The sequence below is a fragment of the Musca autumnalis genome, unplaced genomic scaffold (assembly GCF_047663935.1).
Source record: "Musca autumnalis isolate F117 unplaced genomic scaffold, ASM4766393v1 scaffold_2, whole genome shotgun sequence".
Taxonomy (NCBI): domain Eukaryota; kingdom Metazoa; phylum Arthropoda; class Insecta; order Diptera; family Muscidae; genus Musca; species Musca autumnalis.
Window position 1 is genome coordinate 118,209,263 of NW_027411755.1, and position 60,948 is coordinate 118,270,210.

General features: G+C 36.7%; 3 protein-coding genes across 5 annotated transcripts; all 3 read left to right on the top strand.

Moving 5' to 3' along the window:
- The first annotated feature begins 6,551 nt into the window (after positions 1 to 6,551).
- RpS11 (ribosomal protein S11) lies at positions 6,552 to 8,655 on the top strand. Of its 3 annotated transcripts, XM_073969071.1 has the most exons (5): positions 6,662 to 6,688; positions 7,109 to 7,231; positions 7,491 to 7,619; positions 7,896 to 8,101; positions 8,434 to 8,655. In XM_073969071.1, exons 1-5 carry the CDS (start codon positions 6,677 to 6,679, stop codon positions 8,555 to 8,557), a joined length of 594 nt encoding a protein of 197 aa, XP_073825172.1. In that variant the 5' UTR covers positions 6,662 to 6,676; the 3' UTR covers positions 8,558 to 8,655. The 3 variants fall into 3 exon arrangements, with proteins under 3 accessions (XP_073825170.1, XP_073825171.1, XP_073825172.1); XM_073969069.1 differs by lacking the exon at positions 7,109 to 7,231 and having other exon boundaries at positions 6,552 to 6,688; XM_073969070.1 differs by lacking the exon at positions 7,491 to 7,619 and having other exon boundaries at positions 6,621 to 6,688.
- A 21,839-nt stretch (positions 8,656 to 30,494) lies between these two features.
- On the top strand, positions 30,495 to 47,904 carry Ir25a (ionotropic receptor 25a). The gene is made up of 9 exons (XM_073969072.1): positions 30,495 to 31,132; positions 38,714 to 38,863; positions 38,936 to 39,409; positions 39,474 to 39,711; positions 39,770 to 39,884; positions 40,250 to 40,495; positions 46,168 to 46,760; positions 46,822 to 47,337; positions 47,395 to 47,904. The coding sequence occupies exons 1-9, from the start codon at positions 31,024 to 31,026 to the stop codon at positions 47,777 to 47,779; spliced, it is 2,826 nt and encodes a 941-aa protein (XP_073825173.1). The 5' UTR covers positions 30,495 to 31,023; the 3' UTR covers positions 47,780 to 47,904.
- Positions 47,905 to 51,740: 3,836 nt separating this feature from the next.
- On the top strand, positions 51,741 to 54,294 carry Fnta (farnesyl transferase alpha). Its single transcript, XM_073965996.1, has 3 exons — positions 51,741 to 52,054; positions 52,140 to 52,494; positions 53,615 to 54,294. The coding sequence occupies exons 1-3, from the start codon at positions 51,919 to 51,921 to the stop codon at positions 54,102 to 54,104; spliced, it is 981 nt and encodes a 326-aa protein (XP_073822097.1). The 5' UTR covers positions 51,741 to 51,918; the 3' UTR covers positions 54,105 to 54,294.
- Positions 54,295 to 60,948: the final 6,654 nt, after the last annotated feature.

The window sequence follows — 60,948 nt, forward strand, 5'->3', positions numbered from 1 at the left end:
AAACTTCAACTAAATGTCGCGTTTTGGAGGAAAATTTATCATTTTTGGCATATGGATTGAAGAAATGCCACACATTATTCAATCACACACATACGCAAGGGGTTCATCGGCAGCAGCGGTTTGGCAGTAAATGTATGGGCCGCATAACTCAAGAATGTGTTCACCTTTCAATCCGATAAATTTTGTTTATTTTCGAAGTATGCATTAAAAACTTTCCTATTTTATAGGGGTTCAGGAAATTAATAAAATTACTCTAGTGTGGAACTCGACCTAAGAGTGCATAATTTCATGAAATTTATATAGCCGTGTGGCAGGGTGCTAATCAAAAAGCAATTATTGAAAATAATAAATATTAGCGAAAGATGTATGGTCTTGATAATTTAACCTAAATCAACTGACAACAATTTGTCTGTTCCAGTACTGCAAGAATCTAATTTTTATACCCTCCACCATAGGATGGGGGTATATTAAGTTTGTCACTACGTTTGTAACTACTCGAAATAATCATTGTAGAACCACAAAGTATATATATTCTTGATCAGCGTGCAATTCTACATCGATATAGCCATGTCCGTCCGTCTGTCCATCTGTGGAAATCACTCTAGCGTCCGAACGGATTGACGTAGGTTGATGAAATTTTGGGAAAATATGTTATATTTACGTAGGACTTTTGGTATTGAAAGCGGGCTATGTAGGTCCACGCTTTCGTATAGCCCCCATACAAAATGACGCGTGACGCGTCGTCGTTTTAAGGAATTTTTAAGATATTTGGCCCATTTTACCACCGAATTGGTTGTAATTTGGTACTTTGTGTCTCCAGAGGCCAAAAAATATTCCTACCAAAGTTGGGTTATATAGGTCCACGTTTTGGTATAGCCCCCATATAAGGCCCCATATAAAGTACGCGTCACTTTAAAATATATTTTCAATGTATTACACCCATTTGACCACAGAATTGGTTGTAATTTGGTATTTTGTGTCTTCAGAGGCCAGAAAACATTCCTACCAAAGTTGGGTTATATAGGTCCACGTTTTGGTATAGCCCCCACATAAGGCCCCTTATAAAGTACGCGTCATTTTAATATATTTTGAATGTATTAGACCCATTTGACCAAAGAATCGGTTGTAACTTTGTATTTTGTGTTTCCAGAGGCTAAGAAACATTTCTACCATAAAATTTTTATATAGGTCCACGTGTTGATATAGCCCCCATAATACAATATCTCCCGAATTTCGATATTTTGAACGTTTTAGCCTCATTATCACACCGAGATGGCTGAAATTTGGTATTTAGTCTTCTTTAGGCGTATAAAACTTTCCACCAGAAATTTGTAGGTATAGGTCCACGCCATCATATAGCCCCCATAGAACGGTACCTTCCGAATTTCGGTATTTTGAAGGTTGTGGTCACATTAATCCACCGAAATGGCTGAAATTTGTGGTGGAGGGTATAAAAAGTTCGGCCCGACCGAACTTAACGCTTTTCTTACTTGTTTACTATTTTCTTCGATAACATAAAGGAAAAAATGTTATCGTAGTAAAAAATAGTAGCTTCTTGCAGGTTCTGGAACAGAACAGTAAATACATTAAGGGGTCAATTTTCGATAGCAATTATCGTTGAGTGGCGTTGTCAGTTGCCAAAATTACTTTATGTATGGCAACTTTCAACTGAAGTTGCGAATCTCAGTTGACAAAGTGGCTATTTTTCAGCAACCATCTATTTTCAGTTGCAGTGAACATTTTCGAAGAAAAAAGAAGTAAAATAGAAAGGAAAATAAACATTCTCTTAACAATTGTTGATTCTTTGCATCATTAATTTTGTGTATCAAAAATATGGTGAAAATAATGACAAAACAACAGTTTGAAATATTAATTGATAAATTGAGTGCAAATCCAATGTGCACATGTGTTCCATCTATACAGCCGACTACACCAGGGAATTTCGTTTTTGAATAAAAATGATTTTATTTTGTCTTTTCCTCCTCCGTCAACTTCGAAATGATTCAATTTTAGCACAATTTGTCCTCTTTCAAGTGGACAACTTCCTTCAATAACTTCGACAATGAGCATTATTTTTTATATCGTGAGTTTCAGGGCAAATTTATATAAGGTAAATGCAGGAATTACAACAACTAATGCCATGTTCATACCAGCATTTGAATAACGTCGTTCGTTCTCATAATTACGTACACGAATTAACCCGTTCATACGACATGGTACACAATTCATAGCAACATGATTCATATGCTAAGTTTACATTTACGAAATCCACTCGATTTCAACTGTCAATTCCATAGCTCAAACGTCAAATGAAATCTCATCTGGATAATTTTCAAATTTTTCTATTTTAAAAATTAACGAGAGAGAGACCTGCCAAAATAACTTTTTGGTATACAGACTTTCCGGCAGGCATTTGATTTTTGTTTCAAAATTTGTACGCGAATTTGAAACGATGGATAAGAAATGCAAGTGCAATGAAAGAGAAGACAAAATTTGGTATGATTTGAATGTATACTACTCGTTATACCGTTTACTTTTCATTCATATTTTGCAGTTTTTCTAAAAATGTTTGGGTTTTTAATAAATTTTTAAATTTTTTATTTTTCCTGTCTAATTAATTTATTTCGATAAATTCTCTCATTTGTTAGAGATGGGACTGTTTAATCGTCATTCTGAGGGTAATTTAAATTGAACAATGTACACAAATTGTTGTTCGTTCTCAAAATTTTTTTATGGGAAATGAAGTAATTACATCGTAATTTGGGATCGAACAACGAATAGAGAGCGAATTACCGTCAGTCTGAACAAGGCATAACAAATTTACAACAACAACATTGTTGTTATTGAAAATTAATTGTCAAAGAAAACATTGAATATTTGGGTCGTTCCATGGTAGAATAAGGAAGGTAGAACAGGTTCATAAAAACTATAGAAAATCAACCCTACACCTATGTCCGCTTTCTTTCAAAATTGCCAATTGTGACAAACTTCAAGTTTTGTTTATGTTTTGTTTTTTTGTTTTCAAAATTAATAAAATGTTAAAAAATAAATGGATCCTTGTGAAGAAAAACAAATATTTTTTATGTGGATCTGCTAAAAACGTTGCTGCTACAGATGTAGAAACGCAAATATGTACATAGATACCTCTGTTATCTGGTGCTGCTTCCTCTGTATTCAGACTCAAAAATTCTGCAACATGGACTGGTTACGTCCATAAAGAATCAGGAGGTAGTGGTCCCAATGCACATGCCGGGCATGTGTTGGGTGTCGTGGCATCAATTCGGGCCCAAACGAATTGAGCGGCTACATCGTCCGTAAAAACCACTCGTTTTATCTTGACAGTAGGCGTTCTACTGCTGCAATGGATGGGTGGTGGTGGTCTCCGAATACGGAATACAGACTGTACCATTGTACAGCCTGCGCAACTTCATCGGTATGAACGCTATTCAAGTCTGCCTGATAGGCTCGATAAAGAGGTCATCGTTTATACCTCTCTCCCCAAATCATGAAAATCTCTCCTGACGTACGAGGGAAGTCTGTCCACTATATCGTGGCATTGATGCTCAAGGCGATAACACCCAATCAGGTACTGCATCGACAACATATTGTTGTGGTGATGCAAGGGTAAAATCTTCGTCTTTTCACGAATATGATCCAATGGTGTCATGAGGAGACATCCTATTGCAGTTCTTAAGACGGCATTCTGGCACGTTTGAATATTCTTCTACTGCGTAGCGCTAACATTTGCATAACACGCAGGCGCCGCATAGCTTACCACAGATCGGCCTATTGCTTTGTAAGAGGTTACAAGCTTTCTTTGTTCTTCCGGCCAGAGATCTGAGGCATGCACGGACGACTTAAACATGCTATGAAAATTTAAACTCAATATCTTGGGGGAGTTAGTGGTCGGAATGGACCAATATGTTGTGGCGAGACCCATATGTGCTGAACAGAGTAGCGGTGGATTTAGTGACGGAGATTTTCAGATGAAAGTATTGCACTAGGTCATCTACATATGTAGACATTTAACCTATCACACATATCATCGACTATAGGACCCGATGCTAAGATCGTACAATCATCCGCATACATTACAGACTCAATGCCGTCTGGGGGTGTCCCAAGCGACACCTTTTCATTTTCTAATTATAACGACATTTTCAAATTTTATTTCTCTAACGATAACAATTCTGTATGTATATGTTTATAAAATTTAAATTTGTCATAATTTGAACATTAAAAACAAAACCTATCAACATGGGTTTGACACAACTCGGTCACCAACGAAAAAAAATTGTAATCAGCTGTGAGCTCTGCCATACCTTTCTTATTATACCATGGGTCGTTCCAAAAATTGCTTTAGGAAAAACATAAATAAATTTTGAAAATCCTCTAAAATATAACAAATATGAATCAAAATGTAAATATAAAGCATTCAGAACTCTCGTAAGTAATTTTTATTACACGTTTAGGATGAAACTCAGTATTTTATGGTAGCAAATTTCGAAGTTTCAAATTTCATGAGTAGACCCTATTACATTTTGAAAATAAATTTACAAAAAAAGTAAGAATACAGCTGATTGTCACTTCTACCTTCTATAAATATGACTTGGTGAGTTTATTTTATTAGACGGCCTTCGATCGGAATTTTCAGTCTTTCTTTTACTTGGCGTTTACACCAGACAGACTGTCTGCAAATACAACTCTGATTTACTAATACATACAAACATTTGGCTAGTTGCCTCGGCACTGTCTGGTAATTTTCGTAGACAGTAAACATGGACATTTTTGAATAAATGAAAACAAATCTATTTCAAATAACAAAAAAGACAACAGGACTGGGATGCAACAAAACAAAAACAAAATATGTGAACGGAAAACAAAAAGAAATCAACGATTTTCATTCATAATTTTACAACTGGTTTTGCAGTTGTCTGGACGCCTACGTCACACAGGCAAGTTTTGGGTTTTTGACAATCAATACATGTACTCAACTGTCCTGTCATGTGTAAACGCAGGGTTACACTTCCGTTACACATGCCAGTAAATTGGTGCCAATTGAGTACATGTATTATACTCGAAAATGCCGAAAAAGTGTTCGACTGGCATGCAGTTTTCTTGTGTGTTTACACATGCCAGTGCAAGTTCAATTCCAAAATTATTTTAAGCCGCATATAACACACAAAATTGCATTATATTTCAGATTTAAAACACAATTCACAACATATTTTACTATTTTTATTTTATTTCGTTTTAAAAAGATTGTTTTCAGTCATAAACATAATGAATCTGGTATTGCCGCCTTTTCAATATTGTATAATCCCAGAGGGGAAATTATTTATCAACCTATATTTGCATGAAAAACATCAAAATTATGTCTTTACTAACCACTAATATATTGCAGCTGCCAAGACGTATTATTTGTGTTTCCTAATCTTTTTGAAAATATGCATTGAATCTTTGCATTCTTAAAAGAAACAAAAATGTACATGGATTAAAAAATAGTCTCGGCAACTCTTTTTTCATTTTCGACATATCATTGGCAGCCAGCTCAAAATTTTGCTGGCATGAAAAATCTAGTGCCAGTGGAGTCGACAATTCAAAAAATGTAATTGTGGTAGTAAAATATTGTGTATGTATTGAATTTTACGAACTGTCACTGGCATGTGTAAAGGTTGGGTTATGGACAGGTGCCAATCTCGGGAACGGGAACGCAATTTTCTTTTAATTTGTAATTTTTCTCTAAGTAGCCGGCCATTAAAAACAAGGGACCTAATGAGCTTTCTAAAACTCTTTTAGTTTATGGAACCCAAAATTTCCAATGCTACCGCCCGTTATAACTTCAATACATCAGTATCCATCATTCTGATATGGACCAAATCCCTACGATCATATGTTTTTCAAGGCCCAGACTTCTGGCTTTTGCAAATAAATTATGCAATTACATTCTAAACTTGGAATTTTATTAAATTGACAACGTAAATTTGGAGAAATTTCCATTAGTTTTGAAAATTTTGACCATTGGACCCATATCCATGCTTCTCGCGTACGTCCCGCCACTCCCCCGAAGAAGTACGTATGACGGATATCAGATTCAAAATTTTATTCACTTTTAATCTTCCCAAAACAAATACAAATGATTTGAATCATACAAAAAAAAATTATATTTTACAAAATATTGAAGATTTTTGCATCGGATTTAGTTCATCTTTGACCATTAAATTTTAAGGCGTGTTATGTATTTTCATATTTTTTCAATTTTTTTGTTGTATAACGTGTCAAAACTTTTTATATTCTTATATTTGAGACAATGAACTATAAATAATTGCAAAAAAAAAATACTTAATTTTACTTTCAAAAAAATATTTTAAATAACAATTCCTATAACGTGAAATTTTGTTGCAAATGTATTGGCCACCACTGTATGTTATATATAAATTTTGTAGATTAGTGATTGTTTATTATATATAAATTTTGTAGATTACTGATTAAAAAACCATTTATTTATTATAATAAACTAACAAGTTTTTAATTTATATTTATTTGACAGCGCCATCTATCGTTCAATAGTAATCTATCGACACATTAAATTAACTGCAACCAACTTCACTTCGTGCTGTCAAATTTGCCGTCTCAACTTCCTTTGCTCGCGTGCGTTCTTTCCTTTTACATCAATATGGCTGATCAGGTAAGACGCGAAGATAACCTACGTTTTTTATGTTTTAAACAATTAAATTGTGGAAAAAATGTGGAAAATATAATGAAAATGTAAAGATTAATTAATGAGCTTTAAAAAAAGCCACGATTTGTGCCGGAAAACCTACAAAAACATGAAAAAATTGTGAAAAATAATTTCACTTGTGTGGAAGAAGAACTGCAAAGCAAACCATGCGGATGAAATGTGAAATTGAAAAACAAAAAAACTGAATAAAATGTATGAACTGAAAGAAAATATTAAAAGTGATAGAAAATAAATGGACTTAAAAAAACTTTCTAAAAATAAGTGTTGATTTCTGGACATTGAATACAAACATTTGAGTTAACCTTACTTTTGTACAAAAAAGCTAGTTATTAATTTTTTTCTTGTTTGTTGTCGTTGTTGGTATAGCAAACGGAACGTGCTTACCGTAAACAGTTTTCGGTTCCAGTGATCCGTCGTAAACCGAATAACTTTAAGAAGAAGCCACGATTCTTTCGTAGCATTGGTCTGGGGTACCGTACTCCAGCTGAGGTGAGATTCCTGAGCAAAACATACTAATCATTTGTTTCTGTTTGTTCTCTTTGCACGTACGTTATTTCCCAAACTTTCATCCAATCCTGCTCATTGCATACAAAAAACACTTGCAATAAACACCACACCCCAAAACACAATGAATGGTCTGCTGTTATAAAATTATTTGTGAATGCAATATTTGAAAAACACCTGTGTCCTCCTGTCCCCTCCCTATAAATAACAACATGGTTTCCAACATATAACTTGGAATGTGTAGCAAACCGAGAAAGCCTTCCAAAAACAAGACGGTATTAACCTAAACAGAAAGGTTAAACCCGGCATTGTCAAGAAGAAGGTATTGCGCCGTTACCGTGATATCGGTTTGGGTTTCAAAACTCCCCGTGAGGTAAGCACATTGTGAACGTTTGTTTTTAATTATGTTTCAATCATTTGTACACAACATCATTCCTTGCATATCTATTTGAGAATTTAAGTTAATATTTGAATGTGTTGGATTAAATGATAATAAAATAAGATTTTTGTTTTTCCATCAAGAGCATTAAAGACAATACCCCGATAATTGTTTATTGATAGGTTAATCCAAAATTATAAATGCTTTTGATTGAAATTCGATACATTTTATTAAAAGAAAATTTAACCGTTTTTCTTGCGTTTTCTCTAGGCAATTGATGGCAACTACATTGACAAGAAATGTCCCTTCACTGGCAATGTAAGAATTCGTGGTCGCATCTTAACCGGTGTTGTACGTAAAACCAAGATGCAACGTACCATTGTCATCCGTCGTGATTACTTGCACTTTGTGCGCAAATACAGCCGTTTTGAAAAACGTCACAGAAACATGAGCGTCCATTGCTCCCCCGCCTTCAGGTTAGTATCTATAACTTGATTTTCTATAATAAATAGTTTATTTTTACAATGATGATAAAATCATGACGGTCTTCATAAACATAATTGCTGAAAAGACTTGATAATTTAACCTAAATCAACTGACAACAATTTGTCCGTTCCAGAACTGCAAGAATCTACTAATTTTTACTATTTCTCTCGATAACATAAAGGAAAATTTGTTATCGTTGTAAAAAATTGTAGATTCTTGCAGGTTCTGGAACAGGCATAATATTGGAACATAAATTCTTGCTTTATGAAATTAATACTTAGCTTTACTTAATTTATTGATTACTTTATTTTTTCCATTACAGAGATGTTGAGATCGGCGATATTGCTACCATTGGTGAATGCCGTCCCTTGTCCAAGACTGTTCGTTTCAACGTATTGAAGGTCTCCAAGGGTCATGGTGCCAAGAAGAATTTCAAGAAGTTCTAAATTTCTCCAAAGTAGTTTCAAATAATTTAGTTTGATGTTCAAACTAAGCTTTGCTTTTACACAAGGATATAAATAAAACAAAATAATCGTAAACCCAACATCTGCACGATTTGTTTATTATTTTCTACGCGGGATGCACATGGAACTAGGAGGAAAAGGTAATTATCGAATACAATTTATATGCATACTTATCTATATATTTATTTATAACTTGTCTGATGATAAAATCATGACGGTCTTCATAAACATAATTGCTGAAAAGACTTGATAACTAAATCTTAATCTACTGATCATATATCTTCACTTTATTTTACATTATATATTCCATATTATTCGACTCTAATGTATATTTTCTCTCTATTTCAGGTGAATTTTCCTTGTTCCCGGATAGGTTTATGCACACAAAATGGGGATATAATTAGAATTAGGAATAGACTTATATTTAGTCTGGAACACATATTATATGCACTGATTGCAAACAAAGTTGAAATTGAAAAGTGTTTTAAGTAACGAATGTTTTCGTTATTGGAATTAAAAATATTGTATTTGAAAGTACAATTGCAGTCGAACTTCTCTATGATGTAGTAGTTGGAGACCGACATTTTAAAGCAATGAAATGAAACTATGCATAGTAGTCATTGGAAATTTAAAGTAATTCGAATCAATTTTAAGAGAGTTGATAAATGTTTCGTTATAGAGAAATATTCGTTATATGGAAGTTCGCTATATGGAGGTGAAAATGGGTGTGAATCTTTTTTTTTTCAATTTTTATTCATTATAGAGAAAAATTTGTTATAGGGATGTTCGTTATAGAGAAGATCGACCGTAATTAAATTAATTATAGATTAGGAGATACAAATCACAACAGAAGACTTAAAATTATTCGAAGGCCGTCAGACTTAAAATTATTCGAAGGGCGTCATACCCTTTTGCAGAATGGGATTCGCTCTTTGATATAAAGATAAGTCTCCTTGTCCCTACTTGGATGCTCATGGGAAATAGTCACTATGCAATGTCTACGTTACATTAATGTATGTCTTTTAGAATGTTAGGACTAATATATTTTTAGGTACATATGTAGCTGGGGTGACTACCATTTCGGTTCATCGTTTATGACAATCCTGATGCATTTTTGGAATAAGCAAAGCGTGTATTTTATATATCAAAGGTATGCAGCCGACAATTGGACCCAGGACAACAAACAAAATGTTGGATTTTTCTTTTAAGGTAATTATGCTTTAAAACTTAAAAGTTTTGTTTTCTTTATGATGATAAAATCATGACGGTCTTCATAAACACAATTGCTGAAAAGACTTGATAACTAAACCTTAATCTACTGACAACATTAGTTAAAATTTGTCTTTCCATTTTCTTAACTATATTCCTTTACTAATAACAAAATTTTTCACTTTCTTGTTTTGCAGGATTTTTGGATCCGGAAATTTGTATATACCCTCCAAAAACTCTTAACTGGCGAATTTAGGGAGGTGATAAAAGAAGCGATTTCAGGCCTTCATTTGCTCCCAAACATATTTTTAAATAAGAATAAATAACAAAAATATTTCAGTTCTATATTTGTGTACATCTTTATTTAAGCTTCGCGAAGAATATTTTATTTTTCTTCTTTCTTTGGTGGATTCTTACGCACAAAAACTTTCGGCAGCAAATGAAGACTAATTGTACGTTTACATATAACTGGATTTAATAAATACGCAGAGAAGATTAACCTGCCAAGAAGCTCTAATTTAAACATGGCGTAAGGCTTGAATTCGCCTTCTTAATAACCTTACTAAATGAACCTTTCTGTAACAGAAATTATGAAGAATGAATAAAAAAAAACCTTTCTGTAACAAAAATGATGAATGAATAAAATAAATTAAAAGTACTGCACGCTTTTTATTGGGGTGAAAACAAAGGCAGGCATGATCCAAATGAAACTAACGCTTATTTGTGGTAGACAGCGCTAAATTAATCAGGGCAATCATGAATATTTCCCTCGGAATTTTAAAATTAATATTTTAAAAAGTTGAAAGCTACTAGAATCACTTAATTATGAAATAATCTGGGGAATCGACAAAATTATTCAATGTTTACACATAAATGAGGAAATAAAAAATTGTGACTTTGGGAAAAGGGAACAAATTCCGCACTGAATTTTTATTCATGATTGCCCTGGATGTTCCTCAAAGATTCCGTAGACATCAATTATTATATGGTAAAAACCAAAATTCCTTTGCAATTCCATTTCAAAAAAAAAAATTAAAAAAGAAAATTGTTTGCGAGCACATCTACAATTGTAGACGATTTTCCTATAGATGTTAAGGAAAAAATTCTGGTTTCAAATCTGTTCGCGTTCACAAAATTGGCTGATGCGCGCAAAAGTTATAGCGGTTTTTATTCTCATACACAGCCTTATTCTAAGGGGTCGATTATGGATAGCAACCCAACTCCAGCTGCGTTGCCCACAGCAAATTTAGTAAACTAATTTTCTATTTCCGCATTAGATTTATACTTTTTAACAATGAAATTAATAACTGAAGGTTCAAAAAACTGATATTGATTGAGTTTAACACATATTTATTTATTTATTTCATATAATGCAATTTTAAGCCCAATGGCCGATTACAATTAAATTGCAGATTGAACTACTCCATGATGATAATTATAAAAATCTTAATATCTTAAAAATAAGTTATAATTATGATTTAATCTTTGAATATGACGTACATTGAATGTTTGACAAATTTCCGTCTTTACTTATGGGCCGATTCCGTACAGCGAGGCGAGTCGTGTCGCGTTGCTAGTTGCAATTTTTCCATTACGTATGGCAAAAGTCGCACGACGACTTCAAATTTTGTCGCCGTAATGTTCATTTTCCGGCGACAACAAATTAGCTGTCGCGTTCATTTTTACTAACGAATAAAAATAAAATAAAAAAAAAAAATAAAAATAACTTGTTATCGACGATTATTTTCTATCGCTGTACGTAGTGCATTTTTTAAATTTTGTCACAGAGACGATAGACAACGCGACATGACTCGCCTCGCTGTACGGAATCGGCCCATTATTTCAATTGCATGGTTTTCTCTTCTGGCAACGAAACTACAGTTGAATTGCTATCCATAGTCGACCCCTAAATATTCGCCAATGAAAAATTTCACTAGTGAAAAATTTTTCGCTTTCACTTACTCGCCTTATTTAAATGGAATAAGGAAAAACAACAAATGCGAATTTTCGTAAATGGAAATGAAATGCTGCCATATGTATTTTAATTTAAGTTATATTGTGTGTTGCCCCATTGTAATTGAATCTTATAATACTTTGCATAACTTTATTTAATGTTTATTTTCAAAAAAAAAACATGTTTTTTATTATTTTAAAACCTTTCTACCAATAGAAATGTGAAATAACAGCAATTCATTGTAAAATGTTTGTAATTAAAACAAAATAAACGTATGTTTTAATATGTGGCAACATACAATACGGCATGTGAAATAGCTGTTTATTGTTCTAACGTATACGCTTTGTTGCAATTGTTTATTTTGGTGCAATAAGAAAATGTAATAAATTTGTTTGAAAAGAGTAAATAAACCAGCATTTAGATACTTGTTGGAAACCTTAACTTCGAACATTCAAGGTCAACAAAAATGATTTGCTATATCCCATTAAGCTAAGTGCGGTGTTGCTCTTTTTGCTGAAGGAGGTTACCAAAAATGCGTTGGAAGGGATTCAGACGTTTCAATAGGTCAATCTAGTTTAAGCAAAGCATTGACCGAAGTTATAAATATTTTCGAATAACTTACTTTTATATCACTAAATTTATTAAAATATATAAAAAATATTTCATTACACTTTACTTCTCTAAAATTTTCCTATTTTCTATATTTTAACTCATCCAATTAATTGATATATTGATCAACTCGCTTTCAAATTATTGGCGAAAATCTTCTCACAAATTGTGAAATTTCCGCTTTCGATAATCGTTTGAAATAAACAGCCTTATCATGAACGGCAATTCCCCGTGAATTTTTTTCCCATTCGCCCTTCGGCTTATCATGGAGAAGGTCGGAAGGGAAAAAATCCGCCAAGTGTGAAAAATAGCTATCACAATCGAAAGGGAGAGCGAAAAATGTTTGTGAAAAAATTCGCAAATAAATTGATGGGGAATTGGACAAAAATATTAATAAAAACATCATATTTTGCAATATTTAAAACAAAAATGACTTTAAACGCGCTTCTTAAATACAATGGTACTATTTTAATGCATTTATTATTTATAAAATAGCTATTTTTCTACGAAACTCAATCAGCCCAATCATGAATGAAAATTCCGTGCGGAATTTCTCTCTTTTCCCTTCTTTTCTATCACAGACAAAAAATCCGCACGGAAAAAAATTCCGATGGAGAAAAAGTAGGTATCATGAACACTCTCAAACATGTCTTTTCCTCCAAAAAAATCTCCCTTGCAAAACTGAAGGGAGATTACAAAAAAGTTGGTATTTCCCAACAATACTGTACAAAACATGCAAAATAAACAGGTTTTTTGGGATTTTATACTAAAATCTTCAATTCGCGGTTGGAAATTTATTAAAAAATGAACATATTTCACAAAATAACATTAGTTTGCAAACTCGCTCACTCTCAACTTTTTGTACCGATCAACGAAGGGATGGCAGAATTTTGCATATACAAAACACAGCTTCGCTATTGTTGAAAAACACTGGATAAATGCATATTTTCAATTATTTTTATTTCAATATTCATATTTTTTTCAATTTTTGCCACCTTTTTATTAAAAACACTTGTTTTTGATACACTCATGATAGTGGCAGTTCCATAGCACAATACACTGTTTCCTTGGAATTTTCCAATCTTATTTGATGATTTTCATACCAAGTAACATCTTCTGAATATCTTTGATCTGTAAAAGTTTAATTTATTTGATTACATTTGTTTATTTTGTCTAAAAACTCAAAAATTTAACATTTGCTCTTTGTTTTCACAACAATTAGGGCACACAAGGTATGAAAACGACCGTTCAGTGCTGCCAAATTCAATGATTATTTTTCCTCAATTATTTATGATAGGAGGAATGTTCTCTCGAGAAAAAAACCATTCCGCGAGAACTGCATTCCGCAAGAATATTCATGATTGGGCTGAATTTTTATTTCCAAATGAATAGGCTCGAATGCAAAGTAAACAAAAAATTCACACACACACTCGTTTATTACATGAAAGCACCACCACAGATTTACAGTGTAGAGTTGCCAAATTTGTTGTTATCGCTTAATTTTTTTATGGGAAAGCAAAAAAAGTGTATGTCCCACGTACATACCCAAACAACCCACAGAAAACTACAGCATGGCAACACTAAAAGTTATCTAAGGTTTTATCTTTTTTGTTTATCTCGTTTTCGCATTTTTCCATCTCCCCCATGGACCGCGATAAGGCGAACAAGTGAAAGGGAAAATTGTTTCACTTGCGAAATTTTTCACTAGTGAAAATCCATGATAAGGCTGAAAGTGAAAGACGGAAAAATTCGCTGTGGAATGTTGTCCAGAATAAGGCGAAAGGGAAAAGCGAAAAAATTCACGGGGACTTTTCGTTCAGAATAAGGCCGAAGGTGAATGCAAATCGATGGGTTCAATCCAGTTTCGTTGGCTGTGGACATCAACAGGTCCAAAAAATAAAGAAAATTCTACCGCCGAACGATCCGTGTCACCATTAAGTCCTTGGAATTTCAAAAGGTTCTAAGACATTTGATGTGAAGAAACAGCTTAGCGATAGGGCAAGGCAGACGTTAATTTTTTCGAAAGGAAGGGGTTTAATTTTGATGGTTATGATGTTCACACATCTTTTCCTCATAGTATAAGTACCGAAAAAATATTTCTGATCCGTTATTACACAAAAAAGAGCGCATCTGTTTCTGTGCCTTCCATGTCATGCGATATCTTTTAAATCAAAGCCCTTGATGTTGACATGAAGCGTTCGGCGGTGGGATTTTCTATATTTTTTGGACATGTAGATGTTCACAGCCAACGAAACTGGGTGGAACCCATCGATTTGCATTCACTTTCCTGAGATAAAATATCAATTTTTGGATTGGAAAGGTAGAAATTTGAGTTACCTTTACCATATTTCCTCTGTTTCGGACTCATAAACCTATCAAATGTGACTTTTTTGTAATTTTATTGTAGTATAGAAAATTTTGAACATAATTCAGTATAAAATTTTGTCTTTATAAATTGTTTCTACCGATTTCTTAATAAAAATATTTTTTGGAGCTCTAAGCATCGATTTTCATCAAATTTCAAGACCCTAATACAAATTTTTGCACAATATTCGATAGCAATTAACACATGGCATGTATTTATAATTATAAATAGTTTTTTGTTAAAGTTTACCACATCTAACAAAGGATTTGTGTAACTTTTTAGGGTGGTTCTATCCTGGTGAACCATTAAAACATACTAATATTTTAACATTTTTTAATAAAGCGAGTAAAAAGTACCGTTATAACGCACATGTGACACATGTTAGGTATTGAAAATATCGGCTACTAAATACTCTACATGTCCACAAAATTATAATTTACTATTCCTCTCCTTTCGTCAGATATAACGGTATTTGTAGACAAATATTGGCTGGTTCTATTCAGATGAACCGGAGTGTATTTAGAAGTAGGAAAACAGCAAACCAAAAATGAGAAACCAATAACCTTTCGTGGCAAAACAATGTTAAATAAAAGGGAAACAAAATAAAGGCCTACGTACATAAGCTGCCTCGCCTGGTTGCCTTGCTTCCTTCTGATAAAAGAATAAAAAAGAAAAGGGCAACGCAGTTCGAAATTTGCTCGGCCTCCTTTAATCTTTTATTTTTATTATGTCAAAAATGATGTAGGAAAGCAAGGCAACCAGACAAAGCAGCTCATGTACCCAGGCCTTAACAAATTCACTTTTCAACTCAAGCTTGTCTATTCATTACAGTATGGGGAGGACAAGGGGACAGTGACTTTCCCATTCACACCGCTCTCCTCTCCTGGGGTATTATGATGGCGTCTCCTCGTCGGTTGATGAAGATACTGTAGGACTGCCCATCTGGTCAAAATACCACCGTTTTGTATCAGCTGTGTGGACGAAGAACTCCCAGAGCTTTCTGGACCAATGGTTCCAACTCCCGTCTGGTCCGACTGAGTAGTAAGACTTGGCACTGTTTACATACACGATGCCGCGGACGGGGAGGTGGTGAAAAGTGACATCGCGGACGTGGAGGACCTGGAGCTTAACAGGAGAAAGGTTTTACGCGTGGTGACCAGTCATTGCTAGCCTCACGGGCTGGAAGCGTGGATGGTTGGGACGTCAGCTCCCCCCATTTTGCCGGAGGACACTGCGCCCTCCGCTGGGACCATTGGTGTATTTACGTGTCCGACCTCAGCCTCCTAGTTCGTTGGAGTGTTTGAACCGGTTCTTCTCGGGATTGTCATACCGTCTTCGTCGCTAGATATCTCTATTACCGACGAGATAGGTGACATTATCGGACAGTAAGGTTTCCATGTATCCGTGCTCACCATCTGGTGTCGGGTGATCTTTACCTCCGTTAGTCGCTCTATCACCACATAACACGGGGAAGCAGGGTTCGCAATGGGGTTACTCTTTGGAGTTTGACTTTCTGGTCTTGTGTCTCCAATTGGCGTAAAGCGCTCTTTGTAGAATGCTTTGATTTTTCCGTCATCTTCACCTACTTACTCCTCGCCAACAATCAAGAAAATATAGCATTACCGTATAACTGTATTGAGAGGGGGATAGAGGGTTAGGATTTTTGGGAATCGAAATAGGGCTTGATTTCGCTGAGGTGTGCACTCCGATATGCCTCGGTGTTAATTTCGCAGCAAAGTTCTCCCCGGCTTTAGACAGCGGATGTTGCTTTACCATCACTTGATCCCCGATTTGTGGCTTCCATGCCGTCGTTGGTCCTCACCAGCCCTACCCAGATGGTGTCGTACGATCTTAAAGATTTCTTGCAGCTCATTCGCCTTGGACACCGGGTCGCACCAGTTCCCAATACAACTTCGTCGAAAAGTGCTTTCGGTAGCCGTGGCTCTCGCCCTTGGACCAAATACGCTCGGCGGCATCCCGTTGATTCCGAAGTGATAATATTTACCGCAAGACTTATATCCCCATTCATCCCATCTGTGCAAGCTGGACCATCCTCTTAATAGTCCTATTAGCTCGTTCCGTCGCGTTTTCTTGCTGGGTGTAAGGAGTTTTGAATTGATGCCGCACGCCAATACTCTCTAAAAATTTCCTCACAATATTGCTTGTAAACTGGCTACCATTATCAGTAACGAAGACCTTAGGAGTGCAAAATCGAGTTAGAATCCGTTCCCTAAACAATTTATCACCCCTTCAGCCGTGGCCTTGCGTAGGAGTACCAACTCTGTCCACATGGAAAACCTATCGAAAAACAGTAGGAGCACGGTATTCCCGTGCTTGGTTCGTGGTAATGGGACTACAAAATCGGCACAGACTGACGCCCTCAAGCGGGAGTCATTTGACTTCTGATTTCTCGGGGAGTAGCGAAGTTTAAACGGCCGGTAATCCGTCAACACGATTCTGTCTTGTGCAGCTTTTCCTTTAAAAATAGCTGTATTCTTCGTTGGCCCACAGGAGCATAATAACTCAATATGACATTTCTCGTGCGCCGGGGATATTCGCTCCTTCCGGAATAGCTTCCGCATCGAGATGCCCTGGTCCGCATGTGGTGGTTCAACTCATCCTTGTTCCTTGGTCCATCATCTGTTATCGATGGCGCGAACTCTTCACTTATAAAACATCGAGTGGCTCCGGTATTAACCGTAGCATCTACCTGTTACTAGACGGGTGGAGTCCAGACGGAGGGACGTACTTACTGTAGGGATGGTGTCTCCTCGGGACTCGTAACCTCTACCTGCATACGAGTCCGTTCCTCGTTTCCCGGTCGACAGCGGCAGCACTGGTTCGATCTTACGTTTCTACGCCACACTCACAACAGAATAGGACATGTTCTTGTTGGCAATTACGTACAAAATGACCGTCCTGTGCCTATTTGGGTTTTCCTTGTTGTGCATTTTTTGCGTAATACAAACTTTCTCTGACAAATCTTCCCAGTGGGAAAATGGAAGCAATGGTAAAATGCATTATTTTCTTGAGTCCAGAAGAAATGAATATGTAGTCTACGGATTGTCTGTGTACTGATTCCATTACCATTGGGGGGCATGTACCGTGTTAACAATAATGTATTCTGGAATCAAAAACTATAGTGTTTCTGCATTACATACCTTCTCGTTTACCATTGCTTCCATTTTCCCACTGGGATGTTCTTTCTGTCTACTCAATTGTTCCCATTGACGTTTGGTATTTGTCGGGTATAGCTCAATACCTTCTGCTTTATCACTGGTGATTTGCTCGGTGAACTTGGCCTGGAGGATAGTTCGTGTTTTCCCTGGAGGATGAGGTTAGCTAAATGTTTCGGTTAATGTTCCTCGCCGAGAAATTGAGCAAATCTTTTCCTTAGTTCTTCAACCGCGCCGCTCCTATCGTGATTATATTCGGTCAAATACGTCATCAGCTCCTCCTTACGCAAGCTATATTCCCACGAAACACGTAAAGTACCCTCCATACTCGGTTAACAAGTCAATTTGAATTGTAAACTACATATATTTTAAAGGTTTGTTTCACCTCTCAGGTCCTTGCTCGGGCGCCTTCTTTGCTCTTCCATAAAATTCTCGGAGTGGTTCACTTTGCGATAGTTTTCTCTTGATCGATCCAGTGCAGGAAACAAAAAACTGTTATTGGATTCATGTTTTTCATTTTTCCGTTTCACGGCTTTGTTTTAATTACAACAGTTTAACCAGTGCCGCCGATTTCAATTTCGATCTGGAATGAACTGTGAACACAAACTTCTCTGTAGAAGTTTTTTTAGTCAACCACAGCCCGAAAACCAATTGAAATCTCCTCAATTATATTATTTATGCCTCCGCCACGCTTCGTCGACATAAAGATAACGATTATTTTGTGAATGGGCTAATGCCAGTTTTCAAAGAAGGCTCCTTTCCGGAACGATCGCCTGTAATAATAATATTAGTTCTCACCTTAAGTTTTTTTGTTGGCTCCTGACTGTAGCTGTGTTCCTCATTCGAACCTATAACGGTTAGCTGGCGTACGCGTATTTTACTATTGTAACAATAATAAGAATATTATTTACCTTAGGTTGTTTTTGTGTGTCTCCTGAGTGCGGGTGTGCTCCTCTTCAAAGTCAAAAGTCAGATTTTGTGACATTGTGCTCTGAAAAGAAAAAAATAACTTTTGAAAATTAGAATTTGTAAGGCTTTTAAACATTTGAGCTATGTTCCTATACCTTTTTAATGATAAAAGTGGAAAAAGAGCAAACTGCCAAAATTGCTTTCCCATTACTAATTTTATGGAAAAGTAAAGGAAGGAAAAATGGTAGATCTGTTAACAATGTCAACAAGAAACAAAAACAAAAATCAATTTCCTTTTTTATTTCACTGTTTTTAGGTTTGTTTTATTTTCTTTGTTATTGTTAATATTGTTCATCATTGCTAAATACATATACGCCAAACGAAAGTCGAAAAATCAATTTTACCATTTTTTTATCCGAAGAAATTTTTCTGGTAGAAAAGAAAGACATTTTGCTCTCTATCTCCCTGTTTCTCTTTCTTAAAAATTGCTTCCACTTTGACAACTTTTTGCGGTTAAGAACGCTGCAGTTTCAAAATAGTAAGAAATGGTAACCTCAGGTCCTTTTCTCTTGATCGATCCAGTGCAGGAAACAAAAAGCTGTTATTGGATTCATGTTTTTCATTTTTCCGCTTCACGGCTTTGTTTTAATTTCAACAGTTTATCCAGTGCCGCCGATTTCAATTTCGATCTGGAATGAACTGTGAACACAAACTTCTCTGTAGAAGTTTTTTTAGTCAACCACAGCCCGAAAACCAATTGAAATCTCCTCAATTATATTATTTATGCCTCCGCCACGCTTCGTCGACATAAAGATAACGATTATTTTGTGAATGGGCTAATGCCAGTTTTCAAAGAAGACTCCTTTCCGGAACGATCGCCTGTAATAATAATATTAGTTCTCACCTTAAGTTTTTTTTGTTGGCTCCTGACTGTAGCTGTGTTCCTCATTCGAACCTATAACGGTTAGCTGGCGTACGCGTATTTTACTATTGTAACAATAATAAGAATATTATTTACCTAAGGTTGTTTTTGTGTGTCTCCTGACTGCGGGTGTGCTCCTCTTCAAAGTCAAACGTCAGATTTTGTGACATTGTGCTCTGAAAAGAAAAAAAAAAATAACTTTTGAAAATTAGAATTTGTAAGGCTTTTAAACATTTGAGCTATGTTCCTATACCTTTTTAATGGTAAAAGTGGAAAAAGAGCAAACTGCCAAAATTGCTTTCCCATTACCAGTTTTATGGAAAAGTAAAGGAAGGAAAAATGGTAGATCTGTTAACAATGTCAACAAGAAACAAAAAAAAACAATTTTCTTTTTTATTTCACTGTTTTTAGGTTTGTTTTATTTTCTTTGTTATTGTTAATTTTGTTCATCATTGCTAAATACATATAAGCCAACCGAAAGTCGAAAAATCAATTTTACCATTTTTAATCCGAAGAAATTTTTCTGGTAGAAAAGAAAGCCATTTTGCTCTCTATCTCCCTGTTTCTCTTTCTTAAAAATTGCTTCCACTTTGACAACTTTTTGCGGTTAAGAACGCTGCAGTTTCAAAATAGTAAGAAATGGTAACCTCAGGTCCTTTACTTGCCCACAACTTTGGTGTACCTCTATATTGATACCGTTGTCCTTTGATGTTCTTTTTTCCCCATGGTTTTTGACTATGCACAGTTGTGCACAATAACACCATAGCCTTGGGACATATGGCCTGTTCCCGTACTTTATAAAGTGGTAAAAGTCGTAAAAGTTGTAAAAGTCGTAAACGATTTTCATATAAATTTTGTGTACGGGAACGCAAAATGTGTAAAAGTGGTAAAAATTGTAAAAACTTTTTAGTTCTGGAACAGAGCTATAAATATCTCCTGCTACTGCCCCACTTTTCTTAGACATTGCAACTAGTCGTGCCTCGTGCATGCACTGTACCCACAGATTTCACCATTTGCGCTTAACTCCCTCAGCGTTCAGACAGCTATCCAAATTCAAAAGCTCTTCCATTATTTGTGTCCAGGAGTGAGCCTTCTTAATGCGACACACATATTCGGGGGACTGGACGTTATACAAGCATGGATGTTGTTGAACACAAATAATTAGGTGCTCCACTTCGTGACCAAATAATTACCATTTTATTTGTTCACTATTTTTGTTTTGTTTTTTGCCTTGAACTTTCACAATTTGTGTTCTTCTACACGTTTCATTTACTCCTTGCTACAAGAATCAACATATCAAGCAGGTAAACAGCGTCGAAGAATAGAAAGATAATAGCTGTGTTCCTTTACTTACCTGAGGTTACCATTTTTACCATTTGTTACCATTTTTAACCTGCAAAGCGTTCCTTAACACCGAAAAGTGGCAAAACTGGATGCAATTTTTAAGAGAGTGAGAGTGGAGAGAGAGCGAAAAAGGCTTTCTCTTCTACCACAGGCTACCAGCAAAATTTCTGCAGGTAAAAAATTGCAGAACTGATTTTTCGACTTTTGTTTGACGATTATTTCACAATGAAAAAGAAAATGGACGAAAAACAGAAGAAAAAGTGGAACGCTGACAAAACTAAATTAAAAACTGTGAAATAAAAGACGAAAATTGATTTTTTATGTTTCTTTTTGACATTGCTGCCAGATCTACCATTTTCCGTTCCTTTACTTTTCTGGTAAAAATGTTCATGAGAGAGCAATTTTGACACTTTTCTCTTTTATCACTCTTACCATTAAAAAAGTAAAGGAACAAAGCTAATCATGGTTTAATAAGAAATGTTAGCCAAAGCTTTATGTCAATTTAAATTTTTTCATTCGAGTATGCCTAAAACTTCAAAACAATATAAACAAACTGTGTATGTGTGTGGTGTTTGAATAATATGCCAAACAATTTTAAAAACAATAGAATTGAATGATTTTTAAAATAGTTTTTAGACCATTTGTGTGGAAGAAATTGGTTAGATTTGCATTGAAACAATCAGTTTATCATATTCACAACTCGATTATGTGGAGAAAACTTAACTCTTCATTAATTTTTCGCGTTTTTTTATAAAATGCTCAAAAAATGCATTGTAAACAAACCCACTTGTTGTTTTTATTTTGAAGTTTTAGGAATTCAAGAAAAGCAAGGGTTCTATAGATTGTCTTCATTTAAATCTACCTCTTTACTTATACCATGAAGCTAATCAAAATAAATGACAAAACCAATATACAGCCAACTTCGCTCTATATGTTACGAATAGAAAACAAAACAATTTCAGAACATTTGCAATGACGTACCCTACCCCAAAACTTATTAAATAGTTATTTTCATTCATGGTATCACAATTTGTTTTACAATTGTTCGAAGGCTTACGTCACAAGAACAATTTCTTATTTTTTGAAATCAATACATGAACTCAACTGCCCTGCTGTCGTGTGTAATCCCTAATAATAACAATAAGCATTATTAATACTTACCCTTTATCTAAAATGTATTCTTAATAAGCTTTAACACGATATCAGTATTGCAGAAAGAAAATATTTCCCAACCTTTCAAGACCGATACCTCTAGAACTATGGACTTCCCCCACACACATAAGCTGACTTCCGAAACATCACAGAAATGTGTTGTTTTAGACATTTACAAAGCAACAGGCATTTCAGATGTCAGCCATGTTGTGTACCGGTGCGATCGGGCGGGACGGACATACTTGCAATGACATTTTCACACGATTTGAATTTAGTAAATACGAGTAAGAGAAGGGAGATCATTTTACGACAAGAGATCAGAGCTAAGATTACTTTATCAGATACAAAAAACAATCTATGATGTGCTTTCTGAAAGTAGATCTTACGAAGTTTACCGATGTAGTACCACATTGGTGGCCGAACAGATTCTACAATCGTAGATCGATAGCCTTAGAGCTATGTCGTGTTAGATCACCTTCTAATATGTTTTCCATTATGTTGCTATCACCTGGAACCCAGTAAAGTTTAACGATGTTGGGTATATCATAGAGAGCCTTTCAGCAATCAAGGATAGCTCGAGAGTTTAATAGCAAGAATCTCTGCCTGAAAGACTCTGCAGCTACCATTAGGCTTAAATGAATGTTTGATTAATATGTTTTTGCAGTAGACACCGACACCAGTGTCTTCCTACATTTTAGACTCATCTGTATACAGGGACGTACGCAGGATTTCATTTCGGGGGGGGCCCAACTTGACCAAAAATTATGAAATTAAAAAATGTTGTGTAGCGTTACATAAAGCTATTTTAAAGGGCTTTTAGTAAATTTTATATGAAATGTTGATACAAAGTATATGATTTCAATAGAGATAGTGTACAATATTTTAGATATAATTTTGAAATTTGCAACAGAGTATTATAAATTACGAGTAGTCTTTATATTTCAAAGATTTTCAGTATTTCTTCCTCTTTAAAGTTAAAAAAGTTTTGTCTTATGTTTGCCTTATTAAGTTATCAATTTAACACATTTTTACCACGAGGACTGATTCTGATAAGAAGATCTATCTAAAAACCTATTAATGTTATTTGTATACCATTAATTAATTGAAATAAATAACTCCAAAAAAAGAATAAATCGAATCCGCGAGGGCAGATTTTACAAGAAGTGATAGAGTCCATGCAAGCCAACTAAAAAATTCAGAAAATTACATTTATGGTCTGTTGCAGTACTGCAAGAATCTACTCATTTTTTTTAGCAGTAAAAATGTGTAGATTCTTGCAGGTTTTTGAACAGGCATTTAGAAAAAAAAAAATTACATTTATGGTCTGTTGCAGTACTGCAAGAATCTACTCATTTTTTTTAGCAGTAAAAATGTGTAGATTCTTGCAGGTTTTTGAACAGGCATTTAGAAAAAAGAGAAAACATTTTTATCAGGAGTCGAGCGAAATCAACTACGACTCATAGACTCCGAATTCTACTCGCAGTACTGTTTGAGATTACGAAATCAACATTCTGTCTCGGCAAAATTTTAGCTAAGTCCTGACAAAATAGGTTAAGTCGAAAAACTCCATCAGTAGTGCGATTGTCTAACACATTTTTTGAGTTACCGACAAAAATCGGTAAAATTTCAACGCAAAATTATATATGAAAATTTCAATAAAAATTTACAACAGTCTTACAATCGGTATAACTTTACGACTGCTTTTTATTCGTCGCTAACTTACCGAAAAAATCGGTTATTACCGAAATTATAAGTATTTTAATTTTACCGACAATTGTCGGTAACTCAAAAATTGAGTTAGAGAATCGCTCTACTGGTATACCAATGGTTGTTGTTTCGCCTTATTTCTATCTTAATTGTACGATTAGATGTTTATGAACCCGATGACATTTAAAACTTTCCAAGGACTATGACTTCTGTCGGCACAGCGGAGGCAAACTTATGAAAATTCATAACTTTTGTTTTCTCGAAAACAATTTAAAAATATCAGTTGTCCTATAAATTGTGTAGTCAGGGAGTTTCAGAATTTCGTGGCTTTTTTGGACGTATAAACTTTCCGACAAAAACATCGAAACATTTGGGTATAAAACTTCAAGATTGTGAGCGTTGCGATTAAATGCTTATGCTGAGCTCATAAGTTTGACTTCGATAAGGGCGCAAAAGTTTTGCACTTTTGTGCAGAAGATACCTAAAAGAATTGTCCATTTTGGAAGTGGGCCTAATTTTGGAAGTCATTCCTTTTGATAGTTATATTGTCAAGCGGTTGTTTTAGTTGGTCATGGTAAGATTTAGAGCTTTTGAACCGTTATGTCAGGAATCATGGACTTACCACGAAAAATAGAACATCGCTGTAGCCAAGACCGCAAGCAGTAGCATTGGTCAAAATGTCCAATGGATTCTCGAACAGCCCATAAATTGCACTTACATATGTAGAAATTTTGTGAGGGAGTTATCCGAAGATGTTGTCGCATATAAACCCTCTTGGTACTTGATATACATATGTACGTCTGGAAGTAATTTTAGGATATTCAAAGTTTCGGTGAAATCGGATATTGAAATTTTGTGTGCGAGGTACCTGAAGGAGTAAACCGATATAATCCATATTCGAGTCTAATTTATGTCTCGAAGAAATCGATTTGGACCTTCGAGAGTTATTGTGCGCACCATTTTAGCGAAATATTTTGTAGTCTTATGCGAATAAGGAATGGACCAATATGACTTAAAGTCCGATTGATCCGTTTTCATGCGCTCGAGCCCGTCAGAAGAACGAACTGGGCTAAATCGACGCCAAATTATTTGAAGCGGCTTTTGTCGAAAGATATGATAAGTCAAAGGTGATTATTTCGATGAGATACATTTTTATCTTTAGCATATAGGCCGAAATTACAGCAGATTTTAATACCATTTAACCAATATTTTAGCATTAATATTTACGGTTGTTTTCAGCTAAAACTTTGTTAATGGTATGAAAAAAAATTCTGGTGGGTATGCTACTTATAGCAGATATTAGCACTTTATGATGCACAACAATAAATTTTTCTCCATTAAATAAATAATAAATAATTAAGGTAGTAAAACAATTTTCTAATTGATTTTAGAGATATACTCCGCAGAAAACACTTGATATATCGTACACTTTGTCCAGTAAACAACTCGTAATTTTTTGAATACAGAATGAGTTTAAAGCCTCAAGACCTTTACCCGTACAGTTGTAAACCACTATTTTGAAGACCTTGAGGAAAACTATTTGAATCAAGGGATAGAATTGCTAGAAAAGCGTTGGACTAAGTGTATTGAAATTTCAGGAGATTATATTGCCCCCCCTTGCGTACGTCCCTGTCTGTATATATTACCAGACCGTCCAGAGAAAAGTTAACTTGAGCCCAAACTTTTCTATCTGAAAAATTACGGATAATGAATCAAACATAAAGGAGGTGGGCGTACAATATTTTACTTCGGGCCTGTCGTTTGATTTAAGTCGACTATCAATTATGTTTAGGACATACGCATTTCTTGTCCAAAGCTGTACACCATACCACAGAAGCATAAGTTGGAATCGGTCTAATTACGCTTCTGTACAACCAGTGTGTCATCCTAGGATTGAAACCCCATTTTGAGCCTATGGCCCCCTACAAGTTGATCAACATCAATGGACTTAATTAGCCCTTTCTTGAATGTAGTCTTTCCATTTAAGTTTCCTGTCCAGAATTACTCCCAGGTACTTAGCTGCTGGAGAAATGTTTATCTTCATATCTAGGAAGACGGGTTCTTCGTAAGCTCCTATTTTCGTTTTCCTAGTGAAAAGACATAGTTCTGTTTTTTCCGGGTTAACATTTATACCTCTCGGTCTAGCCCAGTTGTAAGCTATTTTTAGAGCCGTTTCCCTCCTACAGGGTATATTTGGATTCTTTCCCCTAAGAAGTATTATAACATCGTCTGCATGGCAGACGGGTTCAAATCCCTCGTCGGTTAAGATCCTTAGTAGACTATTTGGAGAGGTGATAGTATCCCCCTGCGGCGTCCCCTGGCCAACTTTGTCTCTTTTTGTTACGTCCTGTAGCGCGCAGTTTATCCATCTATTCCTTAGCATATGATTTATCCAGTGTCTCAAGGCCCGGTCTACCTAGAACTCGTCTAAGAAGTGGATTAATGTTTCGTTGCAGACGTTGTTGAAAGTGCCTTCGATGTCGATGCATATTACGAGTGTATACAGCTTCTTCTCGAAAGTTCTCTCTATATGGTATACTACCTCATGTAATGCGGTTTCCACTGATCTATGTTTTACATATGCGTGTTGTTTGAATTTGAGCATATCGTTGGAAATGTTACTCTTTATCATGGTGTCGACCGTCCCTTCCATTGTCTTGAGTAAGAATGAAGTTAAACTTATCGGGCCATAAGCTTTTGGTATTGCGTAATTTGCTTTGTCAGGCTTGGGAATGAATACTACCCTTGCCTCTTGCCAGGCCAATGGAGTATACGCAAAGTTTAAGCAAGAGTTGAAAATCTCGACCAGTCTGGACAAAATGTAGTCCACTTCCCTTTGAAGTAAGGCTGGCAATATCTGGTCTAGTCTAGCTGCTTTGTATGGTCAGAAGCTCATTATTGCTTCTTTAATCACCGAGTTGTCGATTTTTGGTGCTTCTTCTGATGTATAAGCAATTTCCATCGGTGACACTGTGTGTGGCGTAGTACTCGACGGGAAGTGCGTTCTCATCAGAAGGCTTAGAGTTTCCTCTGTTGTTTCCATCTTTCCACCCGTTTCATCAACCATAAGCTCGGGTTGTTAGTGAGTTTTGGATAGGAACTTCTTGATTTTAGAGACGTCATTTACGCTATCTACCTGTTCACAAAAGAGCTTCCAGGAGTTCCATTTGGGGTTTCTTGTTATTTTGTTGTATTCCTTAAATTTAGTTTGATAGTTGTCCCAGACTTCAGATGCTTTTTTACGCTTTGCTCTGTTGTAAAGTCTTCGGATCTCTATGCCCTTGTTACGATTTTCCCCTGTCGTCCAGGTTTTTTCGTAGGCAGACTTCCTCTCTCGAAGTGGACATTCCTATCTATATATCTATTATTGACATTCCTATCTACATATATCTTCCTTGCTTAGGCAAACCTCATCATCTTGCCCTAGTCTATCTTTTACTTGTTTTCCGAATTTAGTCCAATTAGTTTTGGATTTATTTCGGAATGGTCGGAGAAGGAGTGTTCTTTTGAGATGCTTCACTCATGTACCTCGTTTATTAGATTTTCTGAACATATTGTTATGTCTCAATCATAAGTCATCCAGTAAGTGGGCTTCTTGGGAGTCGCTGATGGCTTCGATCCCCACTTCGGAGTTGCTCGGTGGATTATCCTCCTGGCTAGATTGGTGGGCATCTTCTTCTCCTACTCGTGCGCTTCCGACTTTAAAGGTGACTGCATTACAGATGTAGTACGCCTCGCCCTTTGTCTTTGATATACTGGCTAGTGAGAGGTCGTCAATTCCAACCATAAGAAGAGTGTCTCTTCACTTTCAAGGTCTCATTCTGCTTACCAAAGACCTCGAGCATGCGTTCTGTCTCCAATTTGCAGCCATACCCTTTGACGTATACTGTCGCTTTAGTCAGGTGAGGTATTTGGTCCTTCCTAACTAGATTCAATTTGCCGCCTTCCCAAGGAGTTGTCACGCTGTTGAGCGGCCGGATTTGCGTTCGGCCAAGTGGTATACTAGGAGGCCCCCTTAAGCTCGCTGTTGAACGATCCTGACTAACAGAGCATAAAAGATGTTCTCGCAGCATGAAACTGGAACAAGATATCCAGAAATTGGAGATCAAGCCGGCATAAGGAGTGCGATGTCTAAGGTCGAGAGGGGTTTTAGGAGATCAGCAGCAGCTTTACAATAATGTAGATTTATCTGCACAAACCTAAGCTGTTGCTGCTTCCTTCGTATTGGTGCTTTGGGGGGATACCGCGCTCTACTTCTTAGGTAATCCTCTCCAGACTTGCAAACTTGATGACAAGTTCGTCTTTCTTCTGAATGGAGTTATGGATTCTCCTCTTTCCCATCTGAAAACCGACGTTCTGTTTCTCGACTAACTTCAATATTCGTCCCAACTCTATTAAAGCAGGAGGAACTAATACTGATGTCACCATTTCCCATGGTGTCTCAGTGACAGGTTCAAATGCCAGTTTACTGCCTTCCCAGCAACCAATGACAATGGCTGATGCATTGGGATCAGCCTTGTCGATGATTGATAGCCGGCGATGATCTAGAACAAATTCAAATTTTGCGAAAAGTTGAGATTCGCGTTATCCTTTCTCACAGAGGTACAAGGTTTCGAGGAAGATGCAGTTATTAAAGAGATTTTGGTCTCTAAAGTAGTTATTTTCTAACTAACCTTCCTCTTCACCGAAGCATACGATGCAGGCGAATGGATCGGATGTGACACGGTCAAATTCTTTGCGTCAGGTGGATGTTCCTCGGTCGACATCATCCTCTTCACAACAACTGGCTGTGATTTTGGATTGGTCGACTGAGGACCACCACTGCTCCGCCCTGCACCTTTAGATGGTTTCTCTTTGCTCCTTCCCGGAGGATATGGATAACTTTATCCCTATTTTGGCTTCTTCTAAGGCTTTTTGGAAGGCTGTGACTTAGGTTTCTTCGGTCATCACCTCCGTAGGGCTCTCGAAAGATGTTCCTCCTGTTCTTGAAGTGGGAATTTCGCTGACAAGAACCTCTCGAATTTCATCACAAATTTGAGGTTAGGTTTTATCAGCTGAAATTCCCTTACGCTGATAGCGTTTGGATCTTTATCCTTCGGTATGCTTTAATGTCCATTGTTTCTTTGGTTTTGGCATTTTTGTAAGTCTATGGCATCAGTTAATCATCCGTCTTATTGATGGATGGTCGGACACTAAAACCTCGCGTTCAGTGGAACAAGTCTGTTCAGCAACCTTACCAACGGATTTAGGTCAATCCCACGGTAGTTACAACGACAACGGATTGAGGTACATTATCATAACTGGAGGTGGAGACATTGATCACTGTCAGTGTCCATAGTCATGGATATTGAGATTGCTGCACTTGTAGAAGCGAAGTCTGGAGATGCCAATGCATCCAAACCTACATCAGTTTGTTTGGTTTTTTTTAGTGAAAGTTCGGATATCCATGAAATATTGATTTGTGGAAGGTCTCGAGACGACCTCAGCATAGCCTCCTTACTACGGCAAGGACTTGACGACTAAGCCTAATACTAGTTGATGCGCCCAGGTATCAACAAGACTCCGTTCAAATACAGTTGGTACACTACAAACTTTGAAAAACACCGATAGGCACGTGGTCGCTTAACACCCCGGGCTTAGGGGATCTTTATTAGTGTAGGAGATAACTTCCTGGTATATATTTTGATAGTCCCAGAGGTATACTGTGGAATAGTCAGTTTACCTCACTGGCTAGCGACAGTACCTTCTTCTTCTTCAATCGGGCTTGGAACCGGTTTCGGGAGAGTTCAAAATTTGATAAATTTTATTCTTATTCTCAAACGATTGGGGAGTGGCTCACATTGGAGGTTATTCTGAACGAAAATTCCCCGTGAGTTTTGTCTTTTCTCCGTTTCAACTTAAAGCAGAATAACTTACCCCCATTATCTTGCCAAATTTGTTTGAATTTGTTTTCATATAATGCCATAGATGGATTTAAGGAAGTCGGTGAGCTGTAAATTGCTCCTTCGTCCGATTTTCATTTGTTGTAGACAACAACAACAAAAAGTGTTTTGTATAACGTATTAATTATTGACGTTTTAATTGATATACGATTTGTTTACACAATCTTACATGTTTATCGTTTGTCATTCGATTCCAACCCAAACACTTAGTTGGAATATACATACATACAATGCTTCATAGCGATAGAATATGCCAAGTGGGTTGGATAAAAATTTGTGTTGAGGTGTAAAACTTCAATAAGTGGTTAGGCAATAATCACCAAGGTTACGAGACTCATACACCCGTTACACACACACATGCATACACCCTTCGCGGCTAATAAAATCATCTGCAATCAAGTATGGAATATGTTTGTGGTAATTACCCATGTCTGGAATAGAAACGATTCGAAACAAAAAAAATGGCATTACATTTTAATGGTCAGCGAAGTGAAGGGAAAACTGTGAAGTCCCCCAAACTTCTGTGCATGTGTGACACAATGTCAATACAATTAAAGTCGTGAAATGCACTATGTACAATGGATACACTAGAGCGTACACAGTGCTTGAAAAAAAATAATTAAACACAAAATCAGTATAAGCACAGGCGCTCAGCCAACTATTTTTCTGGGTTAAATGATCAGGGAACAAGATGTAGAGAAAAAATTGTCTTTACTTTAACGAAAAAATCCAGTCTTCATTGCAAAAGGAGAGTCCACCTTTCAAATACGCTAGACATTGTTCTCGGATTTAGAAGATGTTTGGTTGCATTTCATTACACTGTGCGTTGTTATATATGCGTGTGAGTGATTTGTTGTTAACCACCCACGTGTAAACACAATTATCCTTTCATTAGCCATATCTGGTGGTCAGTCATTCTATCAGTGCAGCTATCTAAACGAAAAGGGAAACCGTCAACACATACTCATTAACAATAGGTTTTTGTGGTTATTGCTATCTCCATTGCCACAGTTTTTTTCAATTGAAGTTAGTTATATTTTAGAACTCGTCGAAGTGATAAGCGTATCCGGGAAATAAAAGTCCGTTATAATTTAAAAAAATTAATTTTAAAAAATATATATCTATATTTTTATGTGATTAAGGAAGAAAAAAATCTAAAATGATTCTACCCCGTTTAAAATTTCTTCATATTCTTTTGCTATTTTTAAAAATATTATCTCGAAGATATTTATTGGTATCCTCACAAACGAGTCAAAATATTAATGTTTGTAAGTATATATTACATATGAACAGAATTTAGTTGTATATATTAAATATTTAGCGAAAAATGTATACTATCTATACTATACTATGTACCTCTATCTATATTTGTATGCATAAAGTATTGATTTTTTTTTATACCCTCCACCATAGGATGGGGGTATATTAAGTTTGTCACTACGTTTGTAACTACTCGAAATAATCATTGTAGACCCCACAAAGTATATATATTCTTGATCAGCGTGCAATTCTGCATCGATATAGCCATGTCCGTCCGTCTGTCCGTCTGTCTGTCTGTCCGTCTGTCCGTCTGTGGAAATCACTCTAACGTCCGAACGGATAGACGTAGGTTGATGAAATTTTGGGAAAATATATTATATGTACGTAGGACTTTTGGTATTGAAAGCGGGCTATGTAGGTCCACGCTTTCGTATAGCCCCCATACAAAATGACGCGTGACGCGTCGTCGTTTTAAGGAATTTTTAAGATATTTGTCTTATTTTACCATCGAATTGGTTGTAATTTGGTATTTTGTGTCTCCAGAGGCCAAAAAACATTTCTTCCAAAGTTGGGTTATATAGGTCCACGTTTCGGTATAGCCCCCATATAAGGCACCATATGAAGTACGCGTCATTTTAATATATTTTGAGTGTATTATACCCATTTGACAACAAAATTGGTTGTAATTTGGTATTTTGTGTCTTCAGAGGCCAGAAAACATTCCAACCAAAGTTGGGTTATATAGGTCCACGTTTTGGTATAGCCCCCACATAAGGCCCCTTATAAAGTACGCGTCATTTCAATATAATTTGAATGTATTAGACCCATTTGACCAAAGAATCGGTTTTAACTTTGTATTTTGTGTTTCCAGAGGCTAAGAAACATTTCTACCATAAAATGTTTATATAGGTCCACGTGTTCATATAGCCCCCATAATACGATATCTCCCGATTTTCGATATTTTGAAGGTTTTAGCCTCATTATCACACCGAGATGGCTGAAATTTGGTATTTAGTCTTCTTCAGGCCTATACAACTTTCCCCCAGAAATTTGTAGGTATAGGTCCACGCCATCATATAGCCTCCATAGAACGGTACCTTCCGATCTTCGGTATTTTGAAGGTTGTGGCCACTTTAATCCACCGAAATGGCTGAAATTTGTGGTGGAGGGTATAAAAAGTTCGGCCCGACCGAACTTAACGCTTTTCTTACTTGTTTTAAATTAATATTTACAAAAGGCAATTGAAGATAGTTTTACTATTGCGCAGTTTGTTCCCCAGTTTGCAGACTAAAGATTTTAATGATATTCGGGATAAGAGATAAATAAAAAATTACATATATTACGTCATTTCTAAAAAAAACTTCTTCGTATATATATTTTTTAAGTTTGGACCCATTTTAAGCTAAGTTAACTTCCATCGGGCCGAACTTTTTATCCCCTCCACCATAAAATTAATTAAAACCAGATTTCAGCAAATGTAGCTGAAACTTTAAAATTCTTAAAATCGGGAGTTTCCGTTCTACGGGTGCCTTATGAAAATGTGGACCTTTACCGAAAATTCTTTGCAGGAATGTATAATTGTTGCCATTTCGGTTGGATAATGTGGCTAATACAAAAAATACATAAAATAAGAACATACCGTTCTATGGGGGCTATATGAAGCCTTGAAAATATACTGACAAATTTCCCCCCAACGAAGGCAAAATACCAAATTTTAGCCATTTCGGTGTGATAATAATGCTAAAACTTTTAAAATTCCGAAAATCGGGAGGTATATAGATATATATAGACGTGGACCTATCCTGACAAATTTCAGGTGGAAAGCTTTATTCCCTTAACGAAGACAAAATACAAAATTTCAGCCATTTCGGTGCGACATTGAGGCCACAAACTTCAAAATTCCGAAAATCGGTAGGTACCGTTCTATGTAGGCTATATGATGGCGTGGACCTATACCCACAAATTGCAAATGGAACATTTTATGCCACCAACGAAGACTAATTACCAAATTTCAGCCATTTCAGTGTAATAATGAAGCTAAAACCTGCAAAATACCCAAAATCGGGAGTACCGTTCTGTGGGGGCTATACCAAAACGTGGACCGATATAGTCCATTTTCAATACCAAACATCCTAGGTATAACAGAAACTTATATACCAAATTACAAAGCTCTACGGACAGACGGTCATGCTTATATCGAGCTCCGATTTACTCGCTAGTGAAAATTTGGGGAGTGGTGGTAATTTTTTTTTGGTTGCAATTTTTTGGTGTTAGTGTGGTAAGTTTATTTGGGGGTTGGGTAGGTTATTGTTTGGTGATGGCGATGGGGCAAGTTGCCCCTCTCAACTTGCTCGAAGTCGAGAAGAGTTTCACTCGGGTGTGGGATTCGAGGGAATTCGAGTGATTTTTGGATTTTTGTTGCTTATTTTATCAGCCTAACTTCAAAGCGCAAAAGTGAAGTTGTACTGTTTTCAATAGGACAGACCACAACGAAGCGAGGCTTCAGGCCACAAAGTTGAAAATTGTTGAACTTTTGAATTCTTCGCCTGGCTTCATTTTTGACATTTCGTTTCGACATTAAACAGGTTTTCAATCTGGAAAATAGAATTTGACTGTAATTTTTATGTTCGGTACTAATTATTTACGAACAATTCATATAAAAAATTGAATTTTATTTAATAAATTGAAATAATTTTGTTTATAGCGCCCAAGAATTTTACACTTCGATGTGTGATACCAAGAAATAAGCGGCCTGGTAAAGAAATAAGCTAAGCAGAAAAATTAAGCGAAGACCAACAATACATATATATACTTTATAGGGTCTCCGGCGAATATTTCGATGTTTTACACACGGAATTACAAATTTAATTATACCCTCCATACTATGCTAGAGGCTATAAAAATAAAGCCAAGAATACTTTTTATTTGTAAAGTAATGCAGCTTATAGTACGTTTATATATAACCGGATTTAACAAACCCACTGGGTTTCAAATGTCAATTCCATTGCCTATATTTCAAATAAATCCTCACAAAGAAAGTTAACCCTGCAAGGGACTATAATATAAACATGGCCTTAGTCTCACTTTTGTTGGTTTTATACAAGTATTTTTGGACGATATCCGTTTCAGACAATTTGGAGTCTATTTAGCCATGTCCGTCCATCTGTCTGGCTGGCTGAAGCATACGATAACTCTAGAATGGATTAACTGATGTGGTCCAAATTTAGCAAACTTAGATAAAGTTGGAAGATAGGTCATACCAGCGCATTCCCTCAGTTAACTTCCACACAGTATTTCGGAAAAGAGCAATTTAAGACCTGCTCTTGGATCGTTTTGATTTTATTTGTTACTCTCGGGGCCCTATTACGACGATACAAGTTTTTGCAGGGGCAAGTCCAGACATGCTGAGAAAATGACCCAAAAAAGGTGCAGCGGCTGGTGCACACAACTTTGCATATAGTAATATTTCTGCGATACTTAGATAAAGTTCGAAGATAATGCCTTTCGGTAAACACTTTTGCGGTATTACCCCTAAAAAACTTCCAAAATTCTCCTAAAAAGATACGCGCGATAATTCTTGAACGGAGCAACCGATCAGGTGGAATCATTGTGTCCAAACTTAGCTTAAATTCGAAAATGAGCCATATTGGTCACTTCTTAGGGTACATACCTTTACCACAAAAGTTCAGCATTAAAGTGCAGTTTTAGGTCTGTTCGAGGATAATTTTGGAAGTTTTTACCGAAACTACTCCTTGTGGTCATGTTACTTACTTGGGCCTCTACAGAACATTTGTTCTATATGCCGAATTAAGAAAAAATTCCATTCTTCTCTATGTTTTGCTTTTCTTTTCCAATTTGTAATACCGCGCTTTTCAATCTCACCTTCCACTTGTTTACTCCACCTTGGCCTTCCAGTTCTGTGTGTACTGCCATGCGGCCCGTATTTATACGCATTTTTAGTGTGTTCATCATCCCTCATTCTTATGATATGGCCTAGCCAATATATACGTTTAACTATACTCGTACTTATGTCGTTGTATAGCCGATACAGCTCGTGGTACATACTTGGTTTTGTCGTCGTTTACTGCCAGACCTACTTTAGCAGGTCTTCCTTCAAATTCCTTCCAACCTTCTTAAAGGCATTAGAAACTTCTTTTAATAGGGATCCCAATAAGGATCAGACTTATTTCCCTATAACTATAGCATACAGTCTTGTCTCCTTTTATGTGGACGGGACACAGTATGCTCACATTCCAATCGTCGGGTAAACGCGCACCCTACCAGATGGTCTACTAGTTCCGGTTTTGAACAACTCGGCTGGTAAGCCATCGGCTTCTGAAGCCTTATTAATGTTGAGCCGGTTTACTGCTGTCTTTAACTCATCTTTGCCTTGCGGTATACATTCAATACCATCTTTTGGGATTGGATCTGTGGTATCTTCGTCGTCTTCGGTAGTATTGGATAACAATAGTTTGGTCCCGCTACTGAAGCCGATTACACTTTTGCCGCCCGCAGCAACTATCTTTGAGGCTTTAGCCCTCCCCAGCGTTAGAAATATGTATCTATCAAGTTGGCGATCAGCATGGGTTTCATAAGCAGCACAGCGCTGCACACTATCTCCACACATATGAGTTGAGGACTCAATCAGAACAAGCAGTGTGATAGAACAGTGATGGTTTATCAAAAGCTCCACACTGTTTGAGGGAGGACATCGAACAGACAACCCTCCGGAAAAGTTTGAAACGTTGGATAGTCAATAACATGTGTGGACGCCAGTTGCATGTGGTATTCTGGAAAAAGAAGATCGCAACGTATGCCGATGATTGGACGATCTTGTCACGATATCACGTCCCTTCCCAGATGTAATTTGCGAGAGGTTGAACTCCTATTTGACTGATCTTACCATCTTCTTCCACGCGAGGAATATTGAAATATCCGCCATTAAATTTACGGCCACTCTGTTCACCACATGGACGGCAGATGTGAGAACAGAGTTGAATGTCATGGTCGATGGTAGCAGAATTCCGACCACAAACTATCACAAAATTCTAGGAATCACATTCGACAGCATGTTCATGTCGTCCGCGTAAGCCACAGTTGTCTGCGACCAGCTAAGATGTTGGAACAAGGTCCTCAAGTCTGCACTTGGGATGCAGATAAGGAAACCTTGTTGACCACATATAATTCGATGGGTCGGTCTGTGGTAAGCTATGCGCGCCAGTATGGTCCGCAAATATAAGTGCAACGCCATGGAAGAATATGCAAAGCTGTCAGAAAGCCACTCTGAGAACTGCAACAGGGTGCCTCCTTATGTCGTCAGTCGAAAATCTATGTGAGGAGACATAGATTCTGCAGTACAGCAACACAATGGTATGCTTTCGTTGCAGTACTTGTTCCGGTTTTACCGTGAAAACCATCCTAATCACCATATGGTGGATTGGACACCCTCACATAGGCATGTTAGGAGGGATCTTCATGATCTAGAAAGAGAGGTCCAACGTTACAAGAGAGAACCCCTAGACCAACAAGCCAATCAGGCAGGTTTAAATAGCATTCACGCGGATGCAGTCGTGGATGCCATAAACAACTATCGCACTAATGCTGCCATGACGAACCAGAGTAGTTTTGGCTGAACTACGCTCGGGATGGTGCAACAGTCTAAATTCCTATAGGGCAAGGACTTCTGTCCAGGATGTGGCACAGGCCCGCACGATACACTGCACCTTTTAAACTACCCTGCCAAACCTAGCCAGTTGATCTGTGGTTACATCAAAGCAAGCAATGGTATGCCACCATTTTTCCGCTGATGGCATTGAAATTCCAAAAGGTCGGGTGAAGAAGTTACCAATTACTTCTTCATACGACCTTTTGGTCGTTTTATCTGGAAAAGTGGAGCATGTACTTTGACGATAAACACCTTGAAGGCTTTGAATATCAAACCGCGAATCTATTAAAGTTAAGTTGGCTGCGTTCAAGGTGAATGATGAGAATGTCCAAAGAATCGCAGAAGGACTTCAGAATGTGTTAGATGTATTCAACCTGTGGGTATCAATTGTGATAATTGTTGCCGATGATGTTTGAATACCAGCTAAATGATAGGAGTTGTAATTCCACTACAGCAAATATCCGAAATGGAAGATCACAAATGAGCTGCATGGCTAGATTAAAGCACCAAACATCGCTTACTTCTTCGAATAAATATGCTTAATTGAAAGCAGCCTTCACCAAAGGTAAAACTGAGATTAAAGAAACTGGCGACGAAGATTCTTTTCCATCACTTCACTGAGAGGAGTAAGATTGCTTTTGTAAAGTTTAAGCAGATAACAAACATATGAAATGGCCGCTGGACTTCCTAGTTCTTATTGCGTTTATTCTGATGCCTGAAACATGGTGCAGGTTGCGTAAAATCTTTACATTACTTTCTTACTAATGGGCTGATCATTGGTTTAGCAGTCAATTATTCCGCTCTGAAGATTTTGTAAAGCTCTCAAATGCTTGAAGACCCATTGGAAAACAGATGAATTTCCAATCAGCATTGCCCAAAGCAACCAGTACTGTGAGCGTGTGATCAAAGTTATGCAAGACTTATACACCTTCTGTAGCAAGAAGGACAACTTCTCACAGAGATTCATCCTTTCCAATGACAACGTAAATATTTACTGAGCGCAAACTGCAATTCGGTAAATAGTAAATCAATTGGCAGTTGAACGGCGGGCCTAGATTCACCGCTTGTGGTTAGAATGAGGAAGCCATGAAAAATCTTACAACCGATACGGTTTGTAGAATCTTTAATGGTTAGAATGAGGAAGCCATGAAAAATCTTACAACCGATACGGTTTGTAGAATCTTTAATGTAGTGGTAAGAATGTATTGGATAATAGGCGTGCATAATACGCAGAGATGAAAATTACTCCAGAATGTGGAACACAACTTGAAAAAGTTTTGAAGCCTCATAATCTTCGTTTATAGGACGTTCATGCACGACTAGGTTCTCAAAACTCGTGTTAACAACTTTTGGGTCGCAAATAAAGTATGCCTGTAGATCGCATATAGTGCAATAACTCGGTCGGAAATATTTGAATTGAGAAAAAAATTAACTTTCGCGGTCCACTCGAATCGAACCCTACAAAAAATTTTTGAAAATCGCATCGGATTTTGTTATAGCTATATAGGGCTCAAAATACCCAAAATTGGCCAAATATGTATATTGGAGCTATATCAAAATCTGATCCGATTTTCACAAATTTTTGTAGGATTCATTTTTTTTGTCACAACAATGAACTGTTATAGTTTTTCCATCGATCGAATCATAATTGCGGTCTTTAGAGAATTTTTGTGAAGATGCACCTACCAATTACTATGGAAACGCAGATCGCTCGGTTGGTACGGTTTAACGTTAAGCGATCGCCATAAAATTTCATAGATCTATTTAGATCAAATGGAAAAAATTGAGTGGTAGGAGTTCTACATTTTTTTGGCCGTCGTAGTCGTTTTCCTAGAGGGTGAACAGATTTTTCTGTTTGTAATTTTTGAAAGGTTTGCATAATCCGATTTCTATCAATATCCACTTGCTATATTTTCATTTCCAGTATTCATTAACGAACTTGACAATGACCCAGCATCGAAGGCCATCGATATTGTGCAGACATATTTGAAGAAAAACTCCAATTATGGTCTGTCGCTGCAAATCGATAAAATTGAAGCGAATAAAACGGATGCTAAGGCTCTACTGGAATCAAGTAAGTCAAAATGCGTACGATTATGAATCAAGCATACAATGCCTGTTTTACCACTCTCAATTGTTTTTTCAGTTTGTATCAAATATGCCGAGAGTATTGAAAATAAACAACCTCCACATATAGTATTCGATACTACAAAGTCTGGCATAGCATCCGAAACGGTGAAATCATTTACCCAGGCATTGGGATTACCCACGGTAAGTGCATCCTACGGTCAGGAAGGTGATTTGCGACAATGGCGTGATATGGAAGAGAGCAAACAAAAATACCTGCTGCAAGTAATGCCACCAGCCGATATAATACCCGAGGTGGTGCGTAGCATTGTGCGAAAAATGAATATAACCAATGCCGCCATTTTGTACGACAACACATTTGTTATGGATCACAAATACAAATCGTTGCTGCAAAACATACAAACACGTCATGTCATTACGGCTGTGGCGGATGGTGAAAGTGCCAGAGCAGATCAAATTGAACGTTTGCGCAATTTGGATATCAACAATTTCTTTATATTGGGTAGTTTGAAGACAATTGGACAAGTACTTGGTAGGTTGGAGAAGCGCTAGTGATAATTTGTATTTAATTTTTAAATATTTTCCGGTTTCTTTAGAATCTGTCAAGCCAGCATTCTTTGAGCGCAATTTTGCATGGCATGCGATAACTCAAAATGAGGGTGAGGTAAGCAGCAAACGTGACAATGCTACTATTATGTTCCTAAAACCGGTTGTATATGCCCAAAATCGTGAACGTTTGGGCCAACTAAGAACCACGTTCAATCTTAATGAAGAACCCCAGATAATGTCGGTGTTCTATTTCGATTTGGCTTTAAGAACCGTTTTGGCTGTTAAGTATGTTTATAGTTAGTAATGTTGTTTGAAAACATTAAATTCATTTTGCACTTTGCAGAGATATGTTACAATCCGGGGCTTGGCCTGCTAATATGGAATATTTGGGTTGTGATGATTTTCAAGGTGGCAATACTCCAGAAAGAAACATTGATTTAAGGCAGGCATTTGTTCAGGTATGTTTTGATTAAAACATTGAAAAAATGTTTCAGTATATATGTACATTAGAGCTGACAAAATATCGATAGTCTGACTATAGTTTTGGTTGCTGTCTAAAGAAAAAGGATACTTTGGTCACCAAAAGAAGTTATGTGTCGAAATATTTAAAACATAATTTCTGTATATTTCCACAAATTAACTGTTGCTTTTATCGTTTTATAAAATTTTTATTCTAATCGTAATTCTCAAATTTTTTCCGAATCACGTTTGTTAATTTGTATTTAATTGAGTATAATTGTTATCGCTCCGCCACATTTGTTGTGTAATTGTTTATTACAATTGTTTGTGTATAAATCACAGATCTTTTTGGCTTTGATTTTAGGTTACCGAACCCACGTCATACGGTGACTTTGAATTAGTCACGCAACCTGGAAAACCCTTCAATGGCTACAGTTATTCCAAATTCGAAATGGATATAAATGTTGTTCAAATACGTGGTGGTAATTCGGTCAATAGTAAATCAATAGGCAGTTGGACGGCGGGCCTAGATTCACCGCTTGTGGTGGGAGATGAGGAAGCCATGAAAAATCTTACAGCCGATACGGTTTATAGAATTTTTACTGTTGTGGTAAGTATGTGTTGGATAAAAGAACCTAATAACATGCAGATATGAAAAATACCACCGAATGTGCAAGTCAACTTGAATATGATTTGAAGCCTCAAAATCTTCGTTTATAGGTCTTTCATGTAAGACTATGTCCCCAAAATTCATATTATCAACTTTTGGGTCGCAAACAAAGTATCCTTGTAGACCGCATATAGTGCGATAAGTCGGTCGGAAATATTTGAATTGAAACTAGCATCCATGCTCCTATCTGGAAGCGATTCTCTCTCGTAAGACTGCGGCCATATTTATATGGAACAGTATTTATATTGACCAGAGTCTTTACACATTAAAGGCCTGCGTACATAAGCTGCTTTGCCTGATTGCCTTGCTTACCTGCTTCATTTCTGACGTAATAAAAATAATAGAATAAAGACGAAATTTCGAACTGGGTTGCCATCAGTTGGAAATTGGGTCGGTCTTCTTTGTTCTTTTATTTTTTTATTGAAGCAGCAAAGCAAGGCAATCAGGCAAAGCAGCTTATGTACGCAGGCCTTTACACAGTGACACCGTATTCAAGAGATGGGAAGGGTTTATTGCTCTGTAGTTGAAACACATAGCATTTTCTCTATTACGCGTCCGTTGGGCGCCATTAATCGGCTTGAGGTGCTCATGTTGGTCGTACTCATTCTTCTTGACATTAGTCCTCTGGCATCTTCTCCATGGTTATAACTAAATATCCTTGTTCATGTTTGCAAAAAGATGGTGTGCGCCAAAAATCGTCAGTGTCCTGCTTCGCCTACAGGTTGCAGCGTAGCCATCTTCACCATTTATGCATCAAGTACATATTTTGAAGAGATTAATATTTCATTTTCATTATAGGCAATGTGAGCATAGTACGGTGTGGCCTTCCACGGTTCGGATTCCATGTTGTGCCTGATCGGACGGAAAGGCCAATTGCCTTATACGTCGCCAATGTTTCCTTATCTCTGCCATATGATGTGTAAGCTAGTGCTATGAGGACTTCATTCAAATTTTAATGTGACGAGTTGTACAAAAGGTTGTTAAAGACTACCCTCAGTATTTTTGATATGTACCTTGGGCAGGCGTATACTTCGATGACAATAATAAGCTCTAGGGTTATTTCTTGTGGCCGGGAAGTTAAAAGTGCAAAGGATGACTTTGTAGGGGATAATTTCATATTGCGCTTCTGGTAGAAATTTTTGCTGGTGGCTATGAAGTCGAAAAAAATTAAACAGTCTTGAGTGTACAAGTTAAAGAATGAAAAAATTGTCAAAGAACTTCTCCTTGCGTCACTCCCATTTTTGTCTTTGGTCATATTGACCTGTAAATCTTTCGACAATTTTTTCTCTCAAACACCAGGCTTCGGAACCATACCTAAGCACAAGTAGTGCCAGTGTCTTGTAAAGTGTTATTTTTGTTTGACGAGATGTGGCTTATGAACCAACTTCCACAGTTGGTCAGAGTTCTATGGACGCATTTCGCGTCGATACCATCAGCTTGGTCTTGTCGCCGTTTACTGCCAGACCCACTTTAGCATATTTTCGTTGGATCTTCTTAAAGCTATTAGTTAGTTCATTTACCGGTCAAAACATGATGTCAATATCGTCAGCATAAGCTAGTAACATGTAACCATTTCTTTTGACGTTTACATCTCGTATACGCTTTTCAAACAGTATGTTGAAGAAATCACCGGAAATGTTATCTCCTTGTTTAAAACCTATTTTGGTAATGAACTGTTTGGAGAGGTTCTTTCTTATTTTAACTGAGAACCGGGTATCAGTTAGAGTCATTTTACAAATTCAGACATGAATTGGAATGCCTTTGAACGTAAAGGGCTGTCGCAAACTGCTCTATAATGGACAAAAAATTTTAAGTGTTGATCTGCATCTCTTAAGTGTTTTGCAGGATTTGCAGCGCTTTAAATATCTGGTCAATGGTGGATCTGCCAGGTCTAAAGCCGGATTGGTTTGGTCCAATTATTTGGTTGACCATAGGCTTTATTATTTCGCACAATATCCCTGACACTATCTTATAGGCAATGGGGACCAGACTTACAACACTACAATAAAAGCATACATTCTTGTCTCCTTTCTTGTCGACAGGATGCTCAAGTCTCAATCGTGGGCTACGCGTTCTTCCTGCCAGATGGTGTTAACTAGTTGATGCATACACCTTATCAGTGTTTCGCCTCAGGTTTTGAACAGCTCGGCTTGTAAGCCACCGGTTGCCTTATTATTCTTTAACCGGTTTATTGTTGTATTTACCTCATCCTGGCCGGGTAGTATACATTCAATACCATCTTCTGGGATACGATCTGTGGTATTTTCGTCGTCTTCACTAGTATTGGACACCAATAGTTTACAAAAATGCTCTTTCCTCAGCAAACTATCTGCACCAGTTACCGAATTGATGTTTCACTCGTTGGTAGAATTTACGGACTTCATTCTGGCTCCTGTGCATTTTGATTTTTTTACCCTTGCTCTTTTCCATTTCTTTCTTCTTCCTGCGTAGAAGACGTTTCTCCTCTCTTTTCTTTTCTCCCGTTCACCACGCCTTGCTACTGATTGTAGAGTTGCCCTATATGCCGCATTTTTTCTCTTCGATAGCAGCACGACAACAACTTAGCTATACCACGGATTCCTTGGTGGAGGTCTCTGGTATCCAAGTATGAATTTTTCGGCTATTTGCATGGAGTGGGCAGTAATAATTGAAACACACTGCATTTTCATTATTTAGCATTCGTTGGGCGCCATTAACCGGGTTGAGCTGCTCATGCCAGCTGGTCGTACTTATTCTTCTTTACATTGATTCTGTTTGGCATCTTCTCCATGGTTACAACTAGATATACTTGCAAAAATATTGCCTGCATCAAAAATCATCAGTTTCCTGTTTTATTGTGTTTTTCGGGCCTATGCCGCATGGTGGCCAGATGTTTTGCACGGTTTCGACGATCTTTGCCCTATAGGAATTTAGACGGCTGCGCTGTCAAGTGTAGTTGAGCCAAAACCATTGTAGTTTGTCGTGGCAACTGACGCTCCTCAGCTGCTATAGATGGAGTATGTTCTCCGATGACCGCATTCACACGATAGTTGTCTATGGCATCTGTGTGAATGCTATTTATACTTGCTTGATATGCTAGTTGATCGAGGGTCTTTGCTACATGTTAAGAACTTTAGTAAGATACTCGACTCCCGGCTCGTCCACCTGTTTCAGCATTACCATGAAGATTCCATCGGGACCCAACGCTTTGGTGATTTAGCGACATTCGCAATATCATCCTCGGCAGGAAGAGATTTGATGCGACGTAGTACTCATCTTTTCGCCCTTCACTTTTTCCGGCTCCACTGTTGCAACTCTTTAGACTAAACTGTTAACTTCCAGTGACAGCTCCCTGACTCTGGTGTCACTAGGTCACTGAAGCTCAACACGCTCATTTGCTAATCCCGTCGCCTCTGCTGGGAAATTTTCAAACTTCGGGTATTCGATCAGTAGGTATATGGCGGCTGCAGCAGTTATGATGTCTCGTTACGTCCTTTCTGCTATCCGAACATCTGAAGTGGTGATTAGTGAACCCTCTGAAGTTAGGCCATTTAGCGTTTCCATGATGGTTGAAATTGCGGTATTCAGAGGTGATGAAATCGCAATAAGCTAGCTGCAATTATTGCCGAGTTTTCTGCACCGCCGCGACCTTGATATTCTTCAGACTCTTGAAATCCACTATTACCTCGATCTTACCTCGTAGTGCATTGCAATTAAATTGCCTTTTCGGGGATTGGAACAGCAACGGGTGGCTGTAAGTGCTGCTGCTGTTGGGGAACTGCGGGGGAGTAGCGTATTCATATAACGACGACTCAATGGGGCCTGTGTTCACGCAGCATGCAGCTACATAGTCCCTGTCGTAGACCTTCGCATGGGCAAGTGTAGAGCAACCCCTTAGGTACACCCACTCCTGGCATTACATCTCCCCGAAGGCTGGATATGAGTGAAGATGCGGATGTGACAAACCTGGTCCTGGGTTTTCCTCCGTCTCGACACGGACCAAAAGGCATGCTGCTCCCCACACAGAAATAATAATTTAATAATATAATAATAATTGTTCCACAAAAATCCCAGAATTGACAACGGAGATGTCTCACATATCGATAAGTGCTCCCCGATTCAAATTAGCTCAATGATATGGGGCCTACAGTTTATCGCCGATTCCTAAGACATCACTTGTAGAGATGATTTACATGGCTGAAATACTCAGAAAATGTCACCAACGTTACTGAGGGGTATTCGCCACCGTTGAGAAAATTTGGCCGGGGAATCGAACACATGACCTTCAGCGTGCAATGTGGGTCTGCATATCATTGCACCATGGTAGCACCCGACACAGAAAAACGATACAAATACAAACATATGTACACTGAGGTGGCAGCCGGTGACTGGAGCACGGGTGTTGTGTGGTTCCGGGTCAATCCGGTATTGTTGTTCATATGTATTTCTATAAGATTGTATTGTATGTATTTCTATAATTTTAGCCGTTTAGTTCCTACTCAGTTTCAGCTTGCTTGGTTGGAACTTTTTTGAATAAGGGATCGAACCAGTGGTTGAAAGAAGTACAATTTTATTTTAGAATTTTGTCAATACATTCCAAAATGTGTCGATCGTCGAATTTTGGTCTTCACAACTTTTCATTGGAAATCTATTTTTGTTTACTCAACAGGATATTGGAATTGATAATTCTCATATTTCTGATTCAAATGCCACAACCATACACATAACCACTCAAACTTTAAGACGACCAGCAACACGTTCTTCTGTCTGAACTTATTTGCTATCGGAAAATGCATAAGTTTGATGCACGACGACCCAGACGAAGTATGTATGATGTAGAATCATTGCTATGTACAAATTTTCTAATAAATATCTGGATATCAAAAAGAAAATCTTCTGCGTCTCTTTATGTTCAATGGGCGATTTTGATGTTGTGAGGGGAAATAGTGGAACACTGGTGTTATGGATTTAATTTGACGTCAAAGCAGGAGGCTTGCGATTAACGCAAAATAATTTTGTTTAAATGTACTGGATAAAATCTTCATACAGTAGCATTAAAATTACAACTATAAATATCATTGTTAATGCTTACCGCAGTTTTTACCTCTCCTTCGACTGTAAAAAGAGAAATACGAAGAATAATGGCATTGCAATTTCCAAATGCCCTAATCAGAAAAAGTCGAAGAGAGAGAATGGAGGAAACCGTGATAAACATTTACATCACAGACAGTACTAATATGATAAGTCACAATGACGATCGATAACAATACATTGCCATCGTTAACACAATAAAGGCGCTTGGCGGCAAAGTCAATAATACTAGAAAAAAAATAAAATTAAGACATTTAAATAGTGTCGTCCTGTAACATCTTGTTTGTGGTCCTTTTTCGACCTGTGCAACAACATCTATTGGTTGTCCCTAATAATCGTGCCCATTTAAGATTTCATGTTAAAGGTGGGGTTCCTTCCGTTGTAAAAATTTACAGAAAATTGTTTTAGTTGTGGGGTTTCCATTATTTCGGAGTACACACTTTTTTCGAAGTGCTTCAAACTTACTAAGTACTTTGTTAAAAGCTTTCGTTTCGCACTTCCATTCCTCTTTATTTTTAATTTGACTTCACTTCTCTTTCCAGCAAGCACCATTTATTATGAGAGATGAGACCGCTCCCAAAGGCTACAAGGGTTATTGTATTGATCTGATCAACGAAATTGCAGACATTGTACACTTTGATTATACCATCGAAGAGGTTGAAGATGGCAAATTCGGTAATATGGATGAGAAAGGTGAATGGAATGGTATTGTTAAGAAATTGATAGATAAAAAAGCCGACATTGGTCTGGGATCAATGTCTGTAATGGCTGAACGTGAAATTGTCATTGACTTTACTGTACCTTACTACGATTTGGTCGGTATCACTATAATGATGCAGCGCCCCAGTACACCAAGCTCCCTGTTCAAATTCTTGACGGTGTTGGAGACAAATGTTTGGTTGTGTATTTTGGCAGCCTACTTCTTCACCAGTTTTCTCATGTGGGTCTTTGATCGCTGGAGTCCTTACAGCTATCAGAATAACCGAGAGAAATACAAAGACGATGATGAGAAGAGAGAATTTAATCTGAAGGAATGTTTGTGGTTTTGTATGACATCGTTGACACCTCAAGGTGGTGGTGAAGCACCGAAAAATCTATCTGGGCGTTTAGTGGCTGCTACTTGGTGGTTGTTTGGGTAAGTTGCCCTGGGATGTTTAGAAGAACATTTAACTGACCCATAGTCACCATTTACCTAGTTTCATTATCATTGCTTCATATACTGCCAATTTGGCTGCCTTCTTGACCGTGTCACGTTTAGACACTCCTGTGGAGTCTTTGGATGATCTTGCAAAGCAATACAAAATATTATATGCTCCACTAAATGGTTCATCGGCAATGGTTTATTTTGAGCGCATGGCCAATATTGAGCAAATGTTCTATGAAATTTGGAAGGATCTTTCACTCAATGATTCCCTGTCCCCTTTGGAAAGATCCCGTTTGGCAGTTTGGGATTATCCAGTCAGCGACAAATACACGAAAATGTGGCAAGCTATGCAAGAGGCTCAGTTGCCTGCCACCCTAGATGAAGCTGTGGCCAGAGTCCGTAACTCAACCACAGCAACCGGCTTTGCATTCCTGGGTGATGCAACAGATATCCGCTACTTGGTAATGACTAACTGTGACCTACAAGTGGTGGGAGAAGAATTCTCCCGCAAACCCTATGCCATAGCGGTGCAACAGGGTTCCCATCTAAAGGACCAGTTCAACAATGCGTAAGTACCACAATTTAACCTTAATCTGCAGTTTTTTTCTCATCAATCAATTTTCAGCATTTTAACACTGCTCAATAAACGACAATTGGAAAAACTTAAAGAGAAATGGTGGAAAAATGACGAGGCCCAGGCGAAGTGTGACAAACCGGAAGACCAATCCGATGGTATTTCGATCGAGAACATTGGCGGTGTATTCATTGTGATTTTCGTTGGAATAGGCATGGCTTGCATTACCCTGGTCTTTGAATACTGGTGGTACAAATATCGTAAAAATCCACGCATCATAGATGTGGCCGAAGCTACAGCTACACCGCCTGGCAAGGATGTAAAGTTAGCAGAAGGCATTATATTGGGTCAAACCGGCAAAGATTATGAAAAGGCGAATGCTGCTCTACGTCCTCGTTTCAATCAATATCCACCAAATTTTAAACCTAGATTCTAATTGTGCAGTCTGTTTTCGAAAAAAGCAAAACGTTAACGAAATTCTCTAATTTAAATGATTATTGTTTAAATCGATAATCCCACACATTTGACGTTGTATTCAATAAAATGCACTCTTTAAAGGTTTTATCAGATTTTGAATTACACTGTGCAACACGAAAATTATTAACCATATTCTGACACCGCAGCATGATAGAAGACCAAAAAAGAGAGGACACATGTCTCGCCGTTTTTTCGTATCTCATCAACTTTCGCGGTTATAGGCCTCCAAAGGTTTGAGGCTTTGATGTAAAAAGGGTCATTTAGTCAGGACTATATCTTCCAAACCGTTAGGAAATTTGAATTTATCTCAGAGGCACAGTTATAGCTCTTGTCTTAAAGAACAAAAATTGTGAACACATATAATCCATCAAACTTCATCTGCAAGGTCAAAATGGCCATGGTCAAATTTCTTTTAAAATTTTTCCCAAGTTTTGTTATCCAGCTATCAAACCGACCAAACTTGAAGCAAACAACCAACTACAAAAATGTACATCTTTCTAGAATATACGACCTCTGTATAGACGGCTCCTTAATGTCAAAATAGAAAAGCAAATGTGATTTGTATCCTGTTTTCCCTGGTTCTGGTCCACAGATACTAAACCGTTCAATATTCAAGAAAACAACCAACAAATGAACATATCTCAATGTGTTCCCTTAAGTTGTGCTTGGTTTACATTTGCGAAATCCACTGGATTTCAACTGTCAATTCCTCTGCGTATACGTCACATGAAAACTCATCTGAAATCAATTGGAATTCATTTGACGTTTAAGCAATGGAATTGTCAATTGAAATCGAGTGGTTTCAAGAAACCTTGCTAGTCTGACCATCGACTAATTATGCCATATGTATGTTGTTATACACAATTTTAAGATGATTTTCGAAATAAAGCATTAAATTTCATATGCATCTACTTTGTCCCGGCCCACACTAGAATAATTTCACTGAAATTTTAACATGAAATTATGAGTCTCTAGATTGAGTTCCATAGTAGAGTAAAATCATTAAATTGCTGTAATGGAGAATTCGGCTTAAGAACACCTAAAGGCCTGCGTACATAAGCTGCTTCGCCTGGTTGCCTTGCTTTCCTACTTCATTTCTGACATAATAAAAATAAAAGAATAAAGAAGGCCGAGCAAATTTCGGACTGGGTTGCCCTTTTCTTTTTTATTCTTTTATCAGAAGCAAGCAAGGTAAGCAGGCGAGGCAGCTTATGTACGCAGGCCTTAATTTCATGAAATTTGTTAATGAAATTTACTCTAGTGTGGACCGGGACTTTGATAATTGGATATGTTTGAAATCAACAAAAAATAAATGTAAACAACGGGGTGTATTTCAGGATTTCATGAAATCCAGTGGATTTCGGAGCATAAGTGTAAACAAGCTACTAAAGGCCGGCGTACATAAGCTGCCTTGCCTGCTTACCTTGCTTACTTCTGATAAATGGTCTGTTCCTTTACTTTTAAAAATGGTAGCAGTGGCAGAAAATGGTAAAAGTGGTAAACTGCTATCATATAAATTGTATGCTATTAAAAGTAAGGGAAAGTTTTACAGGTTAAAAATGGTAAGAAATGGTAACCTCAGGCAGGTAAAGGAACAGAGCAAAAAGAATAAAAAGAAAAGGGCAACCCAGTTCGAAATTTGCTCGGCCTCCTTTATTCTTTTATTTTTATTATGTCAGAAATGAAGCAGGAAACCAAGGCAACCAGGCCTTAAAGGCCTGCGTACATAAGCTGCCTTGCCTGCTTACCTTGCTTACTTCTGATCATGGCAGAATTACCAGGTAGTGGCATCACACCAGCTGATCGAATATGAAAAGTCAAATCCCTTTATAAAAAAATTATTTTTGTTGTAATTTCCCCAACAACATAAAGAAAGTTTTGACATAACATATTCAAAATTTTACGATGCCACTACCTGGTTAATTGTGACATGCTTCTGATAAAAGAATAAAAAAGAAAAGGGCAACCCAGTTCGAAATTTCCTCGGCTTTCTTTATTCTTTTATTTTTATTATGTCTCAAGGCCTGCGTACATAAGTCCCGGTCCACACTAGCGTGGATTTCATTAAAAAATTTCATGAAATTAGGTGTTCTTAAATCGAATTCCCCATTACAGAAATTTTATGATTTTACTCTACTATGGAGGTCGATCTAGACACGCATAATTTCATGCAATTTTTTCAATGAAATTACTCTAGTGTGGAACGGGACTAAGCTGCTCTGCCTGATTGCCTTGCTTTCCTGCTTCATTTCTGACATAATAAAATTAAAAGAATAAAGAAGAAAAGGGCAACCTAGTTCGAAATAAGCTCGGCCTTCTTTACTCTTTTATTTTATGTTATGTCAGAAATGAACCAGGGAAGCAAGGCAACCAGGCGAGGCAGCTTAGTCCCGGTCCACACTAGCGTGAATTTCATTAAAAAATTTCATCAAATTAGGTGTTCTTAAATCGCATTCCCCACTACAGCAATTTTATGATTTTATTTTACTATGGAGGTCGATCTAGAGACGCATAATTTCATGCAATTTTTTCAATGAAATCACTCTAGTGTGGACCGGGACTTATGTACTCAGGCCTTAATACTGGTTCTACATAGTAAAGGGGTGTTTACACCAGCCATCAATGTCATATGACCCGAAATAAAAACATTCCATATCTGCCCACACAGTCAATGTATATATTATTTCCTTTATTTATAAAAAGTTACAGAGTTTAGATAAACTTGTAAATTATATAAAAGTTCACGAGGAACATAGGGCGTCAATGTAGGGACGTAATTTCACTGCATTTTTGCTGGTGTGGACGCAAAAAGTAAATGGCGTAAGGAAAATCTCCAATATTGCACACATTAGCGACTGTATAACGATGCATGGTATAAGTGAAGAGGTAAATGAAAACAATCTATAGAGCCCTTGTTTTTCCTGAATTCCTAAAACGTCAAAATTAGTAAACACAAAAGCAACAAGTGGGTTTGTTTACAATACCATTTTTTAGCGTTTTATATAAAACGCGAAAAATGAATGAAGTGTCAAGGTTTCTCCACATAATCGAGTTGTGGATATGATAAAATGTTTGTTTCAATGCAAATCTGACGAATTTCTTCCATACAAATGTTCTAAAAACAAATTTAAAAATCATTGAATTCGATTGTTTTTAAAATTTTTTGGCATATTATTCAAACAGCACACACACATACACAGTTTGTGTATTGATTGTTTTGACGTGTTAGGAACAGTCGAGAAAAAAAATAAATTGACAGAAAGCTTTAGCTAACCTTTCTTATTAAACCATGTAACGATGGAAATTTTCAGGTCATATGACATTGATGGCTAGTATAAACACCCTTAAATGCAGTGGAATTAAATGGTTCGTTCGATAACCCAAAAGTTTGTTCAAATTTTACAAAATGCTGTTCGATGAAAAACTTGTTCAGTAAACGAATAATGAGAAGCAGTTGCAAGTACTTGCAAGAATTTGCAATTCATATAAGGAATGCATGAATTACAACAACTAACAAATTTACAAAAACAACATTGTTCTTATTGAAAATTAATTGTCAAAGAAAATATTGAACAATAGGGTCGTTCCAAAAATTTTCTCAAGAAAACATAAATACATTTTGAAAATCCTCCAAAATATAACAAATTTGAATCAAAATGTAAGAAAAAAGCATTCAGAACTGTCGTAGTTCATTTTAATTACACGTTTAGGATGAAAAGCAGTATTTTATGGTAGCAAATTTCGAAGTTTCAAATTTCATGAGTAGAACCTATTACATTTTGAAAACTAAATTTACAAAAAAGTAAGAATACAGCTGATTGTCTCTTCTACCTTATATAAATATGCCTTGCATCGATGTTTTTTGACAAACGGTATACGTCGTAATTTAAGTCTTCTTTTGAACAAAAAGTGGCAACATCACATAGCATGAGTCAGCTGTTGTTGAATTGTCAAAATATTTTTTTTTATTGGAAAAGATTGACTGGTCGGGTCGGTTTGTGAAAACATTTGGAGTATTAATCATATCACAGCTTCAAACCGACAAAGACCGACAAATCGATATACGTGCTTATTTTAAAGTTTATTTAACAAATCAAAATGAGCGATAGTTCGGATGATGAGTGGAGCGAATCCTTTGTACCATATAGTCAACGCAGTGAATGGAAAGATGTGACGCCACTGCCACAGGATGATGGAGAACAACCAGTTGTTTCTATTGCCTATAGTGTCAAATGTATGTATACCGCGGTTAGGGAATGGTGTATTGTTTTTAAATATTTATTATACATTTTTGGGGTTTTTTTTTAATTTATTTGCAGTTCGTGAAATATTTGATTATTTCCGAGCCATATTAGCACGCAAAGAAAAATCAGCTAGAGCTTTGGAGTTGACAACAGATGCATTGCGCCTTAATCCAGCAAATTACACGGTATGGCAGTATAGAAGAGACATTTTGCGGGAGTTGGGTAGCGATCTGAACGAAGAGTTAAGTTATATTGAGGAAGTAATTACGGAGAATGCTAAAAACTATCAGGTTTGGCATCATCGTCGTGTTATCGTGGAAATGTTAAATGATGCCTCCAAGGAGTTGGAGCTGACGGAAATGGCTTTGCAAACAGATGCCAAAAATTATCATGCTTGGCAGCATAGGCAGTGGGCCATAAGAACATTCAAGTAAGTTGGAACAGTAAATAGGGCGCAAGGTAAGTTTGTATGCATGAGGGAAAATCAGGATACTAGTTACCCCTTCCTATTATAATAACGAGTTTGCACTTGATTGTTTTGCAAAAATCGGATGGTTGCCAGTGTGGTTGTTCAGTTTTGTCCTTCATGATACAACCACAAAATTGTATGTGGTTGTTGGACAGCAATCGATAATTCCGAAAAATTGGAAGTCAAAGCTGACCGTGTGTACCCCGCTTAAGGGTCTTGAGAATGATATTGCCCATTAAATTCAAATTCAATTTATTTTCAATACTTTAAGGTCAATAACTCGTATTGTTTACAACAAGACATTAGTATGTAAATACATTTCATCTTCATGCTATAATTAGAAGTTAAAAATAATCAAGGAAATAATTAGCATATAGTATCGAATATGTTTATTTGTAATGGTTTTTATTTTTGTTTAATAAAGCATTGACAATATCATTGAATATCAGGTTCTACTAAATTTAAGCGTTTCGTAAATGACACGTTTTACTCTTAATTAATTAAATTCCTCACGTTATATAAATATTATATTTTATATTTCCCGTTGTACATATACATAATTATTTTTATACTTTTTTGAGCAGTCACATATTTAAATAATATTTGGTCTGTTCCAGAACTGCAAGAACCTACTAATTTCTACTATTTCTTTCGATGGCATAAAATGAGCAGGTCAACTATGCTCGGATCGAAATTAAATTTTTATCACAGGTAGATCTTGTCACCCTGATCACAAATATATATAACATTGCGGAAGTCCATACTTCCCGAGATATGGGCCTTTGAAGTTCCAAAAATTCCTTTGTTAAAGGCCAGCTGATAAGAGAACAAATTTAAATTAAAAAAAGTTGTTCCCGTGCCCTAGATTCGCACCCTGTCCATAGGAGAAAGTCTTAAATGCCCGGTCGAAGGCCGGCTACTTAAAAAAAATACAAATTAAAAAAAAATTTTTGAGCATAGTTCGTCAACTCAACTTGTTCCTTAAGTAATTAAAATTAGTGTATAACAAAGGAATTGTCCGGAATTTGCCGGAAAACTAATAATTTTTACAAGGTATTAATTGCTTTTCTTTATTTTTCAGCTTATACGATGACGAGCTGGCATTTACTGATCGCTTAATATCTGAGGATATACGCAACAATTCAGCATGGAATCAACGTTTCTTTGTACTTAAACATTTCGGTTTTACACCAGAAGTAATACAACGTGAACTGGAATATACTATGAATCGTATACGTATTGTTAAGAACAACGAAAGTTCCTGGAATTACCTTAAAGGTATTCTGCGACAAAGTGAAAGTGGTTCACTGTCACAATTTCCCCATGTCATAGCATTTTGCGAAGAACTGTACAATAATAATTCTAGATCACCGTACCTTATAGCATTCCTGATTGATGTTTACAGTGAACAATGTTTGGTAAATTCGGATGATGGAGAACGTGAAGCTTTGGCTCGTAAAGTATATACACTTTGCGACGATATGTCGAAAAAACATGATGTAATACGTCGTAAATACTGGCAATATGTTGCCGATCAGTTAAAATCTAAACTAGATTCGAAACAGCTGTAAAATGCAATGCTATTCATCGAACACTGAATATTTGCATATACTGCATACGAACAGAAGTTAACTGTAGGTTTAGGTTGCCATCATTCACTTTCCAGAATTGCATAAAGTCGGATTTTTTTTAAATGTTTGTGATTCAATTTCATTGTCTATTTTTTTAATAATAAAAAGAAAATACTATTTACATAATAAATGACATTTTTTGTTTAGTGTTTTGATTTATGAAAGACTACTCGCCTCGCTACTGTTGTTTAGTCAGGTCTGTATGCTTTACAAACATACGGATTTGTTATCTTCCACGATATAGTTGCGTATGCTGTGAACGTGAGTGTTTAGACATGTCAACAAAAACCGATGTTATCTAGAAAACAATTTATTACCTTGTCCATCCAGATGAAGGGTTTAACATTGAACTGTTTATCAGGTTTGTTCTTTTTTGCATCTGTGAATACAAAAATCTTTGTTGATTATTTCTGATATCTGAACAACTTGGTAAGGACATAGCCTGCATTGTGCTGCCAAAACTAATAAAATGTTAACGCTTCTTTCACAATTTGAAACTTGTCGTGAAAATATTTACTAAAGTTTTTTAATAAAATATTTTACATTCACTTTGTCGGTTTTGTTGAGATGTGTGTTTTACTTTCTATTTGTATGTAAGTCAAGCTTAATCTGTTTTCAAATAAAATAAAAACCTATTTGTCCCAAAATCCGCAGTTTCTATCTTGAGATGATGGACTAAAGAGGTAAACATCGAACTCGACCTCCACATCTGCCGACAGGTTACCTCAACTTCCAAAAGCCATGAAAATGTTAGGCTTCACCCATGGGCGTAGACAGAAATGCTATTTGGTCGTTTGGTCACAAATCATGCAAATTGCACCCCCTCAAAAAAACTCCCAATAAGACTAGATTTCCCGTATGAGCTCCACAGTGGGTCATTACATAGTAAATACTATAACAAATACAACTCAACAACAACCACATAGACATTTGTTTTTGTTTGTAATGTTAGTGTCAACTGTATATGGGGATTTCTGAGTGAAATCGGACACTTTTTCAACATGTGGTTTTCGATTTCCTTTATTTTTTGCTGTGGCGATGCTGCTGATTAACAAAACATTTTAGTACATTTTCAATTTTTTTTGACTAACGGTTCCAGAGATATCGCGCCTTGAAAAAGTCAAATTCCGTAAAAACTACATGCAAAGAAATACTCATAACTTCTTTAATATTGGTCCAAATGGGACCATCTTTTTTTTTTGATTTGTTTGTTTTTTTATCAGCTATCGAAAGAAATATTTAAAAGAAAAATGCACAGTGGGCTTCAATGCAATTTTCGGGATTTAAAATTTAAAATCAATTTTTAAACATGATTGCACCCTTCGATTTTTTCAAAAAAATTTTATGTTAAACTACGATCAATTACAAAAATTTTAAGCCCTATGTGGTAATGGGATTCGGACGATTACTATTTTTTCTGAATTTTTTAGGAGGAGCTTACATGTCATTGATATGAAGAAGTCTTTATGGGAAATAGTTTTTTTTTCTCAAAAAATATATATCCCTAATATACATCGAACATAGAAATAAATATATAAAATATCGTATGGAATTTGACACTAACATTACAGCCTAGTTCAGTCAACTGGGTATTGCTGTTACCTTATATTGTTCTACCATGATAATTTATTTGGCACAACTCTATATAAAATCAAAACGAAGAATTTGTGTTGCCAAAGTTTTGAGCAGAACTGTATGTATGTACATAATTATTGCTAAATGGTGGCAGATGTTCTCTTATCATCATAAATAATGTTTATCATTAGCAAAATGTTTCGTCGCTTCTTTGGAAATACAATGCAGCAAATTTAATCAGTTGCTTCTTTACATGAAAATAAATATAGAAGTTATAATTGTAAAGGAGGAATGAGGTAACAATGTGAACTGATAAATGATACGTAATTAGAGGCACATTTAGTTTCTGTGGAAAATATATTTTTTGGCCTTGATTAGACTCTATTTTGTTGCTGGTTTTATCCTGTGGATATGTGGAGAGGTCACAGTGCTTATACTGTGGTGGTAACGTAAACATATACCCAGCAAACCAAGATCGGAAAAAACATCCGAGTTCGGACCGAATTCGGTCAGAAAGTCGGAAAAAACATCCGAGTTCGGATGCGAGTTCGGTCCGAACTCTGGCCGAAAGTCATATGGCGTGGTTGACATGTTCTCTGACCGAAATTCGGATGAAAATCGGAAGTTTTTGCAGACTTTCGGACCGAATTCTGATGAACTATCGTATGAATTACTGATTTATTAACCAACGTTCTGAAATATATGGGTCCGAATTCGGAAGTTTTGGATCTGTGAAATATGTAAAACAATTTTTATTAAGGGGTTATCCCTAGTTGTGCTGACCAAAAATTCATTTTTCATAATTTTTTTCAAAGAAACTACCCATATTTTTATGTCGTTCTTTCTTTCATCTGAAAGAGCACATCTTGTCTTGTGGTAAATGGCTACCTGCGAAACCCTTTTTCTGCAAAAGCGATTGGGGTTGCCAACGATAGCTCGAAAACGGATGGGCCGATCTAAGTATATTTTTGTGATCGTTTTAAAAACTTAATAATCTTGTCTTTAAGCAAAACGGAATTTTAATATTTAAAAAAAATGTGAGCTGTCAAAGTCAAAATTTCGATTTTAACGAAAAAAATGACCCTTGTCTCGCTTAAAGACAAGCTTTTTATGTATATAATAAGATCGTCAAACTATATGAAGATTGGTCAATTCGTTTTCGAGCGATCGTTGGCACCGACTTCAAAAATGTCATTTCGAGAAACTCGCGTTTAAAGTTTAAATGCTACATACAAATCACAATAAATTGTTCCCTTTAAATGTTCATATCTCAGGCAATTTTTTCGAGTTGAATGCGGCATACTCTACACTACCTGTAATTCAAAATAAGCCAATAATTGGTGTGTCTTTTTACTTACTAAATGTTGCTGAAACACTTTTTTCAGCAACTTTTTCTTTATACAACTGTCAGTTTTAGAAACATTTGTAATAATTGGTGTGTCTTTTTACTTACTAAATGTTGCTGAAACAATTTTTTCAGCAACTTTTCCTTTATATAACTGTCAAAATTGGAAACATTTGTAATAATTATTACAAATTATCGAGTACGCAGACAGGCATAATTATTACAAATTATCGAGTACGCAGACAGGCATAATATTTTTTCGATTTTTTGAAAGTGACAAAAATACATGTCTTCACATACATAAAAGTATTAAGAAACTTAACTTTGACAATATATATAAAACATATGACTTTCCACGGAATAGTATTGAAGTTTGACGAAGAAAATATTTACTTTCATTAACTTCGTAAATATAAACAAATATGTATACAACGGTTCACTATGAATGATCTTTAAGCACTATCATACATCAACACGCATAGCAAAAATAAACCAAATTTGTTCTCCGATTGTTCTCATTTTTTCGTCCGCATTGCGCGACCGCAACATGTACAATTGTTTTCCCTCCGTTTATTTACAATGAATATTGCCAAAGCAACACAAAAGAAAATAGAAAAAATCCCTTCAGAGAGAGAGGGAAAAAGTTCGTCAGACTAACCGGACAGAGTTCGGACCCAAGTCGGTCAGACGCGTCGGAAAAAAACTTCCAACTTTGAGCAGACGCGTCGGACGTCCGACATTGAGTTTGCTGGAAAAGTCACAGTGCGGCAGTGGTGACGAGCCATACTTTATGTGGGTTAATCATTTACTTTAAATTAATTTAATTTTTCGGATCTAATAGTACATTTATATATAACCGGATTTAACAACCCCGCTGGGATTCAAATGTCAATTTTTCATTTCAATCAGTGCAGCCAGTGCTATTTTTAGTTAATTGTCCGAACTTCATATTGGAATTTCATAGCTGAAATGTGAAGTGTTGTTCTGGTCAGGGATTGATTAAATTCAAAATATGTTTAGTACTTTCGGGTTACTTCTTTTATGAAATTCCCATAGACGTAACCTAAACCAGCAAGGAAAGAATCAATGTTAGACGGGCCCTACACCACTGAGAATAAGTCAAATATATATGGGAGTTATAATCCAATTCCCGACCGATTTCAGTATTATGTGGGACGAATCGCGATTGGGAACGCTTTTATACTCCACAAAGGAGGCTGTCTGTGCTCTCTGGAGATCAATGAACGCAAGCAAACGGAACGATTCCCGTACCATTCATACAATGTGACAAACTTTCAATTTTTTTCAAATCGTTTCGTTCTCAAAACAAAACCACAAACTTTTCAACTGAAGAAGAACAAAACTGTACGATTGCTGAAACGTACGAAACAAAATGAATCGTTTGAATATAATATAAATATAAAAATATATTTTGAAGAAAGATTATTAGGGAATATTGCCTCAAAATGTTCGTATTTATCCAAGGAAGGATCTGCAAACATTTCTCAAAATTGTGGAAGATTGTTTGCTTAGATTAATCTTCTGTAATTCCCAACGGCGATCATTAGACGATTGTTTACATTTTTTTTAGATTTGTCAAATGATCGCCCTAGACACTTTCTACAGAACTTTGATATAAATGTCACGTATAATATTATGAGAATCGACATACACAACTAATGAAGAAGTAGCATAACTAACCACCAACAACATAAGGAATATTTAACAAGTAAAAAAGTATCAGTCGGCTTTGCCGACAGAGGTATACCCTCAGCATGTGTATATTGAAACAATTTTTTCCCAAAATACGTATGTATTTAGGGGGTTTTAAAAAATTTGGGCGTTTGAACCGACAAACATTTAATATCGTAATTGAGGCAGCGAATGCAAGTTGCTTCAACAAAAATCAAAGTTAGTCGATATTAGGTCTTAAAGTGAACTTATCCAAAATTTTGTGTGGGAGGTACCGGATGGAGTGGACAATCATAGTCCATATTTGAACCTGATCCATATCTGGTAGATATATTAGGATGTGTAAAGTATAGACCAGTTCGGCCACTCCCTTCAAGAGTTACCGTACGAACAATTTTTCCGAACATTTTTGAACTTTTGTGGGGGAGGTACCTGAAGGAGTGGACCGATATTGCTTATCTTCAAACTTAAACTATGTTTGAACAAAATATTACTAAGGCCATATTTTGGACCGAATCGGCAGATCCGTTCGAGAGTTATCTTGTTCTCCAACCACCTCACAGGGTGTCATAGGGGTTTTTGCAACTTTCATGCTATTTTCTAAGGAAGTATGGACTTGCCCCTGATGAAACTTGTACCGTCGTACAAAAATCAAAGCGATTCGAGAGATGGCCCTAAACTGAACTTTTCCGAAATTTTGTGTGGGAGGTACCCGAAGGAGTGGACTTATTGAGACCATATTGGAACCTCATATTACCCTGGTAGAAAGTTTACGCTAGACAAAGTATGGACCAAATCGGTACCTTCCTTCAAGAGTTATCGTGCGCACAAACTTTCCGAACATTTTCGAACATTTGTGGGGGAGGTACAGGAAGGAGTGGACCGATGTAGCTCATCTTCGAACTTAAACTAAGTTTGGACAAAATATTACGAAAGCCAAATCTTGGACCGAATCGGTTGACCCGTTCGAGAGTTATTGTGCGCTCCAGCCAGCCAGACAGACAGACAGACGGACGGACGGACATTGCTCAATCGACTCCAAATTGTCTGAAACACATTTCGTCCAAACATACTTGGGGTCTAAAACCATTATTTCGATGAGGCACATTTTGCCCGTATGAAAGTGCATATACCCTCGTTAGCATAAATGCTGAGGGTACAAAAATCATAACAATTCAGAAAAGAAAACAAAAGGGGGTAATTAAACTCAAAGACAACAAATGTAAAAAAAAACAAATCCCAAAGAATAATTCTATTCTACACCACTATGTGGGTAGGGTATTATATGTTGGTTTTGGCCAACATTTTGTAACGCATCGAAATAATGGTCGTAGACCCATAATTATATATACCAAAATGATGGTCTCGAAGAGCGGAGTCGCTCTGGCTATGTGTGTCCGTCCGTCTGTCTGTCCATCTAAACCTTGTAATCACGCTACAGGTCGCAATTTTGATCGGATCGTCACGAAATTTAGGATGTTGATGGGGGTCTCGGAGGGGAAGAAGTGATTTTGGTGATGGTCGGATAATATTTAGGGGTCGGAATGGGCAAAAAACTTATTTGGATAAAATGGCAATGTTTTTTTCTAAAGTGAATATCTCAGCTTCTATAAGGGGTATACCAAAAGTAAAACCTGACAATGAAAGTAGAAAATGTAACCTTTCTAATGATGTTAAGCAGGTTCTTGTAGGTGATCAAACAACGAAGATATCACAATAGTCGGAAATAAAACCCAACTTTTCATTTTTGCGATTTTAATTATAATGACGAATATCACAGCTTTGGTTGGGGGTCTCACAGAGGAAGAAGCCTATTGATTTTGGTGATGGTCGGATAATATTTAGGGGTCGTAATGGGCAAAAAACTTATTTGGATAAAAATACAATGTTTTTTTCCAAAGCTGCTATAAGGGGTATACCAAAAGCAAAACCTGACAATGAAAGTAGAAAATATCACCTTTCTAACGATGTTAAGTAGGTTCTCGTAGGTGATCAAACAACGAAGATATCACAATAGTCGCAAATAAAACCCAACTTTTAATTTTTTGCGACTTTAATTATAATGACGAATATCACAGCTTTGGTTGGGGACTTTCCCAAAGCAAATCCTGACTAAGAAAGTATAAAATCCCATCTTTAAAATTATGCAAAGTAGGTTGGCGTAGGTGGTCA

What these genes read in the sequence shown, in the direction of transcription:
- RpS11 (XM_073969071.1), top strand. An exon ending in GGTACCGTACTCCAGCTGAG is followed by an intron (nt 7,232 to 7,490) that starts GTGAGATTCCTG and finishes TGGAATGTGTAG; the next exon opens with CAAACCGAGAAAGCCTTCCA. An exon ending in CATTGCTCCCCCGCCTTCAG is followed by an intron (nt 8,102 to 8,433) that starts GTTAGTATCTAT and finishes TTTCCATTACAG; the next exon opens with AGATGTTGAGATCGGCGATA.
- Ir25a (XM_073969072.1), top strand. Translation starts at nt 31,024, where the DNA reads ATGATTCTACCCCGTTTAAAATTTCTTCATATTCTTTTGCTATTTTTA. An exon ending in AGAACCGTTTTGGCTGTTAA is followed by an intron (nt 39,712 to 39,769) that starts GTATGTTTATAG and finishes TGCACTTTGCAG; the next exon opens with AGATATGTTACAATCCGGGG. An exon ending in ATAGAATTTTTACTGTTGTG is followed by an intron (nt 40,496 to 46,167) that starts GTAAGTATGTGT and finishes TTCTCTTTCCAG; the next exon opens with CAAGCACCATTTATTATGAG.
- Fnta (XM_073965996.1), top strand. Translation starts at nt 51,919, where the DNA reads ATGAGCGATAGTTCGGATGATGAGTGGAGCGAATCCTTTGTACCATAT. An exon ending in TATTGCCTATAGTGTCAAAT is followed by an intron (nt 52,055 to 52,139) that starts GTATGTATACCG and finishes ATTTATTTGCAG; the next exon opens with TTCGTGAAATATTTGATTAT. An exon ending in TGGGCCATAAGAACATTCAA is followed by an intron (nt 52,495 to 53,614) that starts GTAAGTTGGAAC and finishes TTTATTTTTCAG; the next exon opens with CTTATACGATGACGAGCTGG.